Source organism: Cyanistes caeruleus, chromosome 4 (genome assembly GCF_971803275.1).
Source record: "Cyanistes caeruleus chromosome 4, bCyaCae1.hap1.1, whole genome shotgun sequence".
Classification (NCBI taxonomy): domain Eukaryota; kingdom Metazoa; phylum Chordata; class Aves; order Passeriformes; family Paridae; genus Cyanistes; species Cyanistes caeruleus.
Window position 1 is genome coordinate 61,438,107 of NC_141704.1, and position 72,089 is coordinate 61,510,195.

General features: G+C 41.3%; 1 protein-coding gene and 1 long non-coding RNA gene across 3 annotated transcripts; one reads left to right on the forward strand and one right to left on the reverse strand.

Annotated features, from left to right (window-relative positions):
* Window positions 1–2,172: 2,172 nt before the first annotated feature.
* Window positions 2,173–14,980, reverse strand: NDUFA9 (NADH:ubiquinone oxidoreductase subunit A9). The gene is made up of 12 exons (XM_086885140.1): window positions 14,672–14,980; window positions 14,204–14,545; window positions 11,963–12,133; window positions 11,121–11,218; window positions 10,855–10,946; window positions 8,344–8,485; window positions 7,905–8,007; window positions 7,370–7,437; window positions 7,159–7,235; window positions 5,643–5,738; window positions 3,765–3,831; window positions 2,173–2,444 (listed from the first exon to the last, which is right to left on the reverse strand). The coding sequence occupies exons 2-12, from the start codon at window positions 14,250–14,252 to the stop codon at window positions 2,277–2,279; spliced, it is 1,131 nt and encodes a 376-aa protein (XP_086741266.1). The 5' UTR covers window positions 14,253–14,545; window positions 14,672–14,980; the 3' UTR covers window positions 2,173–2,276.
* LOC111923374 (uncharacterized) lies at window positions 14,642–27,954 on the forward strand. 2 transcript variants are annotated; one of them, XR_015285721.1, is made up of 5 exons: window positions 14,642–14,731; window positions 16,692–16,737; window positions 16,839–16,958; window positions 19,036–19,182; window positions 26,886–27,954. It is a non-coding gene; the product is annotated as an uncharacterized LOC111923374 (long non-coding RNA). The 2 variants fall into 2 exon arrangements; XR_002861053.2 differs by lacking the exons at window positions 19,036–19,182; window positions 26,886–27,954 and having other exon boundaries at window positions 16,839–16,967.
* The last annotated feature ends 44,135 nt before the right edge of the window (window positions 27,955–72,089 follow it).

Below are 72,089 nucleotides of genomic sequence, written 5' to 3' on the forward strand. Positions count from 1 at the left end.
TGCAGTTTAAAACATGCTTAACTGATGCTGTTTTTCCAAAAAGGAGAAACTTACTTTAGTGAGTAAGTCCCAGGAAAGAAGCCCTATAGCAGCACACCATCACTGTTTTCAGCTCTGCCACCAGCTTCCCTTTGCCCTTTTGTCAGTGCCCTTCACCTTCTGCTCCCCCACCTCAAAGAAGATGCAATAATATTCTCATTAATTATTCAAAATTTCTTTAAATGTAACAGTCTCATTTCATAGAATCATACCCATATGAATGCCCATGCATTTCTTAGGGCAGAGGGAAAAGACATGACAGCAGGGAGAGAGGTAACTACAGAATTACTGCCAGCATGAATGCTCCTCTGTCATTAAAATCTGCCTTCTAAGTAGCTAGAGAAACCTTTAAGCTTTTCTCAGCCTGGAGAAAAGGAGGCTCAGGGGGAACCTTCTGGCTCTGCCCAACTCCCTGACAGGAGGGGACAGCTGGGATGGGGTGGGGTGGGTCGGGCTCTGCTCCTAGGGAACAAGGGACAGGACAAGAGGAAACAGCCTCAAGCTGTGCCAGGGGAGGTTCAGGTTGGACATCAGGAAGAATTTCGTCATGGTTATTTCTTCACTGGAAGGGACATTCTGGAATCCCTATCCCTGGAGGTGTTCAAGAAACCACTGGATGTGGCAGACAGTGCTCTGGTCTAATTGTTAAGGTGATAACCAAAGACTGCACTTAACAATCTGGGAGGTCTTTTCCAACCTTAGCAACTCTATGGACTACAGCAATTCTTTACACAGGGCTGTATTACAAAAGAAAGGAATTGCTTCAGAAAGGTAACTAAGGAGAAATCACAGCATAGTTTCTTCAACGTGGGAAGAGAACTGCTGTGTAAAGCAAAGTATTGTGGGGTGATGCTCCAATTTACCATATTCTTGATGTGGAACAGCTGCTTCAAACTAAATTTCTCATGGATATTCAACCCCTTTCCCACTCTCTAATGTCTGTCTAGATTAAGATCCTATAGGAGACCTCAGGGATACAACTGGAAAAACTGTGCTTTGAATGGGCAGCGGGGGGGAGAGGGGAAATAAATCACTGCACCATGGTAAACATTTCCAGAACTGGCACCTCACATTCCAACACTGCCTTTGACAGCTTCTCCTGCAGCACTTTTGCCATCTGAAAATGGAAACTGCTCGTTAGCAATGCAGGGCTACGTGATAATTGCATCTCTCTGTACTCTTGTGAAGCAGCTCAGGAACAGGAGTGCTTTCACAGCAGGATGTGAGTAACATGCAATATATCAAGATCAGGGCCACACTTAGCAAATGAGTGCTAATGAGACTACAGAGTTAGGTTCTGATAGAGAAAAGCTGGCAATCAAAAATAAGAAAAGTTGAGGCTCAAATTACTAACATTTAGTAATCACTTCCATTTAGCCCTAGCTTTTGAACTGGAGGATTTATTTTAAAAGCAGTGAACTTACGTTATCAAAAGAAAAATAAACAATCCATGAGAGCCAAATATAATACTTCCTTCGAAGGCAGGATCAAAAGACTCACACTATTATAAGAGCCCACCTCCTTCTCACAGAGTAAACATTAGCAGCAGCAGTTTTGACGTGGAACAACAAAATATGGAAGCTCTTCAAATTTGAGAAACACTTTGCCCAGGAGTTTCACAGTAGTTTGGCAGTACAGAAAAAGTGAGATTCTGTTCTCTGCCTACAGCAATGATCTGGGGGTGTTTAACCTGGAGAAAAGAAGGCTCAGTGACCTTCTGGCTCTCTACAACTCCCTGAAAGGAGTACACTTTCTGTAAGAGCTGTGTTCAGCACAGAAACCAAGTTCAGAAGAGCGAAAAACTTAAAACAAGGGCTTTGTCTGAGATCTCATAGCATGAACAGGTGGCATTCCCAGCAATCCCTACTGGAAAGGGCACATTCTGGGTGACCTAGTCCCTAACGGAAACACTCTTGAAACCATTTGAGCACCTAAAGCTCAGTGACACATTTGCTTTGAGAGCAAAGGGAGAAAGGGACAAGTGTTATGGCACATTCCCTCTACCCCAACCTTCAAAACATTACAATGCTCACCAGCTAAGCAACCATATTATCTGCTTTTGTGGCAGAGAGAAAATCTGTGTTGCAGTGACAGTCCCCCCTTAACTGAAAAGACAACACTGGTGAAATACAGTTTACATGATTAATACATTTTACTCAGTATGTACACAGTCCTCCAAAGAAGTTGGGTCATCCAAAGGCAGTTTAAGAAGCTTTAAGTATTCCCCTTTTCAGATGTTACATGGGCTGTGTTTTTGGCTTTGCTTCCTCCAGCTCAGCGTCCAACCAGCGGAATCTGCGGTGACGGCGCAGAACTTCGATGGCTTTTTGTTCCAGAGGGGTTGGTTGAATCCCCAGCTCTTCAAAACCAGGAAGGTCAGGAAATGTCATGTCTGTTGTGTGAAACTTCAACAAGAATGGGGAGGGTAAGGAAACAAAAAGATAATTCACTTGAAATTAACAGCTTTACACCCAATGCAATTATTCTCCTGCCAAAAGAAGTAGAGGAAAGAGAAAGATTCAAACGCAACTGTGGCATAATTACACAAGGTCTTGAGTACCAAGACCTTCAACAGGAGGTACAGGTATTCTGCATCCAGCAAAAGCCCTTCAGACTTCAAATCAGGAATAAATACCATGCAGGAAGTACCATCCTTTTCTCTCCATACATTATCAGGGAGGTTACTGAATCACAACTGCAAAATCAAGAACTCAAAGGCTATACCTGAACTCAAATTATGGATATTCTGATTTGTCAGAAAAATGTGCACTGAATTATCACCTCTGATAGATTGTTTTCCTCTGTTTATGGTTCCAATATGGTTCTGTACAGGACAAGTATTCTATTACCATATATGCAACCCCTATGACTTAAATACTAGAAAACAGGTTTCTCTTATGCTGGTGTTCCCCGAGAGGTCTTTTAAGTCAAACATATCTAATATTGTACAGATTATTTAAAGATAAAAAGCTTTGAAAGAGGAACAATCAAACCCAGAAGTGACATGGAGAAACTCACTCTTACACTACCTATGCCATAGCTGACTTGCAGTAGTTTTAGTGATTTGGTGCAGGCTTTTTTTATGATATGTAACTCAAGAAATCAGAAAGGCAGCTGGAAGAAAGGCTTTTGGAGATGTTACTGGAGGACAATCAGGTTAAGTAGGCTATTGATACTGTGTTGTAACAAAATACACTGAACTTCCAATGCTGCACAACTGTTGGGAGAGTCACTGTAATTCAGAAAGCAGAAAGTTATGGGAATGTACATGACTATCTTTGCTAGCCTACACATATGCCAAATTCTGACACTAATACTTGCCAATTCCTACTTTTTCCTTGCTTGCAGTTGGTTTTTTTGCAGCTTATTTCTTCAACCCCAAAGAAACACTCTGAGTAGTCAGGAATAAACATGAAGTGGCAACATTCTCCCAAGAAACGCACTTGTATATTAAGCAGGATTTTGGAATGTGCACAGTGCGTCAGTTCAACTTCAGGTGTTAAAAACCCCATTCCCTGGATGATGAAAGAGATTTTAGTGCATCTAGAGCTACATAAACTGATTAAGAGTGGGGAGCACTGCCCTGCTCACTTTGCTCATCCAACCTCTACTTTTGGCTGTTTTCAATTCCATGTGTTTTTGGGAAATGCAAAACTACAAGGGGGAGTTACAAACGCACAATGAAACACTTCCCAAGAGGGATTTTTGGCTGGTCCCATGCTTACCCGATCCACCTTGTCCCGTGTCAACCATGGTTCAAATGGATTCACCTCAAAGAATCTTGCAACTAAACTGTGAACAGAAGAAATATTGCAGAAGTGCAGTCATTTATCCAGATACTCAGAAATCTGGTAAAAATTACTTCAGACTTAACAGACGGTGAGCAAGAGCTTGTTCTGAAGCTGTTCTTGCAAGCTCTGAGTTCATTAAAGCACTAGATGTGCCAGCCAACAGGTTCTTAGTTGTGTTTCTGGTAATTAACTGTTCCTGAATTATTGGATCTTGTATTTTACTTTGGATGGAATCGAGAAGCAGATCTCTAGAAATTAAAATGAACATTAGTGGGTGGGGAAAGTAAACTCCACATCCAATTCCCCACACACCAGAGGGTTTAATCTTGCCCCTGTTTTTCATCCAAACTCTTCCCTGCCAGTATAGGCAGCAATATAATTAGTCACAAGGTTGGATTCAATGACTCCAGGAAAAAACACAATTGCTGACAATTAAATGAGTTATCAGCAACACAAACAAGCTGGTGGAATCTGGAGCAATATATAATAAGGGTGAGGATTGGGATACCTGCAGTTTTGAGAAATGAAGTTTCCCTTGAAAGAAAGGAAATCTGACAGGGATAAGAAAATAATGCTACAGCTCTTGCTCAGTGTCTTGGGGCCAACAGCAGAATCTCTTACTGAACAGGTCCTCTTGCTGAAGTGCACACCTGGCAGATTAGGGTGTTACTGAGTTACTGCACATAAACATAACCAGGCTCATCTGCCTTTTAGGTGCATTCTTTTCTCAAAAATATGAACTATCACTTACTTTAGCCCATAAATAAAGAAGTGTAACATGGACTGCAGCAAATGTGAATAAAACAAAGAAGCACCCACACAGCTCCTTTTCAACAAGCTGCTCTGTGTCACCAGAGCCATGTTATAACCTGGTACCTGTTGCAGCCAATACAAGAACAGCCACAACAGTTTAGGAGGTTCTAAGCATTATCCATCAGCACTTCCATGAATCCAAAGCCGATTCCTACTGGCGGAAGGGTTCTAACTCTGGTGACTAATTAAGCTTATTAATTTGCATTGTACTAAAAATGAGGAGGACCAGGATGCCAAATAATAACACAGCCCCATCGTGCTGAGGGCAACTTCTGAAATGGCATTTATTGCTTGGGGTAGCTCTTCAAAAAGATGTGATTACTTCCCAAGGATCAGGCCCAGGCTCAGTAGCAGATCCTTAAGATTTTGCACAAAAATCTGTCAGGGGCTGCAGTCAGCAACATACACAGAGATTCTCCCTGTGGTATTATTAAAGATAATTTGGTTTGCTACTAATTTTATCAAATTAGGACCTTTTTCTACTTCTTGGCTCAGGAAAGCCATTCAGTCACAGCATCACTTAGGTTGGAGAAGACCTCCAGGATGATCAAGCCCAAGCTTTGCTGATCACCACCCTTGTCAACCAGACCAGGGCATTGAGTGTCACATCCAGTCGTTTATTCAACACCTCCCTGGGTAGCCCATTACAATGTTCAACCACCCTTTCCATGAAGAAATTATTCCTGATGTCCAATCTGATCCTTCCCTGGTGCATCTTGATGCTATGGCCTCTCATCCTGTCCCTAGATGTCAGGGACAAATGACTCTGAAATGAACAGCTATATTAAGCTCACTACAAGCATGCACTTTATGTACCAGATCATCAAACGCAGGCCCGTTCCTGAGCTGAAGGCTCAAATTGGCTAACAAGTATCTCAGGAAAGGCAACTTCCACAACCCCACCATGTTAAATAAGAGCTGGGCAGAGTAAATAATCCATGCAACAGGTATTTATGCTTCTGTGCTGCCAAGAGCTTACTGAATTAGGGTCCCACTTACTGGTAGAGAGGCCGTGGCAGGGGGTAGGGAATGAAGGGGTGGTGGGATATGGCGTAGATATACTCGACCATGTCATACAGGAGGTACCGGTGAGGTCTGGAAGGGAAAGCAGCAAACATCACACCTCAGTCAGCTACACTTCCGTATTTGCAGCAAGAGAAAAAAAATATAATTTAAACACTCCACCCCTAAAGCTACAAAAAGCCTATTCCTTCCATCCAAAACATTTGCCAGCAGAGACTCCCCCATGGCTCACAGGGAGGAGGTTTATCCAGGAGGACTGCAGCCTGGAGAAGGGCCCACCCTGTAGCTGGGGAAAAGCATGGAAAAGAAGTGACAGGAAAGAACAGTGGGCTTTTGGCCAAGGCTAACCCACCACAACCACACTGGATTAAATGTATTCTGTGTGCTTTGAAAGCACACCTGAATGTGCCTCCTTCCATGCTGACTCTAATTCTGAACTCAAGACTTCCAGCACTATGAGAAATTTGTTCAAACCCACTTGGAAACCAGAAAGCAAATAGAGGATTAAGGACACTTTATTAACAAGACATCCCATCTTTGGTAGGAAATGGCTGCAGGGATATTGATTCACTTGCTTTTACTTGACCAACGATATCTTGTTCTATTTAAAAGCAAGATGAATTGTCCAAAAAATGCATTCCTCCCCTCTCAAGATGGAGTGAATGAAGCAGTCAGTCTTTCATACACCTAAGAGTAACATAAGCCACTGGGAATTCCCATTCCTTTCTTGTTCACTTTCTGCCTTGACATTTTAGGCTCTCTAAATGGCTCACACTGGCTGTCAGCTATCTCCCTTAGCTTTCCAGGCAATTTGCTGCCATTCCAAAATGTTCTGAAAAGCAGCATGACACCACAAGAGCACACTGCTGAGCAGTTTGATAAACCCAGGATATCACAGATGCCAAGGTCTGAGGTTACAGGTATGATAACTGAGTCTTCAACTAACATGAACTCAGGAAAAGTTCCAAGAGATCAGAGACTCATAAAATGGTTTGGGTTGGAAGAGACCCTAAAAATCATCTCATTCCAATCCCTGTCAAGGGCAGGGACACCTTCACTAGCCCAGGTTGCTCTGAGCCCTGTCCAACCTGGCCTTGAAGTCTTCCAGGGATGGGACAGCCACAGCTTCTCTGGGAAACCTGTAAATCTAGTTTCTAACTATAGATCCACTGTAGATCCACTGCCTATAAGCCATTCTAATTCCAGGTGGTTTCCACACAGCTTTACCAGAATTTTCCCCAGATCCATGTTGTCAAGCATATTTCCCAAGCTGCCTATTTCTTTGTGTGCACATACATGCCATGAAATGCAGTGGGGCCCAGAGTAGTCACAGTAAGAGCTTGGGCCATTTTTCCTCCCAAAAAGGAGGTGAAATTTATTGCAGCTCAAACTGTGTGCATGGGTGGAGCAATTAAATGTACTGTGCAGCATGCCAAAAAATGACACCCAAAAGATGTACTACAGTTAATCAGAATCACAAAAAGTGACCTACCCAGCCAAGGCATATGTTTTTCCTTTTGCATCAGGATTCTTAATTGCACTAATAATTGCCTTTGCTACATCAACCACCTGTGAGGAACAAATTCCGACAGTTACCATGAGAAAACAGGAATACATGCACACACTCTTCTTTCAGAAGTGGTTTACAGACTAACACATCCACCCACTGAGGATTTGGGATTGAGATTTCATGGAAAACTTACATAGACTGGTTGCTTGACTGTTTTCTTGCCCAAAGCAATAAGAGGCACACCACCAAACCAGCGCATGTCTGATGGAAAAAAAGATACAATCTGGGAACCCCTTCACTACCAGAATAATCAAGACATTTTACACCACACTGAGTGTGGATCTCTTCTGAAAATTGACTTCACTTTAAAAAAAAAATATAGAATTGGGAAGAATTCCCAGCTAATTGCAGCAGTATTTTTTTAAGACACATTTAGTTTTTGTATTAACAGCAATGAGAGGGCTGCATTTGCTGTTTCTTTAGAGTGGCTCAGTATACAGCCTCCCCTCAAAAGAAAATTATTACAAAAATAAAAACAAAGAGCAACATCTAACTAGATTGAGAAAGAGTTCTGTCAAGAGTGAGAATTTAGTATGTTGCTATGTATCCCACACATTCCCAGTAAAAACACACCTGTCTGCTTCTCAGAAGCAAATCCCATTTTCTCTCTGTTCTCTACAGGCAGTTATACAAATCACACGTGAGTTTATTATTCCAAGAGTACATACTTGCATAATGATTGAGAAATCGGTCCTCTCTCCCAAACATCTCAGAGGGCTTCAAAATTATAGCATCTGGAAATTCTTCCCTCACTACTTCCTCTCCAACAGCCTAGCAATTAAAACAAACACATTCATTAGATCCATACTGAACCAAGCAGAAGTAGATGCCTTTCATAACAGAAAACATCTTTACTACAGAACTAAAAGAAATGACACCATCAGTAGCACAAAAATTATTTATATCTAAGCCGTTTAATCCTTGAGATGCTGCACTAAGATAAAGCTCTCATAGAAAGCCCAAACATTTTTTAGCTGCAGAAAACAGTCTTTTGTAAATTCATACACTGATTTCCTTCAAACAGACCCAGCTGGGGGAAAAAAATAGACCCAAACCAAACACAAAGTACATTCTCAGGAAATACATTTGCGTGGATTCCAGACTTACTTTGACCCTGAGGTATTTGGAAGGACTCTTCATGTTAGCATTCAGGTGAGAGATATGAATGAATTTTTCCACACCGGCTTCCTTACTTATGTGTGCAATATTTTGAGGAATATTTACAAATTCATCTTCAAATTTGAAGTTTCTAAAGCAAGGCAAAACCCAAATGTTACTTTAAGAGCAATCAACAATGGCTACCAACCAGCCATAAATCAATTATTATGTATTACTTGAATGAATATCAAAAACCTATACTGACATTCTTCGTTAGAAACAAAATTTCCCTTCATGACAGACTCTTCATGTAATAAAACTTAGAGGCAAGTGACATTGCAACTGTAATCTTCAATTTTAGCTTCTCTGCCTTTTCACCTGATAAGATTAAATCAGTATGAGAAATCCTCTTGCCCATTTGTCTGTGACAAATAGAAAACTCACAGTGAAAGTGAAAACAGCTTATTTTTATTAAAAGTACTCCTGCATCTTGAACTCTGAGCAAGGCTGTGTTTTCACAAATCCTGTTCAAAATTTGCCTTGATTTGACACATTAATTACACTACAAAGAAGCTAAAAATTTCTGAGCAGCACAAGTCAGGTCAGATGCCTGGCAGGGGGGAAGCAGACAAAAACAAACCAGCTAACACAGAAGTGCTCATGCAAATGGAAAAACAATTTGTCAGAGCATTTAGAACCATTTCAGAGCTGAAAGGGACTTCCAGGAGAAGCAAGAAGAAATCCTCCCCTCACTGTATGACATTCAAGGGGCCTAAATTAGGAGGTTATACTGTCAACCAGTTTGGTATCTGATCAAGAACAATACAGAAGCTCTGTCTCCACACAGAACTGACATTACAGGCTACCAACAATCCCAAAATTCTTTCCAACTATTCCAAGACCGAAATGGCTTCTCATGTCATTGTATTGTTCCTGTAAGCACCCCTGCACCCTGACCATTTGCTTTGGGTAGCAAACATCTTACCCACACACCTCCCTCTGTGTCCTTATCTCCTCCCACAGCTCTTCAGATCCTACTGAAGTCCAAAGAAAGCCTTAAAAATACAAAGTTATTTTTGAGCCTTCAATAACTAATCTGATCCTGGGAACCATCACTCCTGCTCTGCTCACCAAAACAGATTTAGAAACACATGAGAATGAACAACATCCCTCCCGTAACCATGGAGTTTCAAACAACACAGTACACATAGAGGAGCCTGGACACAAGTACAAGACAAGAAGGAAAGTATTTCATGGCAGGCTTTGCTTTTTTTTGCCTGATCTCTCTATCTAATCTTACTTTTCTTCCTGCCCAAGTTTTTCACAGGCTCTGGGATGATTACAATGGTTACTCAGACCTGATGTTTAACAAACCAGAGAATTTGATCTCAGGGTTTCAGCACCACCAATACCCACATGCATAAAATATGTGATTAAAACATTTGTACCACACAGTGGTTAAGTTCTGCAATGTCTGAAAGTTTTAAACATGGACCAAGACTTGTCTGTTTGAATCTACTGAACTGTACAGAGAACAAGGTTCAGGAATTTTTAAATAGAATGAAAGCTTTCTGTTGTTTCCCTTATATTTCCTTTTAATAACAAAAGAAACTGTCATTTCTATAAATCATACTTTTTACACAAGTCCAGAAATTTTGAACATCAAAGGACTGTTCATAAAAAGAAGGGCAACAAAAGCATTAGGGTGTAAGCAGAGACGAAACTGGTATCTGCATTTGTTTCTGTCTACAATGAAAGCAAAAATTATGTACCATATAAAGGCAAATCTCACCATTAAATTTCTGTCTAGCAGTTCTGCACAAGGCTTTAAATAAAATGGACATGATTGCCTGAACACACACACACAAAGAAGGCTGTTCTCAGAGAAGGCACACACACAGGCTGTTACAGGTATTTTTAACCTAAAATATGGGAATTGTAAAATTAATTTCAAAAAGGAACTATTCTTGAAATTATTATCAAAGAATGCTTCTGTAGCTAATATTGGCTGTACCAAAATCTATCGAGGAATGATGTTATTAGTCAATCTTAGGGACTCTTCATCAGCTAATCCTGTTTGATTATGGCATTTTCTAGCAGGCTACAACCCACCACGACATCCAAGTGACAGGATGAAATCTTACTTCTGTGATAATGTAAATATAATCTAAGTATGAGTTAAATAAAAATAAAATGTAAATGTAAATATAAGAAATTGGTATAAGAAAAGGCCCTGTCATCTATACGAAGGCACTCAGGGAACACCTATGAGGTACATGAAAGCAGCACATTAAGTTGTACTCTGGAAAATTTTGGAAAGAATGCACTTTTCCAAAGCAGATCACAACCAGGACTGGAGCTAACCATTTAAAGAAATTTTATATGCAAAATGTTTGGGTTGCCTTTTCACAGAAGCCAAGAATAATGAAAACATCACTGCACACACATGCTGTAAAACATGGCTACAATACCTGATGCAAATCTATCATATACAGGAAAAGGAAAAAAAAGGAAAATTACTTTGTTTCCCATTCCTTTCCAATAAGATTAATGACCACATTGCTGTGCTCCACGGCTCTTCGGATGGAATCTTTGTCCCTGCAGTCCCACTCCTGCAAGCAGAGCATCAAATGGGGAAAAGATGACAAAATGTGTCAATAGGCATCACCAAAGCAAGCTCTTTCACACCATTTCTATTCAGAGGCTACACTATAGCTGGATTTGTGTCTTTGAAAAGGATTACCTGGCTGCCCAGGGGTTTGAGCTTGATCTCAAACCAGACTCACCATGAAAAGAAGCTGTCCCAGGTCACCCATGGGCCGCAGATACATCAGGTCATACTGATCACAGCGATAGGGGATGATGACTTGAGAGCCAATGCGACCTAAAGGGCCACAAAAAATCCAAAGTTTCAAACAAATACATCCCTTTAAGTAGATGAAGTTCTAAATAAAGCAAGCTCCCTTTTTTCCCCCTGGCATTTAAGCATTACAATTAGACACAGGTATCTTCAATACATATCTGCAAAGCTAAACGTAGAGCAGAACAAAGGTTCTTCTTGAACCTGTGTAATTCAAATTCTTAAATAGGATTCTTTCCTTAATATTTAGGCTTGTAGACAAAATGGCAAAGCTTGTTAACAAACAACAAAAATGGTGTGTCCTATAAACACAGCACAATAACTAAAAAAATTAAATATATACAACAACCTCTACATTTTTTAAGTTGCATGAAATGAAGGAGGGGAAAAAAGCAGCATGGGTTATTTTCCAAAATTTAAATACAAAAGGGCAGTTTTAAAGAATTCCAATCAAATTCCTGCAAGCCTTTTAGTAAAATGTCTTAAGTCTAGTACCAGAAGAATCAAATACATGCTGTAGCTCTCCTCAGGCTTGCATTCTATAGAGGAGTAGGACTTACTTTAATGACCTTAAGCTTCCAAAGCTCCAATATTTCCCTGATTAAAACGCTTTTTACTATTTGTCACATGCAGTCTCAAGCAGACTGCAGAACACTTAAGACCCAAAATGCCAGACACTTCTCCATCACCCTAACCTAAAGAGTAATTAGTTTTGTTAAACATTTTTTTGGGTAGTTTTTTTTCATCAGTACTCCTGGTGAGCATTACCTAAGCGGTTGACAACATATCGTCCCAGGAAACCTGTGGCTCCAAAGACAGTGGCCACAATGCCACTGACAGAGGATCTTCCACTTCTCCCATGAGGAATCACGGCATGATGGACTTGCCGGTGCTGCTGCAACACCAATGGTGCTGCAGTCAGGACAGAAGCTCCATGGCCTGCAACACCGAACAGGAGAGAGTTTGGGACATTAACTGGGATTCAGCACTGCTAACTCACAGCTTATCTTGGTTTTCTCATCACAAATCTCTAGCATCCCATGCCAAGATGGGCTGTTTCAGAGGTATCTGGAGAGGTCAGAGGGGAGCAGACCTGGGAAGCTATTAGTAAAGTTAAGCACCAAACTGAGACAGGGAAGGAGCTGACAAAGGTTATCAGTTCTTAAAGAGCAAGTAAAGCTTACTGTGAGTTTAAGGTGAAGCAAGTAAAGAATACTCAATAAAAATACAAAATATAGCAGGGGAAGCAATAAAAGATACCTCTTGTATCACAGGCTCTGAAGTGAGGAGATAGGGAGAGATGCAAAGAGCCAGAGCCAGGATACACAGGATACTGACTCAAAGCTGTTTCTTTCCTCAAGAAGCTAGGAAAACTTGGGAGCCATGGAGGCAGGACATAATTAGGATACTGATATGCAAGAGCATGTGGTGACAGGACAAGGGGGAATGGCTTCACACTGACAGAGAGCAGATTTAGATTGGATATGAGGAGAAAATTCTGTGAACCACTGTGAATGTGGTAAGGCCCTGGCACAGGTTGCCCAGAGCAGCTGTGGCTGCCCCATCCCTGGAAGTGCCCAAGACCAGGTTGGATGTACTGGGAGCAACGTGGCACTTGCACACTGAAGGTTTTATCCCAATGTGGTTAGGAATTACCAGTACACAGGGGCACTGACATTGCACCCACAATGTTCAGAAGATTAAAATGATAGGGTGTGTTGAGGCATAAATAATATTCTGTTACCCCAGCTGGCAGAACTCAAACCAGAAAGTCCAACCAAATTTCAGTGACTGATGGAGGTTTTTTGCTACACAAACATCTGCCTATCCCTGTTGTCTCCACACCCCACAAACTGGGAAAAGATATTACATCCCAAATTTTGCCCTGAAAGGCAGTTTGAGAGCCCCTGAAAGTTAAAAAAAATCAATAACAATTTATATGTTTCAACTATCCACTGGCTTTTTTACTGTTACTTCTGCGAAAATTATTGGTGACAGGCTCTTCATAATGCCTCTTCACTGTCATACTAACAAATAATATCTAATTACGGTTTTGTATCCTCTCACTTTTGTGTATCCCCCTGCTGTGCTTACCTTACGCTGTAAGGTGTTTAGTAATGAACAACTTTCCTTGTTCCATAACTCTATGGGGTCTGGCTGTCACAAATTACATGCCCAATCATTGCTTCAAATTCCATTTCCCAGAGCAGCTGTGGCTGCCCCATCCCAGGCACTGTCTGAGGCCAGGCTGGATGGGGCTCTGAGCAAGCTAGGAAAGTGGAAGGTGTCCTTGCCCATGGCAAGGGATTGGGACCAGATGATCCTTACTGTCCCTTCTAATCCAAATAATTTTGTCGTTCTATGAATTAAAGCTCAAATATCCACAGCAAACCCAAAGTGCCCTTTTCTCTACCCAAAAGTTCGTCCATCCCCATCTTCTCCCATCCCCACGAACTGGAAAAAGACACCACATCTCTCATTTTGTCCTGGAAGGTAGTCTGACATCCACTTAGGTAAATAAAGAACACACTGCTCCCATTAGAAGGATATTGAGCTCCTCCCTCCCCTTTACCAACAAAACCTATTTACCCCCTCCCCTGTTACTCAGAGTGTGAGCAGACTCAATTTAAACGGAGGCCAAGACCCAAATACGTGCTTTAAATATAATATTGGTAGCTGAACTGTACTACAGATCATGGTCAAAAGGTCACAGTCACCTAAGAAACAGCAAAAGGAACCTAAGCTTTTAGCTTACAGGGCAGTGAACCCCAGCTACATCCCGAGCTCCTTGTGCTCCAATCCCCAGCTCCCTAAGGAGAAAGGAGGCAGAATCACGTTCACTTCCGCGCTCCCAGAAAAAATTTCGGCAGCTCCTTCCCCACCACTACGTGGGAGCTCCCCTCGCGCAGAGCCGGGAGCGGAGCACGTCCCGGGCTGGGGCAGAGCCGCACGGACGGGCCGAGTTCGCTGAGGGGCGGCCGGCGGGGCCGGACCGGGCCCGACACTCACCTGCCCTTGGCAGCCGCAGCCCGCGGGCGCAGCGCGTCGCCGCCGCCATCTTGTGCCTTCCCGGGGCGGGGCGGCGCGTGCGCGGGGCGCCGGGCGCAGCGCGGCTGCGCAGGGAGGGAGCGAGGGGTCCCTCAGGACCCCTCAGGACCTGCCAGCTTAATTAAAAAGTCACGGAGCTCATTAGTGTCGGGGAGGTTGTGGTGGTTGGTGAGAGTGATTTGTGATCCAATACTGCTGTGTCAGCTGGGCTATGGCACTGAGTGGTGCCTCCAGTGTTTCCTCCAACACCTCAGGGTGCAACGGTAACTCCAGGGACGGTAGCTCCACCTCCAGCTTGGCAGCCTGTTCCAATGTCCAAGAAAGAATTCTCCTTTAAGTGAAAAAATTCTTCGTAGTGTCCAACCCGAGCCTCTCCTGGTGCAGCTTGAGGCCTGTGCCTTGTTCCCTGGGAGCAGGGCCCGACCTTACCTGGAAGCGCTTCGTTAGCAGTGGATGTGCTGCTATACATAGCTGACAAGGAAAGTCAAGGTGTGTTTGGCCTGTTTACAGATGGGAAGGGGAAGATGAGGGCCTGGCTCTTCCCTGGGCACTGTCAGTGCTCATAAAACCAGGGGTACAATGGCACTGTGGGCTTGCAACAGAAGAAAATGCTCCTGGCCTTGGTCTAAACTACTCCAAGTGCAGAGCCAAGCTGAAGATGTCACTGCTCTCCAATCCACTGTATCAGGGGAAAAACATTTCCATGATCTTTCCCTTCCAAGTACAATCTCTTTATTTGTACGACACTCAAATGGCAACACAAACTTCTCTGGTGGAGTCCAGCTACAATCGTGGAACCATCCAGCAAAAACACAGCTCACAAAAGTGCCAGCTGAGAAAGCTCTTGTTGCTTACAACTTCAATTGCACCCAAGAGCTACCAGTACACACCCTACTGCCTGCACTTTGCTTCTCAGCTCTATGAACCATCATAACCCTTCAGTCTCAGAGAGCCAGGATGCAACACCAGTGACTGCTCACACACTAAAGGTACTAGGACAGAAAGCTCAACAACCTGGCTTTTGCATTCCCACCGTAAGCTCTAACCAACAGAACTGCCTGTTAGGAAAAGCCATTAAATGTCACCAAGACCACCCAATCTACAGATCCAAAATTGGTTTCTTTGCCAAAGAGAAGAACTATAAACCTGTCTCAAAAGAAATTAGATCCCCTTCACCAGAATGAGCAACACCCAAGAAATGAGCCCCTACAAAGGTGCCAGAAAACTGTCATTGGGCATTACCTGCCCAGGGCACTCTTACCTGCTGCACACCAGTCCTGAGAGTAGCTGCTTACCTTATCTGAAATAAGTGCACTGCCAAAATTTCAGAAGGCCATCTCAGAGAAGTGGGAAACACATGCCAAATTGAACAGTGTGAGGAGCAGTTCTTTGGGTACAGCTGAAGTAAGGAAGCACCAGTATTCTCAGCTGACACTTCTGTGAGCTTTGCTTTTGCCGGGTGGTTTCAATTTTGTAGCCGAGATCTGCGAGAATGAAAAAATGTATTAGCATAAAGGAGTTTGTGTTGCCATATAAGTGGGAGGTAAATAATAGTTTTTACTCGGGAAGGCAGCGAAATCCTTTTGTCCTGAAAGCTGATTTGAGCGCAGTGGCGATTTCAACCTTGACCTGTATTTTTGGTACTTTAAGATAGGCGAGGTGCATTTTCTTCTTTTGCGAGTCCACACCGCCATCGCGTGGTTCATCTTCTCTCAGTGCCCAGGGAAAAGCCGAGCGCTCTTCTGTGCCGGCTCCATTCGTGTGAGGGCAGTCAGTGTAGGAGTTGTGTTGTGGATGCTTTCTTCGAGACTGAAAGCATGTGATCCTGCATAGAAGGGAGGGACGTGTGATTCTGTATGCGAAAGAATTCGAATTGTTTCACCGCTGGCTGGGCAGTTTTTAAGGCTGCAAAGGGAAAGTGAATTCCAGCCCTGCCTCTTTGTTCTAGAACTTCTCCTTGGGAGCAGCTGCTGAACGTTCTTAAATTTGTAACTGGACTCTATGAGACTGATGAGTGCATGGGGGTCCCCAGAGCTGTGTGCACAGACCTGGGTGTGCTGCACTTCAAAAGTGGGGACAAAGTGGAGGCCAGTGCTTACTTTTTGACTAGGAGCTTTGGATTGAGAACAATAGCTGGACATAGCAGGTTTTGAAGGTGGGCTCTGCAAGAGTGAAGGAATGTGATGGTCCATGGGCATAAATCCACGGTGTGTGTTGCTTTTTACAAGATGTGAGTTAAAAACAACAGCCTCCTGAGCGGGCACCTTTTGTGACCAATAGTTCCACTTGATATGGTTTAGGTTCAGGAACTCCGCGTGATCGAAAGAAAGAATGGGGTAGTCCATTTAGTTTGAAAGGAAAACTCCTAGCCCCTGTTCGCAGGATGATGTTGATAGCCTTCAAAGGGAATGTGAAACTGAGCAGCTGTTTTCTCCTCTTTTGTTTCCAGATTAAAATGATGCAGTTGGGCTCAGCGATAGAGCCAAAGTGTCAAGGTACATGCAGCTGAAAAAAAAGGAGCATAATACGAATGTGTGTTGTGCGGTTTAAAGCTGAGCAGGAAAAGGGACACCCAGCACTGTCTCTTTTATTCCAGGTTCTTTTCTTCAAGGCAGCTGACGATCCTGGAGGTCTTTAGGCGAAATTGAAAAGATAGGATTCCACATGCAGCTTAGAAGAAACTTAGCTTCCATTTGAAACCCTAATGAGACCCTAAGTATGGAAATCAAGTGGCACTCTGACTTCATGTTCTAGGGAAAGAAACAGTTGCTAGCCAACCCCTCCTTCTCGCAGCTTTCCAACTGCACACCTCACTATCGGTTTACATGCATTCCTTCTCAAGTTTCTTTCACTCTTTTCTAAATTCTTTCCTAAATTCTCTGTAATAGTTTTCCCCAAAACATTTGCATTTCACCTCTCCTCATCTGTGTTGGTGTCAAAATCTTTCAGAATCTCTCAGGAGGTTGCAGATCTCAGTGACAACAAAGCTTGCAATACCTTTAGTAAATGTGGCTTTTCCTCTTTTCCTTTTTACTATAGCCCACAAGAAGAGTATTAAAATAGAACTAGAAGAAAGGCAAAGAATTAACAGCATTCTTTTTGCTTGTCTTAGCCTCTCTGCAGTGGAATACAAAGGTGTTAAGGCCATAACTCCTGTTCCTGCTTTTGCTTAGTTTGAGATATCTATGTGACATGAAAAGATAGATAATAGGGACTTTGAAAAGAGATCTAGATTTTGTTTTGGTTTTTTGTTTTTGTTGTGGGAGCTGCACTTCTCATCTTTTCTGATCAGAAACCTCTTTTTAAAATTCTTAAATACCATCTGGTTTCTGTTCCATCTCATATAGTGATGGTTTGTTTTATCTAGTTTCTTGTGGTGCAGAGGAACTTTCAATTTGTCTAGTAAAATATATATATATATATATATAAAAATCACTATCTTTATCTAGGCAGATATTTAAGTCTTCAATTCTATTTCTCTGTAATTATACAGAGAGAGTAAACTCAATTCCTTAAGGCTTCACTATGGTCTGAAACCTTTCCTACAGAGTTCTTGATGGAGGACATTTTGTCCCCCTTTATAACTCCTGTACTGCTGAGTGTCCTAATAGACTGTCTGGATCTTAAAAAGAATTTCAGCACAGTATTAAAAGCAATGAAAAAAAGAAGCAATAGTATAAACTTGGCTAACAGGCACCCAAAACCCCTGTGAAGTCACAGTAATTTTGTCTGTGCTGTTAGAAGCAACTTTGTTTCAAAATTGGCTTTTACAAAGACATTTCCAACATTACTCTTGAGAATACAAGGAAAAATTGCTGCTAGCTCTTGAGATTGTAATCTTGTTTGATTTTTTTTTTTAAAAAAAAGATACTTAAATTTCACTAGATGGCAATATCAGCAAGAGGAGGGCTTGTAGCAAGTCACATCTTTTCCTTTTTATGTAAACATAAAATTATGTGTCTTTAATGGTGCAAAAGGTAACTTTCTATTTTGGAAGACAAATCAACTCAGTGGAGGTATTTTGCCATAATGTCTGGTTTGCTCTGGAGATGGTTTGGATATTGTGAAGTCTGGAAAAGATCAGTGTAAAAACAAGTAGAATCCTGAGATTTGTGTCTTTTCCTCCAGAAATATTTCTCTCCTGAGCACCCACCTGACAGCCTTTGCTTTGAGCCCTTTTGCAGGGACAGGATCCAAGCTGCACTTTTTCACTTTTCCCCCAGAGTCTCCTGTCTTACAGCAGGCATGTCACAGTCAGAAGAATGTTTCTGCATTTCCATAAGGACAGAAATAATGATTATAGCATTTATGGAACAGCTGCTGCCCAAGTTGCTCAAGTAAATGTTAAAAACAGTCTACTCTGTGCACTGAAAATCAGGCCCCCTCATGAAAGTGTGTGGTGAGAAATAATTCACAAGGAACCATGATTGTCTCCTACACATGATAGACTGAGCAGGCAGTCTGAGGGAAGAACAAAATCAAAAGAAATACCCTATGAAGAGAAAATATTCCTATTCCTTCAGCTGTTCACTCTGCTACTCAGGCAAAGATAAGGAGAAAACAATATTTCCTGCTATTTTTACACATACCTTGATCACAGGTATTCTTACTGAGGAGAACAGTGCTTTCCTAGGACCAGAGACAAACTGATAACTAGTAAGAATCAGAATAAACAGGAAAATATCAGGAACTGCTCTTAATGCTTTAAGCACCCTCTTTAATTGATTCTTTCTTTGCAGGATGGTAAATATTAACAATAAAATCCTGAGGTTGCTGTTTTCTTGCACTGACAGATACCACCAGGTCTTTCAAGAAGTGTTTACTTACATCCATGAAGGCTTCTTAGTACATTGTACAACTGCAGTGCACAACGAACACTTCCTCAACAAGCAACTTAATTGTCCCCCCCCCCCCCCCCCCAACTGTTCTTTCAAAGAAAGGTAAATACTGTGACAGGAGGTGAGTAATTAGAAAAAGGCATCCTGTTGTCCCAAACTGGTACCCACAGGCACTTTTTAAACATGCTTGCGTGAAAAGGCAGGCATTTTAGCAGTTTTGTAGGGGTTCAGTGGTTTTTGGCCATTCTTTGCACGGACAGTACAGCTTTCCCCATGCATTGCAATTTAGGTGGTTGCTCCTTGCAGTTCCAAAAGACTTCTGTACCTTAATCTCCTCCCTCAGAGCTCCCCACAGATGAGGTCAGGGGAAACAGCAGCACTGTGCCATTGAGTGCTGTCAAAGACACTGTAACAAACTCAAAACGTTTATTTAAAATATTACATCTTAAGCTATAATATTGAAGGCATGCTAAATAGCCAATTCAAGAAGAAAATTAGTTCCTTTGCATTTGATGGAACTATTTATATATTACTAAGATAATAGCCTTAATTGCTTTTCATCTTTGTACAGTTTCACTATTTGCACTAAATTCAGCTGTGAAAGGAGATTATTTAAGTTCAAATTCTAGCTATACTGCAATAGCAAAAATGCTGAATTTTTTTCATTGCAAGCAGAGCAGAAAACATTTACATAGGGAAAATATGGATATAGTTCATATGAGTTATGAATAAATTCCTATTAAAAATTCCATTTTGGATCCTGACTGGAACATAAACTTTCATCATGACAATCAGCAAGATAACCTCACATGCACACTGCTTCTTTTCTGTATTTTTTGGAACAGAGACATGAGTAAAAGCAGAATTCATTCCATATCCTGAGGTTAAGAAATGTAGTTAAGACCGGGTCCTTGACATTGGGCCTTTTACATGGATTTCCTGAGGAAAACCATGTCTGGGAAGGGAACTTGGAAAATATTGTATTATCTTGTGCCACAGGAAGATGTGGTGTTTTGGGCTGAAACATCTACAATTATTTTGTATTTCATTTGAAAGGAACATTTATTTCCATATTTTTCAGTACAGGTACAAATTTTTCATCTCTACCCACACACATACATAGCCAGACTAATTGTTCTTATCTAAAAAATTATTTTAAAATTATTTCTTCTCATTCTAAAACACTTGGAGGCTCCCCCCCCCAAAAAAAACAATTTTCAAAAAGCATTGCCAATAAAAAAATCTCCGAATATACAGATGAGCAGTAATTTCTGTGGTGGGTTGGTTTTGGTTGTTGGTTAGGTTTTTTCTTTGTTAGATTTTTAAAGTTTTTTGGGGTTTTTTTTTGTGGTTTTGGTTTTTTGTTTTTTTAGTGCTCAGATTTATCTGTAAAATCTTGGGTCCAGGAACCTTGTCTTACACCATTTCTGTAAAGAACCATCTCATAATAAACACTCTCGACTTAAAATGCAGGAATAGAAAAAGAAAAATTTGTGTGTAGCTGTCTTCAGTAGTACTGATATTGCCACACATTTAAATTAGCTTGGCAATTATTTTGGGAAAAGCTCAGCTGGGATAATCATCTAAAGGATTTTAGTTGCATGCCAATTGTTTCACTGTATTCTGCCAGCTCTTCTCACCCTACAGAAAGTCATAAATCCTGCTTAAAGGATGCTGTTAATATTGCCAGCAGCTTCAAAGAGGCTGCTCCAGGCAGACAAGCAGGGTTTGGCCTGGATCACAGATAACAAAGCTGGCAAAGTGTTCCCAATTGGCACTCAATTTTCAAAGATAAAAGATCACCCTCCCTACCTTCCTTGTGCCTAGGATTGACATAGAAACCGTTTGTGTGGGTGTGATTCACCAAAAGATGTATGAACAGGCTTTTGTCCATTCCAAGTGTGAGATTCTTGCTGTAAAAAGAGTTAAGGAATTTCCTTTGGTGTTCATACGGAATCTAAATGCTGTCCCCACCCTCTAGGGTACAGTTCCCAGGGATATTTGCAGCTCATATTGATGCCTTAAGATTTTAGCTTTTATATTTTTCAGATTATGTACTGCATTAGTGTAAAACTCTGAACTTCATATAGAGTGTAAGTAAGCTCTCTTCACATTTTGGTCAGACAAAACAATCCTCCTAAGCCTGAGAACCAAGGACATGATCTGCCTCAGGCTCTGAAAAGTATAAACAAAAGTGAATCATGAGGGGGAACAGCAAACTGAAGGTACATGACTTCATTACCTGAAGCTATAATCGGAGAATTAACCCTGATATACAAATAGGCCAAATTTATATCTGTCTGAAAAACTCATGATCACCAGCCATCTGGGGTGTAGCCTCTGGAAGGCTTTTGACTGCCCAAGGTGAATGTGTTGAAGACCTTTACTAAATAACCACTTTATTCTCTTAACTCTGTCCAGCCCCTGTTCTAGTAGCTACTCCAAGGCATCATAACCACAGCAGAGAGAAAACTTTGACTTCCAGGTTTTCCCCAGATGCTACCAAGATGTGTCTGGGAATTGAGAACAAAGATACGTGTGAAAATTCACAGGCTGCAAAATAATTCCATAAGAGCACGAGTGTTGCAGTAAAGACAGACAAGACACATTTTCTTCATGCAACAAATAGCTTAATTTTATTGTTCCTAGCTCATATTTACATGGTTTCTAAAAGCATTGTGTTTAATTCTAATTGGTTAGTAGCTTTTTGCTACTCAGTTCATTGGTTAGTAGTTGCTAGTGTATGTGTTCACCAAAGACTGTCTTCCCTAAAAATGTTTACATTTTTGTAGAATAAATCTCATGGGCACAGAATCAGTTCTCACAGGTACTAGGTTCTTTTCTCACAGGTGTAGGCTCCCTTTCTCATGTCTCTCTACCTCTATTCCAGCTGAGCCCCTCTTCCACAGTTCTCTTCTACTTAGCCGAAGTAGCAGAACCATGATTTTACAAGGTTGACAAGGCCCTTGTTTTATAAGGCTTTACCTATATGCAACACACAAGGACCATCTCAGTACTTGCTGCCAACAGCATTCCAAACCCCTGTCTTGGATTCCTGTCTGAAAGATCTGTCCCTTGCCTCACAGAGGCTGATTTGAAGGCAATTTTCTGGAATCACAACACATTATTCCATCAGTCAGCTTGTCAGTTCAGGAATGAGAAAGCTGCAATGCCATTGCCCCTTAACTGGGTGCATTTTCAGCATGTTGATTCCACTGCAGCCTCATCACCCATCCAGACCTCCTCTAATGAGCTCACCACGGAGGAGAAGAGGGGCAGAGAGAAGAGAGAGCACTCCTGATAGTGTTGCTGAGGTGTTCATGAAAACAGAAACTGATTTTACTGCAAATAGTGACGGCTTTTTGTAAGAGCCTGACGGAGAGATGGGGACTTCAGACGCCTCTCCTTTAAAATGCTGTTTATTGCATAGACTGGGTCACAGCAGCTGGGGGTTGTGGGTGAGCCTATAGCTGCTGGCTGTAGACAAGCCATGAGTCCTGAAGCCCCTTTTCTGTTCATCTTGTAAAGCATCATATCTTTTTCTTTTGCTGTGCATCTTATTACATAACAACCAATCAACATCATATACAACACCTTTACATTTACATATATCCTATCAAAACTGCTAAAATTACCATACTATGTTAGTGACTAACAATCACCTGAGTTAGCAATTACATGTTAAACTCTGAAACTTGTTTTGCAGTGGAAAATCCTTGCTTTGGTAAAAAACATCTCTCTGTCTGCCTATGTGTTTTTTACTTGGTAGCAAACATGCTTTGTTTGAAGACCACTTAACATGTTGGACTTTAGCCATAAAACCTCCTTCCAACTCACCAAACCTTTGTTCTCTCAGCTGTTCAGGTAACAACTGGCCCTAAAAACATCTTTTATATATCAAAGCTTGCTTTAATTTCTTTCATTTCTTTTCATTTCTCATTTCTAGAGAACTTTCTGCTAAGCATTCATATCTGTAAAACTTTTCTGTTAAATTTTCATCCTTCCCAGCAGCGTTTTCCCCCAGCCTGATTTGTGATAGGAAGCAATTGTGTGAAATATGATCAAAGAAACAAAAGGAACACTATTAAAATGAAAAATGCTTAAAATGGAAACACGTAAGAGAAGAAGCCATGAAATCTTTTTATTAGTTATGCTGTTTGTAAAAATGGAATACCAGAAACTCTTACTTGTTTCAATGATCTAGGTATGGATAATATAATTTCATATTTCTCATCTAATAATAAATTTTGGCTTATGCTACCTTTAAAAAGTCCTTAATTTATAGAATAGCCATATAATTCTTTTAGGACAAAAAGGAATTTGCCCTAGTTCTTTCACAATTTTAACTTTTCAAAATTAACAGTTAAAAATAAACTGACAAAGTATCAATAGTGCTTTGTGTTCCTAGGCACAAGTAAAAGCTTTCAAAATATAAAAAGAATGTTTATGCAATGAATATGGACATTTTAAAGTTCCCCACATTGCAAGGAACAACTGTGAAAATGAATACAGGGAAGGAGACGCTGTGTTCTGGCACAGATTTGATAATAAAAGGACATCAGCAGCTCTGTGTGGGTGGTTGTCTGTGCTCCCACAAGCTCCCAATACTCTTCCCAATATGTTCTAATACTTTTGAACAGTATATTTCCTAGGGATTCTGACTGATGCAATGGGAGCAGGGTTGCATGGCAGAAAATATCAGTGTACTCAGTATATTGATGATATCTGAAGCTCCACTTGGCCTGAATTAAGATTTCCTTAGAATCTAACAAAAGATAGCTTTTTAAATTTAAAAAAAAACAAAACCAAAACACCACCAAAAAACCCCCAAAAAACAAATAAGAAAATACCACAAAAAACCAACCAACCAACAAAAAAAACCCAACAACCCCACTTAAAACCTTAAAAAAAAAAAAAAAAGAGGGGAAGGTGCGGGAAGGTGCAGGAAGGTGCGGGAAGGGAAGGTGCGGGAAGGGAAGGTGCGGGAAGGTGCGGGAAAGGAAGGTGCGGGAAAGGAAGGTGCGGGAAGGGAAGGGAAGGTGCGGGAAGGGAAGGGAAAAAGAACAGCAAGCATTTGCTATTTTACCATTCTCCTCAGGACACACTCTTAAGAGGTTTCTCTGGTATCCTTACTGACAGGTCATGTTTTTCAGTCAGGTACAGTCTGAAGTACTCAAAACGTTGAAGGCATTTGCCTTTGACACTTTAGCACTGGTTTTATTTGGTGACTTTTCACAACCTTTTGGCTTTCTTATTTACTCAAGACCGGCTTTGTGCTGCTTCCCCTCAAAGAAGCATCATAAAGGGAGGCAGAATTGATATGTGTCTTAAATTACCTTAGAACTGACACAAGCCACAATAAAAGTAATTTTCCATATTCCTCACACAGGTATCAGAAAATCAATAGCCTTTAAATAATGGCAATATTAATATTTTATAAATCTTTGACAATAAATTTATACACAATTACACTATAAGATATATTATAAAATTACTTTTTAAACACTAATTTAATTTCTATTTTTAAATTTAATTTTCTAATATAAACAGCCTAAAGAACTTTATGAATATTGGCAAAAGACTTGCAATATCATCTAGCATTCTTACTTTATGCAGCTATGTACAGGTCTGCAGTCTTCACACAAAATAAAACATTTATATTGCAGTTAGAACAGAGATAACTGGCACAGCAACAAAACTGGAAACCAAGAATAACTGGAGTTATGACATTTATACACCCCTGCCATGTACTAAAGAGTATTTATGTGAAATCGCTGATTTTTAGGAGCACATCATGTGGCACTCACTGTATCTTTCTGGCTCCTACAGTTGTAACAAAAAGTCAAAAGCTCTCAGTATTTTGTAGAATTATTTCTGAGGTTTTGTTCTTTCATTTGGGTAATTGTCCTGGTTTAGGGCAAATTTGGGAGAGAACCTCCCAATGGGGGTCCCTTCAGAAAACAAATTCAAGTGGCCCCTCCCCCAGCTGGTTCAGGAAAAGATTTCCTTGGATAAACATGGAAAAAAATCTGTTTATTTAACATAAATTGAATAATATTAAACAATAAAACCTCTCGCTGTTTGATGAGATTGCAAATCCAGAAAAAGTCCTTTTCATATGGTGTAGCTCGGCTCGCTCAGGTTCTTATCAGTCCCTCCAGTGCTGGGACCTCCCAGGGTTTGGCTGGGTTTTCAGTCCAGAGCAGGCTTGCACAGATCCAGGAAAAAGGGAAAAAAAATTGTCCAGGGAACTTCCCTGCCTCAGTTAGCTAAAACTAACTAAAAGCAAAGGAGAGCTCGGTCCTGCTGTCTGTCCGTGCTGCAGACAAAACAGTCCAGGAGCAGGATTCAGGGCAGTGAGTGCTCTTTCTCAACACAAACTGTGGTTTATTCTTCCCCCTCTTCGCTCTCAGAGCCAGTCTTACAGGTGCAGAACTTAATACATAACATAAACCACGCAATTTGGGATACAAGCATCAAAAAGTCATCCCAAGACAGTTATTTCGTAATTTTACCTTCTCTTAGTGTTAAGTGGGGGAAGGGAAGATGCTGAGGCTGTAGGGATTGTCTCATTTTTGGATTTGGGGTTTGTTTAAGGCTTCCTAAATCAGCATGGCTAGATTAATTTCTAGAATTTGATAAAAATCTGGATTTTTATCTTAAAATACATATTCTTATGGTAGAAAGAATATTAAGATTTCAAATATGAGAAACTTAAAATATGTGTAAAAAATGCAGGAAAATAAAAATCTCAGCTTTTTGTAAAGAAATAAGTGGCAGCAAAATATTACAGGCCATTACAACATTACTGCTGTGCAATGTGACTCCTCAAAAATAATTGCAAAAAATATCTAAGCACTCCCTGTACTTTTATTTCTAGTTCTGTTCCTCTTACACAGAGCAATATGTCACATTTCCTGTAATCTGTTTTCCAAAAACTGAAAGCTTGAAAGTTTGCTTTACTCTATTAAATCTACTCATTAAGATATGGAGACTTTGCACTCCGCAGAGACCTCTGTTCACTTATTGAGTGAATTATTTATAATCCACTTAAAGGCAGTATTGCTGTAAAATATTTAAATGTAGTTCAGCCTCTGAATCAAAGTCAATATAAACTAGACCAGTTTTGCCAAAGGGAATCTGGAGATTCCCTTTCTACTCTAAATTTTTTCTGTTAGGATAATTTTTTAGCAAAACAATGTTTATCTCTGAAGAATATTCAATACATGTGTATTTTATTTGAAAAAAAACCCCACAGCTCTATTTATAAAAATACAAACACAAATCCCAGCAAAAGCTGTTTAGCTTTTGTTGGGATTGAACAGCCTTTCACTGTTTCACAAACAAGTTCCACAAGTAGTTTTAGTTTTTGTAGACTTATTTAAAATAGCCTATCTTCCAGCAAATTATGTTTCATATTTGAGGCTTATTTGGGATAATGACTATGTACCTTATTACTGTATTTACGAAAGAAAAAAATAAAAAAAAAATCTCCTGAACCATAAAAATCCAAAATGCTGCATGGAAAACATTTGTTTTAATCACATTTAATCACTAAAGGTATCAAATTATTTATGCAAATAGTGACAGCAGATTATTAGCAAAAGCAGTTTTTGGAAATGCTCACTTTACTGATAGCAGCTATGAAGACTTCAAGGTTGAAACCCAAGGCCTGAGAAATTGAGGGGGGCAGCAAAATTTATTCTGAACCTATTTCATACATTTGAAAAGTTTAGTGTTTCTTTTCTTTAAGAATTTAGAATCACCAACTAGATACTAAAATTCTACATTTATTTTGCTCGCAGGTGACTTTTCTAAACTCAAATCCATGCATATACACAAACACTCAGATTGCTGAGTCCAACCTGAGACTATCAATCCCACCTTGCCACCCTGCCCAGAGCACTGAGTGCTACATCCAGTTGTTCCTTGGACATCTCTAGGGCTGGAGACTTCACTGCCTCCCTGGGCATCCCTTCCCAGCCTCTCTGCCCCAGCCTGGAGCTGCAGAGGGTTGGTGTGACCCAAGGGCAGGACTTGACACTTGGCCCTATTGAACCTCAGACCAAACGTGTGGCTTTGCACAACCATGGCTGGCTTAAAGGGCAAAGAGCTGGACTGGAGCAAGGACCACATATTCTGATCACCCCTTCTCTTGTCCATTGCTGCAGTTTTGTGTTTCTGCTGCGCTCATCACAGAGCCAAGTGGGCTATCCTTTCCTCAGCCGAAAGGCAATTATTTTCTTGATTTGAAATAAGAACCTGGAAGGGGTCCTGGTGAGTGCACAGCAATAGACATTTGGCTCCTCACAAGCCTTTCCCCAGTGTTCAGTGTGCACACAATGAGCTAAATTGTACAGCTGTATACAAATGATTTGCAAATGTACAAGACAGATGTGCTGATAATGTGCATAGACTCTCACCCAGATGTCGCAGTGCATTTATGATTATTATATTTGATTCAATTACCTTCTGTATTGTTAAGTTGTATCCCCCTCCTTGTTAATAGTTTAGTCCCAGTTGTGCCCTCCTACCACAGCTGCCAATCCACACCTGCCCCTTGTTCCCTGTTTCCCCTACCATTAAGCTGTCAATCCTCCCTTGTGCCAACCCCCTGCCTGGACTGCCCCTTTGGAATTCCCCTATTCCCCCAAGCCCCATTGGCCCATGTGCCCCACTCTCCTCCCCTTATGTTCGCCTTTGGTTTATGTATTGTGTAACCCCTCCTTGTGCTCCTCCCCTAAGTCTTCCCTATTGGTTTATTATTTGTACACTCCCCTTGCTCCTTCCCCGTATATAAGTTGCTGTAGCCCTGTATCTTTTGTCTTTCCTCCCTGGAACCTTTAAAACAATAAATCCCTTTTGGAAGCTGCATGGAAGACCTCTCCCTCATCCTTGCTAATGCCCTCAATGCTGGACAGCCTGTGCTGTTGAGCATAAGCCCTAAGCTGCCCTGCTTTCCAGGAGCAGCCCACTCTTGGCTTGGTGCTGGGAGCTGGCTGGGGAAAAATCTGGCACTGTGTTGCCCAGGGGTGCACAAAGCTTGGCAGTGATGTCACTGCCGATAAAAATGTAAGGAAGGAGGCAAGTGAAACCCTGCCAAGTGAAAAGTGAATGGCACATCATTTTAGCATGACCAGAGAGTCTTTGGATGCAGGGAATGGAGGTGAGTAGGTACCACCAACTGATCTCTGCCGGGCTCAGACTGAGTAGGAAGTGAGAGCTGAGCACAAAAGAGCTGCTGTGCTTATTTATATTTAATAATTGCACTTGGAGCTAATAATTGTGTGAAAAAATGCAGTTTTAGCACATAACATACAGTCCCTCCTTCCTATTTTCCCTCTGTCATCATAGCTGACACCTGTCTAAGGTTTAACAGCATTTTATCACAGTGAAATCCTCTGCACTGGGAGAAGCACAGTGAGAAACTGCTAGAAGTTTTCCTCCCCAGCTGTTAACCCTGCAGATGAACTTCAGACTTGCATTATTTGTAGTGATAATGCCCTGAGAATGCCTGTGACAGGCCAAAAGACAAAGAGTTACTGCTGAGAATAGATTTGCTTCAAGAATGTTCATCCCAGCATACTCCATTTGTTCAGCATATTTACACAATTAAGACACACCGTGTGTTTGCTTTTTTGGGTAGCTTACAGTCTTACATGAAAACAGCATGGTGAATGTAAATTCACAAGGGAGAGAGGTCTGCAGGGAATGAATGAATGAATGGAGACACCAGGATTTGCAACTGTGATAGAAAGAAAGGTGTGTCTATCATTCCTAGTCCAAATTCTTCCAGCTGCAAGAGATAAGCAATTGATTTTATAAAAAATCTGCATTTCCTCATTTGCAGAGAAAATTGTTTGAGACGTTATCATCAATTTAAATATCTGGCACAAAGAGATAACATATTTACACCATGCCTTTTTCCATAAAATATCTAAAGATATACCTGCAGTCAACCTCAACAGCTAAAACAGACAACTCTATTGCTTGCCAGCATTATTTTAGTGATGCAAAATATACTAAACATTTTCTATTTGGTGATATTAAAGCCCAGAAATCCTGTGAAATTGTATATGAATATTAACTTAACAAACAGCAACATCTGAAAAAATGGTCAAAGCCAACTGCTTAGGGCTACATTAATAAAATTCATAGCACATAGGACTTGAGCAGTAGAAAACAATCCTGGTACTGGATATTCAAAAAAAAAGAGTAAGTATAAGGGTTAAAAATATGCTCACATTACATAGAATTACCCACTGATACTTCAGAAAGTAGCAGGATGTGTTCCTGAACAGGATGAAGTAAATTTGAAGCAGAGTAATTAGGGATAAACAGCTGCAAGTGATGGAGTGAAATCTCTTCAACAGGAAAAATTATACAACGTGAGAGGCTGGTTGGTTGCCAGAAACACAATTGTCACCATCAGTTGCCATTTGTTTTCATGGGCAATGCTGCAAGAATAACGAGTGAAATTTAGAAGCAGAATAAAGATGGGTGCTACAGCCCTGGAGGATGAAAGCCCCACATGGGGCTCTGGACACAGAGCTCACCTTGTTTAACCACTCAGCCTCCATATTCCAACCTGAGTGAGTCATGCATGAAGCTGACTGAGAAGCATGTCAAAGGTTTTAGTAACAAAAACATCAACTCAAAATACTTAAATGTTTAAGATACCCAGAGGAATAAAATTGAATTCTTACAGGATGCTGCTTGTTGGAGTCCAAATCTAGGCTTTGCAATATTAAAAGCCCTGGAAGACAAGACCTTCTAAACACAAAGGAACTGTTCTGGGGAAAGAAAGCAGACATTGCTTTTGGGAAAGAAAGAAACTCAGGAAAGGACTTGATCTCTTGGCTCTTGTGGTTTACTTTAATTTCTTCAACAGCTTCAACAGCTAACCAATGTAATCTGGTTATTCATGCTCCTAAACAAGGTGGAGGTTAGGTGGAGCATAGGACATTTAAAAGAAACAAAGGGGTATTTAAACTGGCTCACATGAATGAAGTACAAACCAAATACACCATTATAACCCCCAAGGCAGATGCTGGATTGACCATTCAGATGCTGGTAACTCATCCTGCTCAAACCCCTCTCCTGCAGTTCACAAAGCTGGAAGAAACAAGAGTAGTGACTGGCTGCTGTATTGGTGCACAGTAAGATACACAAGATAAACTCCCTTTCCAAGAGTAGATCTACTGCAATCTATTGGAAATATTCTTTGTTTCCTTCACAAAGCATAGTAACTGCTTCTAAACAGACAAATCCCTGCATCTGCAAGGTGGAGGATTTACCAGGCTCGATGCTAGTGCTTCAGACCTTGCCTTTAGTATCTTTACTCACCCAAATATTTTAAAGACATTTAGCAGAAACATTCAGCCTTGTTATTACTGGACAGCCTTCATTATTTCTGAAACAGAACACACAGGATATGTTGGCTGTGAGATGATTCCAGCTCCTTCAGAGGGAACTAGATGGGAACACAACTTATCCTTTGCTCCTTCACTGTCTGCATTCATACATCTACAGCTGTCTGTCTCATTCCCACAGACTAGGGTGTGGGTTAGGGGTGCTCCCGGCCTGCGGTGTGTTACTGAAGATATTTACCTGCCCAATGTGGAATATGGAATTCAGGAATGTGTGTGAAAACAACAGCTGCCTCAAAAGAACAAAGTCTTCAGAATACTCAGAGAAACCAAAAGCTTACAAACGTTTCCATTTGTACATGGAAACAGCTTGTTTCCAGCAAAGCTGGTAAGGACCAGGCCTCCTTTACTGTGCTGGACCTGGGGTATCCCAGAGATAGGATCAATATCCCAGTTTGGGAAGTACTAGGAAGATTCATAAAGCTGGAGCTCTGAGGAGGTCACAGGGCAAGCATTTTTCTCCAAATACATACTTATGAATATGTTTCAGAGGAGCATTTCCAATTCTTTCCAACATTACTTACAGACCCCACAGATCATCACATTCGTAGCAATTTCAGCATTTATTCTGGAGACAAGGTAGAGCTACACTTCAGACCTAATGTAATTACTACATTTATGAAGATGTGCTGCCATGTCCTGTGTAATATATATGAAGCCTGAGAAAAATACTAAACACAGACAAACGAGCTGAATCCTGAACTCCTATGGATGTCCTTGGTAATCTGTATAAATGAGAAAAATATCCATCTTAACGTCCTCTCCATCAGCAATGCATTGTGCAGGGAGAAGATGATTTAAGTTACCAGATAATGTTGGCACAGAGTGCAAATATAAATAAATATAGATAAGGACAGAGGAAGGAGATCTGTAACAGAAGAAAAGTATTCCTCTGAAACACTATCCTGGTAGATGCTGAGAAAAACTGCTGGACTGAAGATCTAAGATGTATTTTTGTAGCAGATAATGTTGCATGCTTGTCACAAGTGAACTGGACTCAGTATACCAGAAGGTCCATCCAACACTAAATTCCCCAAAACAATTGGGCAACATAAACCTGTTTCCAATCCTTTATTGCATTTATTTGGAAAGGCTTAAGACATTGTGTTTAATAGAACACAGTGAGGCTCTCACCATCACACTACTGGAAAAAAAAAATCAAGACAACCACTGCCAGGATTTTTATCTGTTTTTCTGAGGTCTTCCCAGTTATCCCAAGTTTTTTCTCACCTTATGTTTGCAAAACAGAAGAGAGATTGTTCTGTTTCAGTGGGCCACTTTAGAAAGCTTTTAGGTTGGGAATGAGGCCCACTGGAAAGCCTGAGAGGGAGGTAGAGCTACTTCAGACATATTTTTCTCCCTTGTCTCCAGATAGCTCCATTGAAATTCTGTGGGAAATTATACAGGAAATTACATAGAGTGGTGTGACACAGCCTCTCCTTTGAAACTACTCCTGAGCAGACCTCTCTTCACAACTGGGGACATCTCTATGTTGGAAGGTAAAAACAGGATATCAGAGAAGTGCAGTGGTGTAAACACAGACACTCAATTTTCTGGTATCCACTGTCCTGAAGGGTGCCCCATGCACGTTGAAAGGCATTTTCCTTGCATCCAGCTCCATATGATGGTATTGAAATCAATTAAGTTGCATGATTGAGTTTCAGAATGGAAATAAAAAGCTGAAGCTTCTGCAGCTGAAGGACTAGCACAGAGTGATAGGCAAGATTCAGAAATGTTTATAGCTGGCATACATTTCAGAAATGTTTATTACTTGTTTCTAGTAATTGTCCCTTTCATCTGCTTCATCCAACACCATCAGTCTGCAAACATGGGCTGCATACTTCATGAAGATATTTATTTCCATGGAGAACCAGGATAGGAGTCTACAGAGAGTTGTTTGTAAACAGTTTAAGCCTTTATCTGTTCACCAGGAGTGTAACACCTTTGTATTTATTTACTACCCAGTACTGTTCATTTTATAGCTATTTATCTATGGAGGCTGTTCTCAAGTGAGTTCATTACTTGTGCCTGGTATTTCAAGTGCCATGTTTACTGGATGTTGTCACTGCATACTAATTCCCTTAGCAATGGTTCTGACTGAATCAATACTACCCTTGAAAATCTGGTTTATAGTAGAAATATTTGCATACAGCAAACTCCAGTCTTGCTTCTGAAAATATCTTTTTCTCAATTTTGAGTCTGACATTTAACAAGCAGCTCACTGTGGGGAACAATTAGAAGAAATAAGATTGGTCCAAAAAATGTCCCAAAAGACTTATCTTTGCCATTTCTCCTGATCAAAGAGGATTGAAAATAATTGCAGCCTATTTGACTAAGCAACTCTTCTGAGGCTTTTGAACATAATGATCTTTGATCCTAGACAGGAAAAAAGAGGTGTCCCTGTTGTTTTGGTTTTTTTTTTTTAAACACACCTGTTTTTTTCTAGAACACCCCTTGTTATGTTGTTCCATCTTAGGTACAGTCAGTCCAGAAGTGAATAACCAGTTAGTTCAGAAATCCAAAGTTCAGACTTCCTTCCTTAACTTTCTATTTGCCCTTAGGCAGAGTTTTCTCAGACCCCCTAAGGGGCTTTTGTTTTCGTTTTTTGCAAAAAAGCAAAGGTGAGAAGCATTTCAGTTCTGCTAAAATGGAGCTGAGGAACATGTGGATCTGATTCAGTTAATCTATTCCTTATCTTAATCAACAGCCTAGTACTTTTATTAACAGGAAGTCATTGGATTCAAGTTTTATTTTATAGAGTAGAAATCTAAGGGAAGAAAAATAATCACACTGGCATCTGTGAAATAATAACTCATGTGCCCATGAAGGATTAAGTTACACTAACAATATGCAAAACTTGGAGAAGCTTTTGTTAACGATCTCTACTGAGGGATTAATGATCACACAAATGTCTGGCACCTGCTGCTGCAGGAATCAGCTGCGAACAAAATAATATTCACACGAGTATCAGAATTTCTCTCCGTTTCTCTCCTATTTCTCAGGCTTTCTCATTCATCCCAGTGACAAGCTGGGTATGCAAACATGAGGCCGTAAGGAAACTTGACAGCCTTTGAAATCAAGGCTTTTAAGACACAGATACAATACTTTCTCAATACAGAGGAAGGACAGATGCAGAAGTGTCACTACATTGGCAAAAAAGAGCAGGCAGAAATGGCAGGGAGAAATGAGCATTGATTTCTTGGATTTCCACTCCACGTACACTGGAGGACTGTTTGGCAAACCATCAGACACTGGGAAGTGTTTTTACTTTCTGGTTACCCAGCCAATTAGTACATGAAAGGCTAAAGAGCACAGCTCACCAGGAAGGGAGTGAAAAGTTGGAATTGCCAACCAGACAGCTAAGTTTCTCTTGTGACCAAAATCAGAGCTCTCTTGCCCCTTGTCCAGATGCTCAGCTATCAAATCCTCCACTAGAATCATTAGATAACTACCACAGGTTATAATATTTCAGGGTCACATGCACTTTTCTGTGTCCTCCTTCATACAGTAGGTGATTAGGGAATCACATTAGATTAAATTAATTGTACAATGAGACCTTGAACAGCTCCTTGAAAACAGACTACACTCATCTTACAGAAGGAAGTGAAGGACAACAGTTAATTCTAAAATATCACTTGAGCCAAATTCTTGTTTGAGATAAGAAGTGAAATGTCACCAAGTAAGGGTATGATACTTAATCATTGCTAGTACTGTTACTTCTCTCTCTTAATTATGCCTTCTTTTCCTTGAAGAAGGGAAACTTTATAGATTTTTCTCATAAAACCCATATATCCTACCTTATTGCAGGTGTAATCAGGAATGTTAGAGCCACATCCTATATTTTAGCTTGCTGGTAACAGACTGATACCACTCTGACTACCACAGCAGGCAAAGATTTTTAGGCAAGTGCTGACAGATGTTGTGGATCTGATGCAGTAAAACAGCCTTTAGTATTTAATGTGGTGATGAGAAATTAAGTTGCCTGAGGTATGAAATATAATCATTTACACTGAAAACCCATGGATGCAAAACCAACTACTGCAGTCATGGATGAGGAAAGCGGTAAAATAATAAATTCAAATATTTGAACCAATGTTGAAAATTTAATATTTTCTCTAATTAGTCTCTGGGGAAAATGCTTACGTCATTGATAGCATTGGTATAGGTCTCTGGGTGCTAGAAATGGTAGAAAAGTTGGTATAGCCAACCAGCCAACAGTTGTTCCTCAATGAGTCTTTCTCAGATCAAGTAAGAGAATTCCCAGATAATTTCCCCTATCCCAAGCAAATAAATAATAATAATAAAAAAATATTAATACATGCACCTTACGTTAGAAATTTGGTGTGATATAAGGCTGCAGTCCCAAAGCAATCCCAGAAATTATGTTCTCATCATGAATATTCAGAGTTCATGAAGCATCATGATCCAATATATTATGAGATTTCTTTCCATATCATTTTTTCTTCTTGCAATTTGTGCAGCAAAGGTCACCAAGAAAGAACTGATGGAGTCTGGGGAGTTTAATTGCTTTCAGCTTTGATATATTAAGCAGGGTTTATCTGCAATTATTTGACTTGGAGCTGAAGCTATTCATTAGCTGCAAAGGAAGTTGTTTGTTTGACTGAGGAGAAATAAAGCTTGCACATCCTTACCAGTCAACAACAATATAATTTGTCACTGTAATTTTCTTCCTCTCCATAGCAGGCAACAACAGATCTTGTTTGCAAAATGATGGGGAAACCTTCACCTCCCCCAATGCACAGCTGGCAGGCAGCTCAGGGTGGTAACACTGCCCTGCTGAATATTCCCCTCACCCCATTTCTGGATGCCTCCCATAAATAATGGAATTCTGTTTCCTCTCAGATCCTGGTTGGCACAGTAGACAAGGAGGATGCCCCTGCCACCACACCTCCCTGGCAGCATCTTAGTGTGGCTCAGGAGGCAGAGAGAACACCCTAAGGCTTGAAATAATGAGCTGTCACTGTCTAGGCTGGCAACTGCAAACCAGCCTGTGAGAGAAAAAATAAAAAGTATTTAGAAATGTGTAGGTGATTTAAATTACTTTATTCCTTCCCCAATCTCATACCACTCAGAGAAATCATATTTCAAAAGCCCCTTTCCATGTATTTTTTTCCCCTTGTTTATTTTCTTGTTAGACAAAAATCATCAAAAGCCTGACTTTAATGAAAAGAGGTCTTGTGTGTTTATTTCAGTCTGCTTCTGCTTTGTCCACTTTTTCTTTCCCTTCCTTCTTTTCCACATCATAACTTAAGGAAAAGGAAGTAAAGAAGGAAGAGGGCTCAAGATAAAGAAAATAATTCTCAGAAGCTGTCAAAAGCCAGCAGATGCTTTGAATATTCCTTTTGTGATACATTCATTTGTCAAAAAATGCTGCAGCTGAAAGAGAGCTTCTAGGTGCTGAAAGGAGCAGCAGCTTGATTAGACAGGTTTGGTGCCGCGAGGTGGTGACAGTGAGCTACCGCATTCTCATGGACGAGGATTCTGAGAAACCAAAAAAATGTAATCTGTGGGGATAGAAAATGACTATTCTGTGTGACACAGAGAGATGATGACAAGAGAATTTGAAAATTTTTCCCAGGCTTTTGAGGAAGAAAAGCTTCATAGCACTATAATAAAGGAATGTGAGAGGGAGCACAGAGAGGAGAGATGATGAATGGGAAACACTGAATAATGAGAAAGAAATAAGAGGAAAATACTGTAAAAAAATATCAGCTCATGCCAAATAAATGAGTCAAAAAAACATTTTTCCTTCTCTCATGAAATCCTCTTTCACTTCAACTGAAACACTTTGAGTATAACATTGCAAGTAAGAAGTACTGTTCAAATTACCCCAGAAATAAAATGTTTTGCTCTATAAAAAGCAAAAATATCCAAATCTGATACAAATATTGAATTAAACTGAGAAGGTAAAACTGGAAGCAGAAGTCAATGGTTTCTTAATTTGTCTGCCAAGAAGAAATGGCTATATAAAAAAAGATCTATATAAAACCAATCAATTTTCATAATCAGCATAGATTATCAGTTCCCCCTTTTTTTTCTAATTCTATCTTAGTTTTAGTCTATTCTTTTCTAGGAACATTTGAGCTGTTAGTGACAGCAGTTGTTATTCTCTGCAGTTACACCTAGAGAAGAACCATCCTCCTTCTTACCACAGCACCTCTCAAATAAAGAGCCCAAAGAATAAAATCATCTTGGCCTGCAATGGCTTTCCTATGCAATCCCTCTATCATTGCACTGGAAGGATAGGTGAAGTGCCACATGAAAATATCAAGGTTTTAGTTGACAATATTTAACTTTTAAGATAAAAGAATTGTTATTTGCAATATCTCTACTTGGTAAAATGAACTACTGGGCTATGACTTGACTTCAATAGAGAAACTTTCTTGTCAGTCTATTTGGAACAGCGAGAAGAACAACACAACTCTCTTGTGAGTTGAACAGGAGAGCTTCTAAGGTTTATTACATCAGATCTTTTTTCATAGACCGATATATGAAAGTACAGACTAGAAAACTCTTATTGGTTAGTAAACTAACACATCACCATCATTGGTCAGTGGGGTTCACCACCCCTTGACCTTCTCTTGCAAGAAAACAAGGAACAGACAAACAGCACCTGCAAGGCTGCTTTCTATCTCTGAGGATTGTTTTAATTCCTCCTTATGATTTCCCAGGCCACTTTCTCAGGTGAGTCTGAGTAAGTTATGCGGCCTGCTTTTCCACAGGCACTGTGCTCCCTTCTTTTGCTCATATTTAGCATCCATACATTCTCTCTACAGCAAAACAAAATATTTTGGAGGATTCAGTAAGATCAGCACTTGTCCCTTGGGCAGAGGGGATTTCAGATTGATTCTTCACTCCAGCAATTAAATTAACAGCTTAAAATCGTGCCTGCAGTCACTGATCTCCTGAGACAGTACTGGTTCAGAAGCCTCTTTCCTCTGCTCACTCAGGGCTGGCCAGCTTAGGCTACAGAGGGAGATTTAATTGACTTCATAAACTAATTGACTTCATGGCATCCTGTTTGCTGGTAGGCAAACCCTGCTGTCCTCTCCACCTGTCATTCCACTTATTTTCCTTCTGGGAGTCAACTACCAAAACTTTTTGATGAGGTCGGGAGAAGTGAATTAAACTACTTTAAAGTATAAAAAACCCTTCCAGGTGGCTTTGTTCATTTGACAGAATGAAGACCTGTCTTCTGCAGTACTTTTATTTCATGTACAGCTCTGAAAAGGGTTATAAAATTACTTGACATTTTGTGACAGGCCCACTGTCCTTGGAGACACAAGGAGACAACACAGACAGACAGGCTCTATCACACACACCAGAGCTGGTTAAGGCAGCTTCTCTGTCCTGAGAGAATTTCTGGTGTACAGCCCTCAGAGCAGGGACTGAAAACCAAGCAACACAATGGATTCTTCAGCCATTGCTGTTCAGGTTCTAGATCTGATAAGACAGTTCTGCTTTAAACTTCACAGGAAGGTGCAAGGTGGAAGGTGAAGAAGATTTTCTAAGCAAGGAGTGATGCAGAAGTGTGTATCTTTAAATAGAATCATATGATTATTTCGGTTGGAAAAGACCTCCAAGATCACCAAGTCCAAAGTGTGACCAATCACCACCCTCTAAACCAGACCACAGCAGTGAGTGCCACGTTCAGTCATTCCTTGAATACCTCCAGGGATGGGAACTTCACCACCTCCCTGGGCAGCCCCTTCCAATGCCTGACCACCCTTGCCATGAAGAAATTCCTCCTGATGTCCAACCTGAACCTCCCCTGGCACAGCTTGAGGCTGTTTCCTCTTGTCCTGTCCCTTGTTCCCTGGGAGCACAGCCTGACCCTCCCCCAGCTGTCCCCTCCTGTCAGGGAGTTGTGCAGAGCCAGAAGGTTCCCCCTGAGCCTCCTTTTCTCCAGGCTGAGCCCCTTTCCCAGCTCCCTCAGCCCCTCCTGGTGCTCCAAAGCCTTCCCCAGCTCCATTCCCTTCTCTGGACACGCTCCAGCCCCTCAATGTCCATCTTGTCCTGAGGTTCCCAAGCTGCCCCAGGATCTGAGGTGTGGCCCCAGCAGTGCCCAGCACAGGGACAGTCATTGCCCTGGCCCTGCAGCCACACCACGGCTGGCACAGCCCAGGTGCCTTTGGCCTCTTGCCCCCCTGGGCTCCTGTCCAGCTGCTGTCCCCAGCACCCCCAGGGCCTTTCCCAGCTTTCCAGCCCCTCTGCCCCAGCCTGGAGCTGCAGGGGTTGGTGTGAGCCAAGGGCAGCACCCAGGACCTGGCCTTGTTGACCCTCAGACCACTGGCCTGGGCCCATGGATCCAGCCTATCCAGATCCCTCTGCAGAGCCTTCCTGCCCCCAGAAGATCCACACTCACACCTAGCTGGGTGCTGTCCATGAACTGACTGGGTGTGCACTGACCATCTCACCTAAATCATTTTACATTTTGAGATTGCATGGCCACAATTTAGAGGAAAGAGTCTTTGTTTTCTGCATTGTCAAAGCCCCTTTTCTAGGAAACTCCCTTTTCAATCAGTCGCTGGTTTATTATGCACAGATCCCCGAATGATTGCTTCCATTAGTAAACCCAAAGGCAGTTTTATTAGAGTACATAAAGGACTGGACAGGCCATACATTTTCAATTCATGATGGTTTTTGTTGGAGGATGGGAATTTCAGTATAATTCCTGCCTTGGAAAGTCTCACTCCTACTGTACAGACATTTCTGTGGCTCAAAAAAAAATAGGGGAGAAATTCTTTTGATAGCAAGGTACATTGATAGAGAGACTGTTATTTTTCACTGCAAACTAGGTTGTAGTTACTGAAGGGATAGTTAAGGATTTATGAGTTGTTTGCCATCTAAATGAAATAAAAAGTAGCATACATTTGCCCTGTGTTCTTGTCTCCTAGTTTTTCCTTGGAAGTTTTGAGTGTGACTTTACCATTATAGTAGGGCAATAAAAAGAGACAAAAACACACACTTTCAGAAATGTCTTATACATCAAAAGAAGGCTGGTCCTCATTCCTTATTTATAAAAGGAAGCTAACAAGCAAAGGAAAACAGACAATGCATCTTCCTCCACATCCAGCTGTCAGAGTTGATATCGTGGAAGACATGACAGTCATCATTTTTTCTTGCATCAGCTACTTTTCAACCATGCATATAATTCACAGATAAATTAAATTGAAGACAAAAAGCATTTCTTTCATTAAACATTCAATAAAACACTATGATTAGCATGAAAGTTTCCCATTGAGGTCTCTCCTTCACCAAGATAAATGGTTATTTTTGATGAAAATTCTCTTTGCACCTAAATGGTGCAAATGAATTACTGAGAATTTAATGTTTCAGTGTCCAAGGTGAAAAACTCCAATTTGGACTTAGCAAACCATTATGTTATACAATTTCCAGTACTTAAATCAGGTGTGGCCAACCTGCCTGACCCCACAAACCATTCAATGTCAATATAAAACATTGGTGTCATTCTGCAGAATATCCTATACTCATTACATATAAAAACCTGCTTATTCACATTTACTATTCTTGAATTTCTTGGGTCATATGGGTTAGCAATGCAAGGTGAGTATACCTAGGTGTAAAATAGTAAAGAGCATGACTGGAGGAGTGAAAAGCAATTTGTGGAAACTACTAAGTAGAAAAATCAGGACTGTCCCAGAAAAATTGGGGACCATACACAGGAGAAAGTGTACCTGGAAGGAAAACACAGGGATGATATGCTGTGCTAGTTTGTGTTTGTGTTTTTTAAATACCTGACAACTCATGTGATTTTACCTTGTCTCTCAGCCTTCAATATTAGTGAATATATTTTTAATTTCTTTTTCATGCAAGGTTTAAAATGATTGCATGTTGAGCAGGCTACAGTGCTCCATGGTCTCCCTGAGCAATTTTAAATAATTTGCCTCCTTCTACCACCCAGCTGTATCTCTCTCTTATGAGAAGCAAGAACCCTTCCCTCTCCTCCGGGTGGATGGTGCTCCATGAATCGCACTTCTTAATTTCACCTCTTGATCCTAGGCAGGGATCAAAATGTGTTTGTCAGAAAAATTATTTTCTCTCTGGAACTGAGTTTATTGAGGAAAAAATACCATGCCTGTCTGCACATTAAAACAGACTGAAATCCTTTCACAGGTCCAAGCTATGATTCTGCAGTTAGCTGAGCAGAGCTGGAAGTGAGAGGTTTGGAAGAAAATGTCTGAGAGGGTCAACAACCCCAAAGCTTTCAAGAGAACTCTGTGTGGAGGGAAAATTGTGTTTTAAGATAAATGCTTAAAAATCACTAGAAAATACAATAAAAGTCAGAGTAAGAAGTTTCAGAAGGCTAACTGAAAAGTAGAAGTTGAGGAGTTTTGGAGAATATATTGAATTTAATTGGATTTTCTGCCCAGTCCTTTTCCAGATGTCATTCAGATTAAGTTCTTATGTGGCTGATATATCACTGGTGTGGTAGGATAGTGCTGTACCACTGGAAAGATGTGAATTTTCAGACTGGATCTGATCTCACTCAGAACGCTGTCCCTGCACAAAGCTTAAGTGTGTTGAAAAGGAGCATAAAGAAGAGTAACTACTGAGTTACTCATACTACAAACACAGGCAGAACCAGTCTGTGAGTGCTGATCTTCCATCAAAAACAAGGGCAGAGAGCAGAACTGCTCCTCCTTAAACCCACCAATGAGCATTCTCAATCTCCTGGCTGGGAATTCCTGGGTCCAGGCAGGAGAACACCCTTAGTTCACTCTCCTCCTGTGACCTGCAAGCTCTGCTACCAAGCACCCAGTGCAAACTTTTTGTTCCCTCAAGGATGGTTCTGGTGGTTGCTTCTCTTGCCCAAGATTGTGGGTGCTTTCCATAAAATGGAATAATGAATCCGGTATTTTCACTATGGATTTCTGGATTTTTTTCTTCACCCTGGTCACAGATTGCTCTGCTGCCCCCAGCAGTGTTGGTGATATTTACGGAGGGGGTTTTTCAGGCAGAGCAGGGGCCCAGGGCCATTCTCTTCTGTTCACTTCATCCCCAGAGACTTTCCAAGCTCCCAAGTTTCAGGTAACACTGCACTGTTGTGCCCACCTTTGAAGTTATGAGCTGCTTACCCCTGTGGATATTGCCACAGAATGACAGACTTTGCATTTATGCATTAAACATGTTTACTGAATGAGCAGATGAGCAGAAAGTTCATGCCAGAGGACACTCATGTGTTTTTAAAGACAGGTCACAAGTCTCTTCTCACTAAGAAACTGTTTAATATTAAAGACTTTTTTTAGGGATGTGCTTTCCAGTGATCCAGAAAACATCCAACACTGGGAATCCCTGGAACCTGATGGTGCCAGAGCACTGTGACAAAAAATATGCAGCAAAAGAGCTGTTAAATCTGTGCCATCACCAGGAAAAAAAAATACACAGTGCAACCATAAAGCAGTGAAGATGAAAGAATAACTATCAGTATTTCCAGTGCCAATTGAAAAATCCAGAGAAGGTCAATTGCACATTATCCCACCTAATCAGCAGAGGATACATTTGTCCTATAAGCACTTTGTATTTTACAGCAATAAGAGTATTAGAATATGATTTTTTTCTACAGTAAGAACAGCAAACTATAAAAGGAAAACAAAAAAAATTGCTTTTTTATTTCTCTGAACAAAAAGGCCAAGATAGTAAGTGTTACTTCAGGAAGAAATAAAAAGGGAAAAACAGGAAAAAGCCCTCCCCAAACCCTCAGAATGAAGTGTCTACTCAAAATAATTGTATATGATTAAAAAAATAGAGTGAACAATTACTGATACATTGTCCCTATCCTGTACAATTACACTCTGTACAATTGTACTGTACAATTACAGTCCTTGCTTTTCACAACATTATTAATATATTTATAAGAAACAACTGTCTCTTACAGTATGTTCCTGTGTCTTTGTAATACCAGACTTACACAAACATCAAGGGATGATAGGAAAGCACAAAGGCAGCTATTAAAATATCACAGAATATCCATTAGGTAGGAGAATAAGTTGGTAAGGGAAAGAATGGAAGAGAATATCTCCAATTTCAAAATCAGAGTAGTTTTCTTCAAGAACATCTGTGCTTGTCAGACAGTACTGAGGCTTGGAAAAACACCTCCAGGCTAGGAAAACACCATGAAACACTCATTTATAACCAGATTTTAACTGAATGTGCTCATTATTTGTACATGGGTTGCAGGACATCATTGTTGAAGATTTTACATTCAGACCAGACTATTTATCAAGTGTAATTAATGTGTCAGACTTTAGTTTGAAAACCTTGCACTGATAATACTAGTTTCTCTACTCTAAATTGGATTATCCACATGAGGTTTTTAGCAAAAGAACTGTCAGTGATAAGACTAAAAATATGATGGTTTTGTTCTTTTCCTAGCTCAATCTCCATATCTTACAGGTAGTACATGGCACAATAAAACAAAACAGTCCCAGTACCATTTGACTTCACATGAACCAAAAGAAGCTACAGAATAAAGTAAAAATCTCACAGAAATGGGATTTTCAAAGGCAGTTAGAGGACTGATGAAGCACTGCAGAAATCTGTACTTGTTTCAGTTTTCATCCTTGTTCCAAAGATCCTACTTCAGACACATGTGACACAGCTAAAATTTGGACAAAACGAATGCTTTTACCATTATGACTCAATTCCCATATGGCATGAATTTACCTTGAGGCTGGCACACCAAACCAAGGTTTTAAGTCCTTAAGCAGTGGAAAGCAACTTCATGTAATTGAAAGGTTCATCATTCAAGCTGAGCTCAGCAAAAGCTTGCAGACAAAAGTGTAACTTCATAAATGTCAATTTGTAAAAAGAAGAAAATTCCCTCAGACTTCTTTTCCTTTCAGAAGCAGGGTTCCCAGTAGCACCACTCTGAAATGATAGGAGTGAACATTTTCCCTCATCTGAGGAGAAGGTGATTATTTGGAGCTCTTTGTCACATTTCTCAGCAGCTGCAGCCCATTTTGCTCTGAAAGCAGTGTGATCCTTGAGTGGAGCAGGGCTGCACCAGCAGGCCTCACACAGAATAAATTATTTCTATTGCACTTAGAAGGGTACCCTAGTGCAGAATGACCCTAAGAAAGCCAGCTCTGCAGTCAGCACCATGTTTTGAAGATCAGAGGTTGGTGTCCCAAAGGTGGGGAGACAAAGCTGTCAGGAAGCATTTCCTTGACATGATGGCACCGATTCATTCTACAGCTCTTTGTAGCATCAGTGCTCACACCTGGATAAATCCTCTTTACATTCAACTCTCTCCTGCTTTCTTTGTGGACTGAGCATTTTCCTACCATAAGAAACAAGGGAGTGGTCAGATAGAAGAAAAGTTCTGTTAAACCACTGAACAATACTTTAAGAAAAATGATTGCAATACATTCTTTCCAACAATAGCTTGCATTACTACATGAAGTGGCAATAAAAGACTGGCAGACTTAGCCAAATACTTCCAGTTCATAATCTTAGGTCTGAAAACAGGAAAAATATTAACTCAAGGTCAGCTCCAGTAAACAGAAATCTCAATTCTTACAAATGAAGTTCACATTCCAATCATATCAGTCAGGGTAATATTTTACGGTATGTGAAGTGTTGTATCACTATTTGTCTCAGTGACTGAAAGATTTTTGCAGTTATATAATATGTATTGAGACATGCTCAAGAAATGTTTAAGGGGATTTTCACATAATTATAATAATTTATCTAATTTAAAATCTCAACTGGTTACTATCAAATCATATATCCTCTTTCATTTGCAAAATTAGCTCTAGATCAAACATATTAGGTAGGATTGTCCCGTGTAACATTAACAAGACTTGTTCTCTATGCTGTGTTGGTGAAGTCATATGGTAATTGAGTTTCTTTTTAAAGTACAATGGCAGCAGAGTATAGCCTAAACACTCTCACATCCCATCACCCCCATCATTAAAATCCCCAGTTATTTATCCAGACCTTGAAAACAGAGCTCCTGTGTTGGCTGGTAACTGAGTCTCTCTCCCTGCACAGGTACTGTTTGAGGGAACTCCAGCAATACAGAAATGCAACATTTATTCTTTCCAACTCTTTGGCTATTTACAGTATCACACACCTGAAATGATCACAGATGCAAGCCTCTATTCTTGAGAAAGCTCAAAGTATAACTTTTTATCCAAGAAACTATTTCAAGTAAAGAGACAAAAGTAACCTTACCTCTGAACAAAATAAAATAGAGGGAGATGAGGAAAAAATGTGGTGGCTCCAAGGTCCCCAAGAAACCACAGCAATCCTCCACAGCATCCCTACACTCTGTGCTTTATGCAAAACCTCCCTGAACTTTCCATTCCTACTGCAGTCAGCTGGAGGGTTGCCATCCACCTACAGGGGGGATGCTGTTCCAATCCCACCCTGTTTCTTCACCTCCTGTTAAATTAATTCAAAACTCACAAGGATGGCACAGAATCAGAGAAGAGAGGGAGTCCTCTGAGTGTTCACAGCTGTCACAAAAGCATAGCATGACATTGAGCTTTGAAAGCTGTGTAACTTGAAGTAATTATTTTTTTTATTTTGTTTCATAGATTTCTCAAAGGAAAATGTGAACATCTGGGATTTGGCTGTACCGGTATTTTCTGTACTCCTAAAACACTCAGTGCTTTATGCCTAGCAATGCCACTTTATTTTAAAGTGAAGAAAACTTGTAAAGGTTTTTATTTTTAAGATGGACAGAGATTATTGCATTTCAGTGAACTCAGGTAACTACTGGAGCATAACAGTTGCAATTATTTCTTAGAGGTTAAGCCCCTCTTCATTCCTTATGGACAGGGAGAATATGGGTTTGAGTGAACTGTTTCCACTAAAGGCAGGAAAATTGCATGGACTTAAAAATCTATAGGTCTCTGCTGAAAACGGACATCAGCAATTACTCTGTGTTTTAGAATGTAAGTGAAGGCCATCAACCACATGTAAGTATAACTACATGTAAGTGAAGGCCAGCCACGATCTCCTCCTTTTAATTCCTTAACAGCCAAAATCACCTCATGATTCATTTTTCAGAGTATGTGTTATGGACAACTTCTGATTCATTGTTACTGTACTGGCTTAGAATAAATCTTCTGGACTCACATCACAGAAGAAACCAATTTGTAATGAGTGCATAATTACTGGAGGAAGAAACACCGGCCTTTAAAAACACCTCTTACTCTGGACACCTGGGAACTTCTTCTAAGTGAAGCATCCCACAATATTTTTGTTTCTGTGAGAAACCCCTGACAGAATTCTTTGAGATGTTTGGTTTGGTATTTGAAGATTTTTTTTCCCACCAAAAGTTCTACCGCAAGCTACCTCAACTATCATTTTTTAAACCCAATTTTTAATGTATACTGTTGCCCTGAAAACTCAGCTTCTGAGCTTGCTGACATGGTTTTCTAAAGACTTTCCCAGGACAGTAACTGTAAACATAGAGATGTGTACATTCTTTCTGTTGCACGTCTTGTGATGGGCATTTCTCACGGCCAGTGCAGTGGGAAAGTGTTATCCTGACCATCCAATCCCTGGCCGTGGTCAGAAGCCTATAAATCCTGGGAGGAAAAATAAACTCTCTCTTCCTTTCACCACACCTCGACCTGTGTCCGTGTGATCTATTCAGCACCAACAGCAACAGTATACTACAAGAAGAAAACTGAAATTATTTGTGTGACTTTTCTGCTGTACACCTTTGCAAGCTGTTTCAGAGGATGAAAGGCTCAAATACCAGCAGGGAATTTTATGTGACCTGCAATGACAAAAATGTTCATTTAGAGATTGTGGATTGCAAATACGAGAATGGCTGTATAAACCAAGATTTTTAAAAGATGACAGAGACAGGGACAACTTTAAAGGCTTTCATTTTCTAGGAAATAAAACCTGCTCTGCAAATGTTGTTACCTCTTTGTAAAACAAATCCCAGTAGAATGGCATAGCTACCAGACACTGCCACATTTAAGAAAAAAAAATCTTGATTTGCTTTCTGAGCCCCCAGCACATAAATTTCTTAATTTCACTTTTCAGACAGTCAAATGATAAAGAAGCCAAACAACTCTTCCAAGTCACACACTGAAGCAATGCCAGAGCTGAATGTGAACCTGGCTGCTCATTATGCCCAAGACAGCCATACAGAATTTTCCTCAACACATTTTTTGATTAGGAGTGATTTTTCCCATAAAAAAATCCATTTAAAATGCAAAATCAGTCTTGTGCAGAATCCTTCTGCATTACCAAGGTGTTGTAATTACAAGTAGAATTCAATTCCCTCACTGCTTGAGCATTAATTGTAATTTTGCTCTACTACAGTTTGGGAAAAAAAAATCAAACTTCATTAGACTGAAAATGAATATCAAGGGGAGTGATTGCAACTCATTTATTATCTTTCCAACTGCTTTTCAAGGAGAGTGGTTTACCAAAACTGTAATGTTTCTCTGTTTTCACATTTGATGTACGTGGTTTTGGATATTCTATATATGCTTCCTTTTAATGTTTAAAAACAGTTTTTGCTGAATGCAACTTTTTAAACATAACAGTAATTAATTTTTTAAAATTTTTTTTTTTTTTTTTTTTAATGCATAAGCAAGTTGCAACTCTCCTTGCCTATAGTTTGACTTCTACCAAGCTCGAGTTCCTTAAACTTCACACAACTTTACTTTCCAGTGCAGGAAGTTCCATGAAAATGCAAGATCCTGGCAAAGAGGTTTGGGCTTTTTTAATAATGAAATGAAGATTACATAACCTGTCACATGGACCCAAAATACAGTCAATGTAGGGTGGCTGCACAAATACCATTTCTGTTTCCAGTTTTGGGGGTTTTAAAACTCTCACTAAAGTGTGGTAAAACAAAACCAAACCAAGCAATCTACATTTTAACAATTTTATAATGAAGTAATCATTGAAAATTCAAAACTAGGGAAATATTGGTGGATTGTTCTCTTGGTACTTTTGGCCAGCTGAGGAGTCAGTTTAAGGCTATATACAGTAAACTGGTTTTTATTCATATATAATATGGAGCTGTAAAGTAACTTCTGGATCTAACTGCAGCACAGCAGCAAATACATTTAGAGTAGGATGTGCAACGAGTAACAGCACAAGATGGACTCAAGCCTACATCTCTTTTAATATTTCTAATATGAAGCTTTTGCTACAATGGAGAACACTGAAGAAATTGTTGCTTTCTAGTTAAATAGCAAAGAAACAAAATTAGACCTTCTCAGCTCATCTTTGTACTCAGTGTATGCAAGTAGAGTGGCCTCAAACAGAAACAAATTCATGTAATAATATTATCATAAAAGCCTTGTTACCACTCTGCTCAGCTGATGTGAGTTGCATTTTCTTCCTATTTATAAAAGCCATCACAATGTCCTCATCCCTTCCTTTTAAACAGAAAAACCAAAACCCACTCCCATTTTGACTGGAATGTTTGTTGCTTTATCCCAGTCAAATACTGATTCCAAAACTGGAAAGGAACAAAGACTTTTTTTAACAAGGTTGTCTGACAAGTTTCAGTGGAATTAAGAGCACTGACTCGAAACAAATTCAAAGCCAGGACCCTGAATGAACTGAGGTTTTCTCACCTTCTTCTTAAGCTACATGTTAAGGGTTAAAATTAAAATCCATGTTGATTAAACATCATATTTCATATCTACATATATGAGTCAGACTACCAATAGTAATTTTTTGACAAGCAGGCTCCTTTTTTTGCATGGTAGATCTCATCTAAATATGATTCTTCCTATAAGAAAAAGCAAATTATAAAGAACACACCCTAACCTATCAAAATATGTCTGATGTTTCCATTTATAAAATTTCGGAAACTCCAGCTTTTTTTCATGATCTTGAGTAAAATATATTTCCTCACTCTGAGAGATTATTATTATAAATGTGGGTGTGAATATAATAAATTATTAACAGAAACTCTACCTCCATGTTTTCCCCATAGAAATCTATGACTAAAGACAAAAGAGATTAAGAAATTAATCCTAAAAGAGCTGCTATGCTAAGTTTATTTATGGAGTATAACTAGTTTCAGCCTTGGATGAATAAATTGAGGCTAGATAGGACCACAGTAGGGAATGACTTTCCCCAAGAACGCAAAACTAAAGCAAAGCAGGTCCCACCTATGAGCAGCAGGGACTTGGATGCAATCTGTGCAGCAAGCCTGAGGTCCACATCCAGTCTAAACCAAGCCTCTGAGTCTTGAGAGATTTCCTTCACATCACTGTGAGGCAAACTTTGTGCCCACATCTCCCTAGCTCAATGTAAAAAATGCCTCCTGAAAACAGCTTCTCTTCAAAGGATTTCTGTCCTGCAGATCACAAGTGCTTTTCCTTCAACTCTAAAGTGAACTTTGCTGCCAGGCACAGCAGCTCCATAAAAAACATCACCCTCCTGTAAAAGTTATGTAGAAGGGATATTGGGTTTTGCTTGGGTTCTGGGTGGGTAGAAACAACAGCAATTTTCTCGCTGACAAACTGCCTGCAACTTGCAGAAACTCCTGAGAACACCCAACACTATCAGACTTCAGGAAGTGAAGAGAAAAATTTTAATGGGCAAAGAGGTAGTGCAGGCTGTGGACTGAACACAGGCAGAGCCACAGAAACCTTCCAGTGTCTCACTGCTTTCCCTGTGCTTTGTCAAAAGGCTGTTGACCATTGTGCAGAAGTTCATATAGATACTATTTACTCTGGAAAATAATTTCCACAGGGAAATTTTGACTAAAGTTGCAGAATTCTTTGTTTTCCCCCATTTGCAAATTTTGAAGAAGAGAGCACAAGGCCCTGACTCACATCTGAAAATTCATCAGTGTATACACAAAAATTTCATCTGTTTATAACCACAGAGATCTCTGTACTGAGCTCAATACTAGGATTTTAATTGTCTAAGTGTAATTACTTGCAAAAGAGTACCTTTCCAGAGTTAGGTATCTGCCATGTGAACCAATTTTAATTCCTTCCTTCATTTTCCAACCTGTTATTGTCAGAACTACAGCAAAACATTTACACTGTGTTAGAGCAATTCAGTTTGCTGTTCAGGCTATTTACTTTAATCTGAGTTTGATTTTATTCAAATTTTCCCTTCCTGAAGGAAGAAAACACAGGTCATGAGAAGCACTAAATCCCAATACTGGTCCAACGGAAACAGAGTCAGTCTTTGAAAAAATAGAGAGCTTTCTGTTAGAATCATAGAAGCATTTAGGTTGGAAAAGACTTTAAAGATCATCTAGTCCAACTGTTCTCCCATCACTGTCAAGTCTAGCACTAAACCGTGTCCCTAAGCACAACACCTACACATCTTTCAAATCTCTCCAGGGATGATGACTCAAACACTACCCTGGTCAGCCTGTTCCATGGTTTAACAATCTTTTTGCAGAAGAAATTGTGCATAATATTCAATCTAAACCTTCCTTGGCACAGCTTGGCGCCGTTCCCTCTTGTCCTGTCCCTTGTTCCCTGGGAGCACAGCCCGACCCCCCCCCCCCCCCAGCTGTCCCCTCCTGTCAGGGAGTTGTGCAGAGCCAGAAGGTTCCCCCTGAGCCTCCTTTTCTCCAGGCTGAGCCCCTTTCCCAGCTCCCTCAGCCCCTCCTGGTGCTCCAAACCCTTCCCCAGCTCCATTCCCTTTTCTGGACACGCTCCAGCCCCTCAATGTCCATCTTGTCCTGAGGTTCCCAAGCTGCCCCAGGATCTGAGGTGTGGCCCCAGCAGTGCCCAGCACAGGGACAGTCACTGCCCTGGCCCTGCAGCCACACCACGGCTGGCACAGCCCAGGTGCCTTTGGCCTCTTGTCCCCCTGGGCTCCTGTCCAGCCTCTGTCCCCAGCACCCCCAGGGCCTTTCCCAGCTTTCCAGCCCCTCTGCCCCAGCCTGGAGCTGCAGGGGTTGGTGTGAGCCAAGGGCAGCACCCAGGACCTGGCCTTGTTGACCCTCAGACCACTGGCCTGGGCCCATGGATCCAGCCTGTCCAGAGCCCCCTGCAGAGCCTTTCTGCCCCCAGCAGACCAACACTCTCGTACAGCATGGTGTTATCTGCTGCCAGCACAAATGCTGAACCTTGTTAGTCTTCCTCTGGCTGTAAGTGAATGCCATTTGTCTTGTGCTTGTGACACCTGCAGCCACTGCCACTGTGTACATCAGGGAGCAGCCCAGCAGCAAAATCCTGTGAGCTGACAATTACATGGGACAGGCAGCACCCACCGGTCTCTTTTCTGATGCCCCTGTTTGCCTGAGCATTGATATAATGCAACAAAAATTATCACAAATGGAGTAAACCTCAGTGAAAAAGGAAATTACATAGAACACTGCTGCTAAGACCATGGTACTTTGAATGCATTACATATAGCTCTCATTTTCTTCATGCAGCACCCAGAAATCAAAGTGCAGCAGAATTCCACCTTTGTGCCTCATTGATGAAGAATATCCAAATAAATATCTCAATAAATCTGGAAATGTTGATCTAAACAGCCTCAGCAGACTGAGAGCACTGATCAGTTCCTATCACCAAAATCATTATGCAGCAAATAACCACAGCATGAATGTGTTAACAGGGAGTGAAATAGCATAGCATAAACTTGTTCTTGAGAATTGGAATTAGTACTTTGCTACTAATACACACACTGGGGTAGCATGAAAAACAAACAAGGGGCAGGCTTCTCTACTTGGTGCCCTTTCCAAAAAATTCCTGCAATGTCATCCAACAGTTTACAGCAAGGGTTGCACTCTTCAGCCAGCAAACTTTGGTTTTGCCAGTGGAACACATTGCAATTGACAGGTGAGAAAAGTGATGCTTGTACATCTGAATAATTCAATTTTCTACTGATTCTTAATTTAGTACTTCAGTGGTTACCAGGCCAACATAGCACCTGCTAATTAGATACCTGAAATTCCCTCCATGGAAATGAAGCAAGTCTTGGCCTGTGGGCTTGCAAAGGCAGCTGGCACCAAGTGAGTCAGTACAAGGTCAAAGTGACATCTGCTTTTGTAATGACCCAACCTGCCATTAACCTACTGCCCATCCTCCAAGCAGTTCCCACTTTAGATGTTTGTGGTGCCAGGTTTTCCTTGGGGATTCTGCTTTTAAAAACAGTTACCAATCCAAATTGGAATCAAGATGTATGGAAAGCCTGGAGTGTGTTATTTGGCCTAAAATCTGATGCAAACAGATGAAAACTGTACAATATCTTCAGAGGAACTTACACACAACAGTAGATTCTCTTGGTTCTTCAACAGACTCCATATTTTGGTAGGTCTGTGGGGTCAGGTGAGTTCTAGCAGTTCATGTGCAAAATAAATAAAATCAGCCTGGCTTTTATAAAGTAATTTACCTGTAATAACCATAAAGGTGTAAGGCATCTTTCTTTAGGTTCCCCTTTGACTTTTGATTTTCCTACTCCCTTTCACGTGTAGTAAAGCAGACATTGGTTTGTTTAGGGCGAAGCCTGGTAAATGTTTACAGGGCTGGTGAATAGCTTATTCCTGTGAATGCTCATCAACTGATTCTTGAATCTTCATCAAATTTGCATCAAGAGCTGGCTGGGACTCGGTGCATTATAGGGGAAATTATTCAGAATACTGAGAAGCCTTTTAGCAGCTTAGTCATATCTCTTAATGTGAAATCACTACTCCATCCAAGCTGGGTGTCCTAATAACCAAAAATACAGGCGCAAAAGGGGCATTGACTTTGACTCAGTCACTTCTACATTTATGCTGTCTCAAAGTGCATTGCTTAGCAATTATTCAGGGGTGATAATACTATTCCAAAAAGGTTACATATTCCTTTTTTTGTCCTTCCTTTGTATTAGTTTCTTAAAAAGGTTATTTTAAACCAGAAAGGCTTCCATCATTGCATTTTATTGTATTACAGTACTTGCACTGGTGGGGGGAATAAAAAGTGGCTTAGAATTAAAAAAAAAATAAATCAGAATTACTTTAAAAATAAACATTACAAATATAAGTACTGGCAGAAAGAAGTAACTCTATATAACTGACATGATTCCCATTACTGCTTATTTTAAAAAAAAAAGTTTGTTTTTTTTTTTTAGAAGCAGCAGGTGTGACAAGAGTGATGTATCTGAAAGCAAGCTCTGTGTTTATGGCCAGTATGAGAAACACGAGGTGTAATGCAACCTTGCTACCTACATACATTTTCCAATTACTCCTGAAGCAGATTTACATTGCTATTTAATCATGGGTAACAGGCTTCCCATGATTTTATGCTTCAGGCACTTTATTAAAGAAACTCAGCCTTTCTATTTTACCATGTACTGGAGATTAGGAGGAGCAGGTCAGAGTATTTCCCTCAGTGGGGTTATAGTACTGCAGATCACTAAAACTGTCAGATTTCTTTGTCTTTACCACTGACATTTAGGCTTACATCCAAACTTTCAGGCAAGGATGCTCAGCACAAGGCTGGAATTCAAATAAAATGCCCTGACTCTCCAAGCCGTTGAGCATTTGCAACTTTGAAGGGTTTCCTGACTCAAAAAGTGCAACTGAGAATTTGCAGCTTCAAGAAGGATTTTCCAGGAGAAGGCTCTATACAGCACCTACTGAGAAAGGACACAGCTGCAGTTGTGGTGAGGCCTTAAGTCAGTAGCTATTGAACAGAAAGGAAAGCACTTCTGGAAGCCCCTGAGCTGCTGACTGCTGGAAAACAAAAGAACAAAATACTTTGTGATCTTACTTTGGCTGTGGTGATCAAGATTTACTGTTGAATCTAATGATTGCTGAGTCATAATATGTAAGGTTCCTTAACTGCTATTTTTTTCAACAAAATTATCTTCTCCCACATTGTTTTTAGGCAGCTGCCTTATTAGATTTAAAACTTGCCTGCAATGCCCATGAGGCTGCTGCCTGAGAAGATAACTGGGTAGAGTTTACCCACTTTTTTTCACAGATGCAATTATTTTACTGAAATTTTTACAATTGGGCTTTGGTAGTTAGAGCCTTTGTTTGGTCTAATATTGTGAGTAATTCACATCCTTAAGGTTTGAGTACCTGCTCACAGGAGTACCAGCCAGCACAGGAATTAACATGCACATTACTGAGATGTTTTCTTGTAAGGTTTAGTAGCACCCACTTTTAAACCACTTTATTAATACAATGTGTAAAGTGTTTCAGAAATATACACTAATATACTACAGTCAAGACCTTCTGAGGAAAAAACAAAACCATATAAAAGTATCTAATTAGGTGCAGAATTATGAAGGACACCATTTTTTGGAAAACATCATTAAAAAGACACAACAGCCCTTCTGGTCATATTTAGTGAACAATTCTTCAGAATACCCTCTGTGACTCTTGTCAGTGCTCATGTGAAAAACAAAGTCATGAGCTTCACCTGACACCCAGAAATGCTAGAGAAGCAGCAGAACTTGTGGTGAAACTACTCAGTGCCTACAGCAAGAAAACTTGAGTGATAGAACAGAAAACTGATGAGTAAATATCATATGTTTAATGTCTGCTAGTACAGAAAGCTGAGCTGCTTTTCAACCTTGGACCAAGCACAATGGGAAACAAATTTCCATTCCTGTAAACCTACTCTTCGATTGTCTGTCACTTCCTACCTGCTATTCTGCTCCTAACAATGCTACTGCTCCTGCCTTGATCCTATTTAAGGTTCTTCCCTGGAGCAGTTTCCTACTGCCATCATCCTCTCCCAGAAAACAGGAATAAATGTATTAGGCCCCATCTGCCAAGAAAGACCTGAAGAAAACACAGTGATAGAAAATTTCCTCCTTCCAAAATTAGTTGAGTAGTTAAAAGTTGCTTTTATCTTGGAAGAAGAGTTCCCTAGGCTCCATACAGAGACTGGCACCTCTTTTGGCTGCCCTTTGGGACATTCCTGCCCAGGAGTTCCCTGATAATTCTGAGCCTTGTCCCCAGAAGATCCAGGAGTTCCCTAGGTAGAATCCAGGTCACACCTAAGTGTTGTGTACACTTCTGGGCTCCCCAGTGCAGGAGGAATATGGAACTGCTGGAGAGAGTCCAGCAAAACACCACTTATGATGAAGAGACTGGAGCATCTCGTGTGAGGGAAGGCTGAGAGAACTGAGGCTGTTTTGCCTGGAGAAGAGTCAGGGGGAATCTTGTCAGTGGACATAAATATCTGAAGGGAAGATGCAAAAAAGGTGGAATCAGGCCTTTTTCACTGGTGACAGAAGAAAGGGGCACAAAGTGTAATCAGAGCAGGGTTCATCTGACTATTGGGAAACAGTTTTGTTTTGTGTGGCTGACTGAGCCCTGGAGCTGGGGAATCTCCATCCAGGGAGATAGCCCAAGGAAGGGGGATCCATGTATCCCTGCTTGAGTGGGGGACTTGGCCCAGAGCACCTGTAGAGGTCCCTTCCAGCCTCAGACATCCTGTGACTCTTTGGGTCCACATAAGTCAGTAGTGTGGTCCTGAGCACCTTTTCTTCACCACCTTCTTCACTAGCTTCTACAAGCTGCTGACATGACACTTGAAAGGGTTATTTGTTAGCAGGAATGTGAGCTGGTCACCACAGATCATCTCTTTTTAATATAAAATCTGGTAGTATGCCAAGGCTTGAACCTCACCTATCTCAAAATTTAAGGGAAGATGAACTACCTACAAGTGTCAGTGATGAATGCTTAGGAATTCAGCATGGAATCACCGAATAGTTTGGGATGGAAGTGACCTTTCAAGGTCATCTCGTCCAACCTCCCTGCAATGAACAAAGACATCTTCCACTAGATCAGGTTGCTCAAAGCCCTGTCTGACCTGAGCTTGAATATTTCCATGGAAGGGCCATCTACCATCTCGGCAGGGTAACCTGTTCCTGTGCCTCACCACCCTCATCATAAAAAATTTCTTCCCTAAATCCAGTCTGCATCTATAATTTTTTAGTTTAAAACCATTACCCCTTGCCTTATCACCACACACTCTGCTAAAATCTCTGTTCCCATCTTTCTTACACACCCTCTTTAAATACTGGAAAACCACTATAAGGTCTCCCTGGAGTCTCAATCATCTCCAGGCTGACCAGCCCCAATTCTCAGCCCATCTCCATTGCAGAGGTGCCCCAGCCTCTGATCATTTCTTCGTCTGAGAGAAAGCCTTTACATTTTCATATAACCTCATACCATGACAAAACTTTTCCCTAGTGTTGTACAGACACAGAGTGCTTGCTAAAAACTCTCACTTACTGGGATCTTTTGCAAACAGCAATATTGCCATGGGAAATCTCCTCAGTAAACATTAGCTTGCTGTCTGGATGACAGCAATATCTTCATATGGCTTGGGTGAGTTGTCTTAAACAGAAGTTTTGCCAAATTCTTATATACAGCTCATATATATTCCTATATACAGCTTCTCCCTGGCTCTCCCAGGGTTGGTAATCCACACTGAAGAATGCAAATAATACCTGTGGAGGCATCAGTCCATTTCTGTTACTGTAATTTACACCTCATACTCAGTTAAAAATAGTAACTTTCAGGTCATGATATAAAGGCTAGGCCTCATTGGGAATGTGGACATCTCACTTCCACAGGAAGGATCTGCTCTGTTTGAACCTAATTTTCACGTGATTACAGATTTCAACACATTCATACACTAAAAATGTTTCATTGGACCCAAACAGCTCGATCTGTCTTTGGACAGAGATGAGATTTCATGTCTTTCTTGGAATTAAATATACTATTAGGTAAGAGTTGATAACTTTATCAGCTGAGAAGCATCATCTTCTTCTGCAAAAGTCTCTTAGATTTGAAATATGAGAGAAGAAAATATGTATGTAAGGTCTTCATAGTTCTAATCATGGAAAAAATATGGTTTTCACTACCAGATAAAAGTTAAAATAAATCAAGAACTTTCCCTTAGGCTAAATAAGCTATCCATTTTCTATTTCTGAATTTAACTAAAATTATGTGAAAACACTTCTACTTTTAAACTAATTCTCATGAATTGGATTGTTCATGTAATATTCTGATAAGAACTTTCTTATCCTTGCTATGCCAATTCAGTATGCATTCTTACCAATACACTACTGGGTGTATATGGGGTGCACACTCTCAGGAATACTGCATTCTGTGCTGAAATAGCCCAAGAGCCACCAGCAACAACTTCCAATATCCACACAGCATTATGGGGCTGTCACTGGAGTAAAATTGTTGAAAGCAGCGGAAATCACTATTTATCATGGTGTTTCTGATTCTGGTGGAGAGAATGCATTTATTTCAAGTGAGGAGAAATGGATTAAATCTTTAAACTTTGTGTCTGGGTGTTGGGTGTTAGGTGTCCTTTTTTGTTGTTGTTGTTGTTGTTGTTGTTGTTGTTGTTGTTGTGGCTTGCCCAGGGAATTTTTACCCATTAGTTGCAGGGACAACCTAACTGTGGGTACTTAGTGGGTGCTCGACAAAGGACAAAGAGTGGCCGGGCCCAGGGGGGGAATGTGGGGCAGGAAAAAGGAGGTTGGGGACAGTTTTTGTCTGGCTTTCTTCAGCTTTGGGGAAAGACTTTTTTTTGGGCGTGGAGTGCTTCGGTAGAGAGAAGGGAATTTCACCATCACCCGGACGGAGCTGCTGCTTCTTCTCCTTCTCCCCTCTTTGTTAGTGGCCTCGCACCCCCTGTCCTGCCGGGACGTGTGGCAGTGCCAGGCACCGCCGTGGAGCTGCTGATCCACCTCAGCCACCGGCCCAGGATCTCTGCTCATCCCTGCTGTTCCAGCTGAGTGTTCCTCAGAGCCCTGCAGGAGCACCGGGACTGACTGCCCGAGGGGGTTTGTGAAACAAAGCCTCTCCTCCATCTCATCTCGGCCGAGAAAGCTGTCATGGGGCCCCTGGTTCTGTTTTCTTGTTAATGCTGTAGTTATTGTTGTTTGTTTGCCTGGTTCTACTAGTAAAGAACTGTTATTCCTATCCCCAGATCTCTGCCTGAAAACCACTTGATTTCAGAATTATAATAATTCGGAGGGAGGGGGTCTACATTCTTTCATCCCAAGGGAGGCTCCTGCCCTCCCTAGCAGACACCTGTCTTCTAGAACCAAGACAGATTTTGGCGCCCAACATTGGGCACTGAGAGAAAAAGGGCATAAAAGGAATAACAGTTCTTAAATAACCTAACTTTTGTGTGCTGGATTTAGAAACCTTGTTAGGTAGAACCATGTTGTTTAGCTTACCCAGGTTCGGGGGGCATGTGGTCACAGCTATATTTCTCCCATTTGCTGTACCTTACTTAAATATGGGTCCTATAACTAAGGCTACCGTGGCTGTTGTCCAGCTTGTTTTGTGGATTGATAAGCTGAGGAATTCATGGATGTTTAACGCCCTCTGGACGGCGGGCTCATGGATTCGGAGCTATCACACACTAACTGGATGATTTTTGGGTTACTTTAATAATTGTACCTACTGGGAGAAAAAGACAGCTGGGGAAATTTTCTCCCAACCTTTCACCCAGTTCCTTGGGCCTACCTCACCAGTTTTCAAAGGGTTAAAATCTTCTCTGAATGCTAATGACATCATACAGTGGCTGGTGGTACTGATAGGCCTGTTCTACTTAGCATTCAGAGACAAAGGGAAAGAGACTGGGGGTGCTGCTCCAGTACCTGGCACAGCCCCAGAGACAGGGGGTGCTGCCCCAGAGCCTGCCCCTGCCCCACAGCCCACCTCAGAAATGAACCACCCAGAGTGGGTGGGGGTTCTGGTGAAGGAGATGCATGAGATGGGACAGATGCTAAAGGAGTGCATTTCCCCAGCTGCTGGGAAACCCTCCCCCTGCCTTGAAGAGGGAGAGTCTGATGGTGCAGCAGTGGAACCCACAGATGCTACAATCACCCAGGTTCCAGCTGAACCACAAGGGCAGTCACAGCCAGCAGCTGTTGCCCCTATGGAAATGAGGAAGTCTAAGATGAAATCACAGCACCCTGTTGATAAGAAAAAGAAAGGAGGGCCCTCACAACCCACAGGGGAGCCAGAAGTTGAAATCATTACTGAGTCTCTGACATATGACAGTCTCTGTAAGTTGCAAAAAGACATTGTGAGGTGGGGGCGTGAGCCTTATACAACCTGGTTACTTCGGGTCTGGGACCTTATGGGTACAGGCGTGCAGCTGGATGGTGGTGAGGCAGGGAATGTGGGACCCTTGACCCAGGACTCAGGTGTGAATCAGGTATTCGTCAGGGAGCCAGGGCTCCTTTTCCTCTGGGAGCAGCTTTTGATGAGTGTAAGAGAGAGGTTTGTCCACAGAGAGAGAATGGAAGAGCACTATCACAGAAGGGGCTGGAAAACCATTGAGGAAGGGATCCAACAGCTGAGAGAAGTGGCGGTATTAGAGGTCCTTTTTGGGAAGGGTGGACAGCATGATAATGACCCCGACAAAGTCAGGTGCACTGGGCAGATGTTGTGGAGCCTGGCAAATCTAGGGCCACGTGAATACACCACTTTCCTTGCGACGATTAATGCCGATAACAGCCGAGAGACGGTGGGTTCTGTCGCCACCAGGCTTAGAAATTTCGACAGTATGGTCCACGGCCCGATGCAGGCTCAGGTCTCTGCTGTGATTAAGGAACTCAAAGAGGAGATGAAGGAAATGAGGGAGGAGATGAGGAAGAGCAGTTCCCATATGTCACCAGTGTGAGTCACAAGCCCAAAACTCCAAGCCCAACATCCCCCAGCTAGAGAGAGAGGATACACCCCATGAGCTGAGCTGTGGTTCTTTCTACGTGACCATGGGGAAGGCATGGGAAAGTGGGATGGGAAACCCACTTCTGCCCTGGCAGCACGAGTGCATCAACTCAGGGAGGGAACCATTAACCAGAAAGGTTCCACTAAAGTGAAGGTAGCCTCAACCTCCCGTGACCAAACTGCCAGATATTACAGAAAAGAGGATGATCCCCTTGAAGGAACCTCTAGCATGTATGCCCAGGGAGGAGAGGATGACCAGTGCTAGAGGGGCCCTGCCTCTAGCCAGGAAGAGGCACAAGAAAACCAGGTCTTTTGGACGGTGTGGATCCGATGGTCTGGCGCATCAGAGCCACAAAAATACAAAGCTTTAGTTGATACTGGTGCACAGTGTACCCTAATGCCATCAGGACATGTGGGGGCAGAACCTGTTTCCATTGCTGGGGTGATGGGGGGATCGCAGCAGTTGACTCTGTTGGAAGCTGAGGTGAGCCTGACTGGGAAGGAGTGGCAGAAACATCCCACTGTGACTGGCCCAGAGGCCCCGTGTATTCTGGGCATAGACTTCCTTCAGAATGGCTATTACAAAGACCCAAAGGGACTCAGGTGAGCTTTTGGAATAGCTGCTGTGGAGGCAGAGGACATTAAGCAATTGACACCTTACCTGGACTATCAGAGAACCCATCTGCAGTAGGACTCCTGAAAGTGGAAGAACAGCAAGTACCAATTGCCACCTCGACAGTGCACCACCGACAGTATAAGACAAATTGAGATGCTGTGATCCCCATCCACAAGATGATCCAAGAACTAGAGAGTGAAAGGGCGGTCAGCAAAACCCACTCACCCTTCAACAGCCCCATCTGGCCTGTGCACAAGTCTGACAGAGAATGGAGACTGACTATGGACTATCGTGCATTGAATGAAGTGACTCTACCTCTGAGTGCTGCCGTGCCAGACATGCTGGAGCTCCAGTACGAGCTGGAGCTCAAGGCAGCGAAGTGGTACGCCACTATTGACATTGCCAATGCATTTTTTTCCATTCCCCTGGCAGCAGAATACAGGCCTCAGTTTGCCTTCACCTGGAGGGGAGTGCAGTACACCTGGAACCGACTGCCCTAGGGGTGGAAGCACAGCCCCACCATCTGCCATGGACTGATCCAGGCTGCCCTGGAAAAGGGTGAGGCTCCAGAACATCTGCAGTACATTGATGACATCATTGTGTGGAGGAACACAGCAGTGGAAGTATTTGAGAAAGGAGAAAAAATCAAAGGACCTGCTCGAGAGATCCAGTTCCTGGGAGTAAAGTGGCAAGATGGACAGCGTCAGATTCCCACTGAGGTCGTCAATAAGATCACTGCAATGTCTCCACCCACCAGCAAGAAGGAAACAGAATCTTTCCTAGGTGCCATAGGTTTTTGGAGGATGCACATGCCTGAGTACAGCCAGATCGTGAGCCCTCTCTACATGGTTACCCCAAAAAAGAACACTTTCCAGTGGGGCCCTGAACAGCAACAAGCCTTTGCCCAAATCAAGCAGGAGATTGCTCATGCAGTAGCCCTTGGCCCAGTCAGAACAGGACCAGATGTGAAGAACGTGCTCTACTCTGCAGCCAGGAACAATGGCTTGTCCTGGAGCCTTTGGGAGAAGGTGCCTGGTGAGACTCAAGGCCGACCACTGGAATTCTGGACCCGAAGCTACAGAGGGTCTGAAGCCAACTACACTCCCACAGAGAAGGAAATCTTAGCTGCCTATGAAGGAGTTCAAGCCGCCTCAGAAGTGATTGGCAAAGAAGCACAACTCCTCCTGGCACCCCGACTACCAGTGCTGGAGTGGATGTTCAAAGGAAAGGTTCCTGCTACCCATCATGCAACCAGTGCCACATGGAGCAAGTGGATCGCCCTCATCACGCAGCACGCCCGTATTGGAAACCCAAATCGCCCTGGGATTTTGGAAATAATTAAAACTGGCCGGAAGGTGAAAACTTTGGTCTCACTGATGAAGAGGAGCAGGAACAAGTAACACAGGCTAAAGAAGCTCCACCGTACAATCAACTGCCAGCAGAAGAAACATGCTATGCTCTGTTCACTGATGGTTCCTGTCACATCATAGGGATGAACTGGAAGTAGAAAGCAGCCGTATGGAACCCCACACGACAGGTCACAGAGGCCACTGAAGGAGACAGTGGATCAAGTCAACTTGCTGAACTCAAAGCTGTTCAGCTGGCCCTGGACATTGCTGAAAGAGAGAAGTGGCCAAAGCTCTACCTCTACACAGATTCATGGATGGTAGCCAATGCTCTGTGGGGATGGCTGGAAAGGTGGAAAAAGGCCAACTGGCAGCGTAAGGGAAAACCAATCTAGCCTGCTGATGAGTGGAAAGACATCGCCACCAGGGTAGAGAAACTGTGAGGGTCTGTCATGTAGATGCCCATGTCCCCAAGAGTAGGGCTAATGAAGAGCACCGAAACTATGAGCAGGTGGATCAGGCTGCAAAGATAGAGGTGTCAAAGACAGACTTAGATTGGCAACACAAGGGAGAGTTGTTCCTAGCCTGATGGGCCCATGATGCCTCAGGTCACCAGGTTAGAGATGCCACCTATATGTGGGCTCAAGACCGAGGGGTGGATCGATCCATGGACAGTATTTCCCAGGTTATCCATGACTGTGAGACGTGTGCCACGATCAAGAAGGCCAAGTGGTTGAAGCCCCTCTGGTATGATGGGCGGTGGTCCACATACAAGTATGGGGAGGCCTGGCATATTGATTACATCACACTGCCCCAAACCCACCAAGGCAAGCGCTACGTGCTCACAATGGTAGAAGCCACCACTGGGTGGTTGGAAACCTACCCTGTGCCTCAGGCCACTGCCCGTAACACCATCCTGGGACTCGAAAAGCAGGTCCTTTGGAGGCATGGCACCCCTGAGAGGATTGAGTCAGACAATGGGACTCATTTCAAGAACAGCCTTATAAACACCTGGGCTAGGGAACATGGCATTGAGTGGGTGCACCATATCCCCTACCATGCACCCACTGCTGGAAAAGCTGAATGGTGCAATGACCTGCTTAAAACCAGCTTGAAGGCACTGGGTGGGGGAACTTTCAGGAACTGGGAGATTAATTTAGCAAAAGCCACATGGTTGGTGAACACCCGAGGTTCCACTAACCAAGCAGGCCCTGCCCAATCTGAGCCCTTTAGAACGACATATGGAGATAAGGTTCCAGTGGTACATATGAGAGGTATGCTGGGAAAAACTGGGTTAATTCTGCCTCCAGCAAAGACAATCCAATCCGTGGGGTTGTCTTTGCTCAAAGGTTGCATTTGGTGGGTGATGCAAAAAGATTGAAAGACCCGGTGCATACCCCAAGGGGACCAGGTTTTAGGGTGAACTACCCATGACACTGTGCTTGTATCTGTATCTGTATGTACATATGTATATAGTTAAAGTAATATGTGTTTGTGTATAATTTAAAGGTTTAACATTTGATGTAGCATTTTGGTATGGGAAAAAATTCGGGGTAGATATTGTTGGGTGTTAGGTGTCCTTTTTTTGTTGCTGTTGTTGTTGTTGTTGTTGTTGTTGTTGTGGCTTGCCCAGGGAATTTTTACCCATTAGTTGCAGGGACAACCTAACTGTGGGTACTTAGTGGGTGCTCGACAAAGGACAAAGAGTGGCCGGGCCCAGGGGGGGAAGGTGGGGCAGGAAAAAGGAGGTTGGGGACAGTTTTTGTCTGGCTTTCTTCGGCTTTGGGAGAAGACCTTTTTTTGGGCGGAGCTGCTTCAGTAGAGAGATGAGAATTTCACCATCACCCGGACGGAGCTGCTGCTTCTTCTCCTTCTCCCCTCTTTGTTAGTGGCCTCGCACCCCCTGTCCTGCCGGGACGTGTGGCAGTGCCAGGCACCGCCGCGGAGCTGCTGATCCACCTCAGCCACCGGCCCAGGATCTCTGCTCATCCCTGCTGTTCCAGCTGAGTGTTCCTCGGAGCCCTGCAGGAGCACCGGGACTGCCCGCCCGAGGGGTTTGTGAAACAAAGCCTCTCCTCCATCCCATCTCAGCCGAGAAGGTTGTCACAGGGCCCCTGGTTCTGTTTTCTTGTTAATGCTGTAGTTATTGTTGTTTGTTTGCCTGGTTCTACTAGTAAAGAACTGTTATTCCTATCCCCAGATCTCTGCCTGAAAACCCCTTGATTTCAAATTTATAATAATTCGGAGGGAGGGTGTCTACATTCTTTCATTCCAAGGGAGGCTCCTGCCCTCCCTAGCAGACACCTGTCTTCCAGAACCAAGACACTGTGCTAACTCTAGGTGTTGAGCTATAGCTGTTCAGCTTCAAAATGGAAATCTTAGCATTTCATCTCACTTAAAATATACAAGCACTCCTTTCTGAAATGCACAAGGGTTATTGCACATAACATGACCCTCAATGAAAGGCAGGGGACTTAAGCTGTTAGCAAAAGTTTGCAGTGATTTTTTTGATAAAATGTTTTAACAAAGCACTTCCCCACATGAAGGCAGAGTTTCCTAGGATTCCTACCAGCCTCTAAATAAATCTGTGGAAACATAATAAAAGACCAGACAGAAAAGCTACCGATTATGAAAGAAGGGTAACAAAGGAAAAAAAAATAAGCAGTGAAGGAGATGGAGAAGCAACAACCTATGAAACAAATACCCAAATTAATTATGCTTCAGGAAGTGCAACTGCACTGCCATGGAGGCAGGAGAGCCTTGCTGCAGTACAGGTCTGTTTGCTCATGACTACAGTCCTGAAGCTTCTAGCCTAAGTATGACAGCAGGTTTTAAATAAAGCTTAGCAAGGAAACATGTTTTTTCACCAAGATGACACATCATGTTCAGGGAATTATTTCCTTTCGCAGTCAAAGAAATTTTTATCTGTTTCCTGTGGCTTCAGATCCAGCCTGAAATGATTGATTTCCAGAGGAATGCTGCAAAGTCCTATTCTTCTCCTGGAAACAATAGAAGAAAGCTTGAAAAGTAGAGAGACCTTTTTCAGGTATGTGTTTAGGTATAGGGAACCCCCTTTGACAAGTAAATGCCTCCTGGTCTGTCATTCCCAATTTTTTCTTGCCATTCCTTTGATCTGAAGCAAAGAATCTGAAGACAGCAAAGAATCTTTTGATGTATTTTTACAGCTCTGTAACATTCCAAAGCATCTGATCACTCCATAAAACTTAATTACTCTACAACTAAAATCGCATAATCTTGCTCACATACCAGTTAGTTATCTCACACTACTAGTTAATGCAACATTGAGTGCAAATAAATCAGCTTAATTTGACAGTAATTAAGTATTGTAGTCAGAAATGAGCAAAACTATTAATTCAGCTTATAAACCTGAAAGAAAATATACCAGGAAAATGCTGGATACTTAAATGATTATGGCCAAAAGGCCTACAAGAAAAGCCAGAATGACAGAATAGGATGTAAGAGAACAGGGTAAAGTATCTAGATTTAAATGCTTGTGTTATCAAAAGATTGTAATAAAAAGTATCATGCAAAATATAGTCAGCATTGCTAAAGCTGGAAGAACAGAGCCAAATATAAATGCAAATAAATGCATTCCAATTATCTTATTAAATTTTACTGGTTTAAATAGCTCCATTGCTTAATAAATATTTTGACTATCCCCAGGATTTAATTTTCTGTTCTTAAGCTTTCATTTGCATTTTCCATCAAAGTCAATTCAGGCTCTAATCTTTAAAAGGGAAAAAGGGTTGTATTAGGTATGTCTGGTTGGTTCCGAACTAATGAATTTAATTAGGTAACCAAAACTGAAGAACCAACACAGATGGCAGAGAACAGAGCAAGTTATTACACTGTTATCTCTGTTATTAGCCATTACTAGGAATATTTTCAGATCAAAAAAGTAAATTGAGGGGTCTGTCCCATATCTCTACCCCTCTCTCCCTCCACCTTCACTATGGCTGGAAATTATTTAATTTTCATAACTAATTTTAATTAGTTATTTTAATTGATTGCAAGCAGTGCCCACTTTTATCCAGCACTCATTAAGTTTCTTCATAAAATCTTATTGTTATTTGATCTTTAAATCACACAAACATCAAGTTTGCTAAAACTAAACCTGACAAGCTTTGATGAACAGACACAGACATAACTGAAGATTAGACATCTGGGATCTTGAATTTATGGCCCTTAAAGGACGTTGGAGTAACCAGAAGGTTCAGAGGAGTTTAAGGCCTGGAAACTTGGAGACCTTCCTGTCTGAAGAGAAAACTCTGAATCAGCTCAAGTGGATGTGGTCTGAAGAAGGAAAGTGGTGACAGCCAAGAGGAAAGGGCACCAAATATAGGTAAAGGAGTAGGTCAGAAACATAGGAACTCTTCTTTCTGAAGCTGTTCCCTGCTGCAGGAAACAGAAGCCAAAAAAAATAGAAATGGCTGAACTTACAATAGCGTTGTTCTCCTTCCAAATAAGCAATGGAAATATGAATGATAAAAATCAGATGCTGAATCAGAACTGGCATAAATGAATTTTTTCTTGAGTCTAGAAGCACTAAATGTAGCCATTTAAATGACTCAACAAGGTCTTCACCAAAACAAGGCTTGCAATATTCAAACCAAACACATCCAACATAAGCCTGTCCAATATTCAGGTGTCTGCACAGAGCTCTGATTAGAGAAGAGATTGAATGAAACCTCAGTGCTCTTGAATTTTAAGCATTTAATTCTCAATCAATGCATACATCTAACCTTATTCAGGCATTTCCTCTTAAATGAAGTGGGATTTAACATGTGCAGTAATATTTGTCCCACAGCAGTTGGCAGGGGGTAGGATCTCTGACCTTCATGGGAGAATGCAAGCACCAGACTGTCCTGCCAGATTTCTAGTGCAAATCAAGTCTCTGCACTTGGCTACAGAGGGAAAAGTACAAGAAAATAAAGATTCAGTATGGCAGCAGTTGCTGCACTGAGTTTATGAGTAATGCCTAATTTGCTTGCAAATGGGGTAAGAGAGGTCAAAGGAAAGCCATGAATACTGAAATATTGGGCTGCCTTCAGTACACAGAAGAGAAATCTTTATCCTAATTTGAAAGAGGAAAGAAAAAATAAGCTGAAGAAAAATCACATATAAAATTAGGTCAAATCAGTTCTTTTATGCTTAGATATGCTGTTCAATTGCTGTAAAATTGCACTTTATTAAATGGGGGAAAAATATCATAGGTTAGACAAGTGAAGGCTCATGCAGTTTTCAGCCCCTGAATTGAAATGAATTTCTGGGCATCACTTCCAAACAGAAAACAGTTTAGGTTTTATTTTTTCTTTTTCATTGCTCTTTTCTGTCTTTAAATCTTGTCTTTAAATGCATATCACACACCAGTAAATTAAATTCCCCATTACACTTTTTTCTGTGCTTGAGAGAGTAATTGGCTTCAATAAAGACTGTGAAAATAGAGCTATCCATGCTGCACAGAAAATCTTCCATGCAGAATTTAACTTGGATTTGTGGATTTTTCTTATCCTCCAGGCAGTCATTCACTGAGGTTAATTTAATCAACTCAGGTGCTATTATGTGAACAACCAGCTGGAGGAAGTTTATTTTTAATAATCTTCAACAGATCTCTCAAAGAATATTCTTACACATATCTGTATTACAAACAGTATAACAGAGAGTAATCATTGCATACTTCAGTATATTCATACATCTAGTCTTGAAATTCTAGGATTAAGAATTAAAGAAATTCAGATGGGGATGTGGTTCTTTAAGCACTAGAGTGTGAAACTGCTTGTAGTCTAAGAAAACTAAAATTATGCTTAAAAAAAAATCTGACAAAAATCCTGTTGTGTATATGAATCTGGTGCAGTATATGTAGTAGAAAACAACATTACTAGCCATATGAAATGGCAAGTCCTGCGTTTTACTGCATGATACACAGCATGACCTGAAGGATGAAATTTTTTAGGCCCAGTTTTGAATTTCCTTTCTGTCTACTAGGCCATACTTTGCTTATCTAGACCACATTTGAGACTGTCACATCCTGGCCCTACCTGTTATATCTGGGCCTTTAGATTATAGCTGAATACAATTTATCAAGTTCCCTCTGTGGCAAAAGACAGAGTACCATACACATACCAGTCTGGTAGAAATATGACTGCAAACTACTTCTTTATATCTGTTATATCTTGTTTGCCTTTCTTGTGATCCATTCTATACCAGATTCTCTTTTAAAAATCAAGGCGCTGCAGGGTCTAATTACCAAGGCTCTGATTGATATTTATTATGCAATTATTCATCTTTATAATTGCTAGTCCCAAGCTTCCAGGTTTTTCCTCCATAAAAAATAAAACCAGACAAAACAAACAAACCAAACAACCAAAATTCAGATTTTAATTAGACTGTTTTGAGAATTTCTAAATTTGAAAATCATTCCTTTCTCATGCAGTTGCTCTTTTATTTGACAACACCTTTTAAGTAAACCAGAACCTTTCTTACCCCAGTCATGATCATTATCACTGATAATCTTCTCTCCTACTCTGACAAAGAATAGGAGCCTCTCAAGGCAGAGACTGGAGAGAAATGACCCCAAAGCTCTCCCATGAGCCAAGTTGCACACAGAAATCACAAGTTATGGAGCAAATGAGAAATTAGACAGTGAAACGGTCCTGCAGTCCTGGCCCTGGGTTTCTTTTAAAACCTGATTTAAAAGAAAATCCTGACATTTTGTCTATGCCATGCAGCTGAGCATTCACCAGGCCATCAACATTCAACACACCCAGAGTCCTTCTGCCATGTCAAGCAACACCAGCACAGATTCTGTCTAAAATATACTTATACAACAACTTAAAGAAGTATGGAGAAAGCAGGTATGTCTCTTTGCACTGGACCTGCAGTACTAAAGAGGAAAAATGGAAAGAAAGAAGAGCCTCTAGCCAAACTTTTGAAAGATTGTAAAATTAGATAAATTAGAAGTTTCTTCATATAAGACGTCAGTTTATCTTTAGTATAAATATTTACCAAAGAGCTGAGCCCACAGATGGTACCTGAGCAGCTCTATTTTGGCATCTCTGCTTGTACCCTGCATCACAACAGACCACAATTTCTGTAAAATAGCCAGATAGTGCTGATAACCAGAGGTAAACTTTTTTAAACCTTAGAAACTTCACTTGAGGTGAAGTTAGTTCACTTTGCAATTGCAGGAGATGTCTGCCCTGCAAAATCCAGGGGAGCAGTGGTTCAGCTGCTCTTTGGGGCTTCTGAGATGGGATGGGCACTGGTCTGCTCAGAGCCATCCTACCCAAACCACACTCTGGGAGTTCAAGAGTGGGAACAAAAGTATCACTACATAACATTACACAAAAAACATACAGCTTTCCTGCACTGAGCTGCCTCCAGCATCTCCTTACACAGGGCACATCCCCTCCTCACGTCTCTGGGGGAGCACCAGCTGCCCTCACCCTCTCCAGGATCCTAGTCACAGTGTTGGGGGAAACAGGACTGGGTTCCCCCTGTTGGGACCATTGGGTCCCCACAGGCCACCGGAGCCAGGGTCATCTGCCTCAGGGAAGTCAGTGTCTTGTCCTTTCCCAGCCCTCTTCCTGGACTGCTCACACACTTTTCCTACAGCCATGGGGTTAACCCCTCTTCACCTTTCCAAGAACGATTTGGAGCTGTCCCAAAAGTCCTGGGGCCAAGCACTGAGAGGGGCCTCAAGGTACTCTACAATGAAGCAACAAGGAAGTTACAGCCAGGGGAAGTTCAGGTTCTTTCAGATGACAGGACTCAAGGAAACAGCTTTGAGCTGTGCCAGGGGAGGCTCAGGGTGGACATCAGAAGGGATTTCTTAATGAAAATGGTTTTTTAAGCATTGGAAGGGATTGGAAGAGCAGGGAAGTGGTTTAGTCCATATCCCTGGAGGTGTCCATGGAGGGATGGATGTGGCACTCAATGAAAAGGTGGGGATCAGTCACAAGTTGGACTCGATGATCTTGGAGTTCCTTTCCAACCTAAATGGTTCTATGATTCTGTGATTAAGAATAAAGATCTAAACTGCATCAATACGTGCCTTAAATTAGATTTGTTTGTGATACAGGGGAATAGAGATGTACGTATGTATTCAAGCAGGCAAATGAAAAAAAGGATAGGCTTTTGTAGTGTTAGATACACTGCAATCTTAAAGCTTGCTACTAGACATCATCAAAGACAAAGTAGTCAGCAAAACCACAGCAAGTTATGGGAGCAACAAATTGCTGGAATAATTCTTTGACTTGTGATCTTTGTCACAAAAAATGTCAAAATAACTTGGGTCTGTTACTTAACACAGCAGGAATTATAGGTATTATTTTCTTGCATTTCACTTGCAGCAAAACCAAAGAAAAATTAGGATTAAATGGACTGGAATGTGACTGTGTCTTTTTAGAACCCACAGCTCTATGAAGAGCTGAAGGTACAATGCCTCAGTTGTGACAACACAGCCTGGCATGCACAAAAATGAATAACTTCTCCGTAAATAATTTCCAATTTTCTTTACACAGCTCTTACGAACTCACAGTATTTTCCTGCACTGTGAGCACTAAGTGCTCTGGGATAACTCTGGGATAACTGGGGCACATGCCCGCTCTGTACGTATGACGTTGTTTGAAGAAGACATAATTTCCTGTTATCACTCTCTCAGAATTGGAAATCCATAACCTTCCCCTCCACTGACAGTTATAAAAAGCGTCATTAAAAATGGATATATTTGTGTTGCATGTGTATATTCATTTTAGTACGGTACAATTTTTTATTCGTACTTCCTTTTTATAGACCTTGTTACCAGCAGTGTCTTGCACTTCTCAGAAATATCCTTGCAAGTTATACCAGTCTTCTAAAAAAACAGTAAATGGAGAGGAAAAATAGCCTCCACTGAAGTTCCTGCTCAGTCTGGGGCAGAGCTTCGTGTAGTAATTTTGACTATACTGATTTGATAGATGAGTCCCATCTAGAAAATGGGGCTTTTTTTTGTTTTAAAAGACACAAAACACAGGAATCTGCAGTGTGGGCTGTAGAGAAGGCTTCTTTTGCCTCAGGACTGACGTGTTAATTGGAATGAGGCTAGCACAGCAGAAAGTTGATTCTCTTTACAATATGTTTTTGCCTCTGTGGTTAGGATCTGTTTTCACAGAAGAAGCTTTTTATGAACCAAGCTGTCATGTTCTGTCAAGCAATTGATGACTATTCCTATTCTCTGACAGCTGCTCCTTCTGATTACACCAATGACAGTTTGCCTCAGGATGGTTGCATCAATCTTTTTCACTAAAAAATATTCCTGACTTTGATTCTCTTTTCATCTTGGGGCACAAGACCCCTCCCATCTTCAAGCGAAGTCCTATTCATTAGCTGCGCTACTCACATAATTGAAAAATACCCTCTGCATCCTGCTTACTTTCCATTCTGACAAAACATGAGCAGAGCTTTGGGATCAGTGGTATTAGCAACATTTCTTTCCTGTACAGTGCTTCTCAGAAGGAGAAATAACAGACCCAGTCACCACATAAACCTTTTGTACAGATGACAGGGATTGGAAACATGGGCAAGGAACTTCTTTGGGTTCTCCATTTCAATGCAAGTTCAGGCAGTTGTGCAATTTTTTTTTTTTTATAGCAGAGCTTTACATACCTTTGTTACTTGAAATTTTGGGATCAGACTACAGCAGAGATACTCAGCTTTAGACAAAGAGGTAAAGCTGATGAAAAGCCGCATCTGAAGAGAAGTATTTGCATGAGCCACTCACTGTGCCTGCCTTCTCATGGCTTTATGATCATTCCTCTTGTCACCTTTCTTTTTGTGACAGAAAATACTTAAAGAGTTGAATGTGAAAATCAGTTCTTCGACATGCCTTTGGTTTCTTTTGGTAAAAAATGGGAGGTCAAAATTACTTAAGAACCCTTCTGTTTTATTGAGGGGAGATGGTCAGAGCAGGTGAAGGTAAACACCTTCCCCTGAAAATATGTCTTTCCAGTGTTTCCTGAGTTCAAGGCTCCTTTTTCTAACAGGGAGCAAAAAGGGTGGAGTGATCTCTGAGATAAACTATGAAAAGCTGCATTCCTACTCCAATAGCAAAGTAAAGCTGCAGTGCTCCCCTGCCTAAATTCTGTGTGAGGGGAGAAGTTTAGGACCATTAGACTGCTGCCTTTCAGACTGAGCACAGGAAAGCTGAGCTGGGAAAGCAACTTAAGGTCAGTCAAAGGAAAGGAAGACGTAAACACGTACTGAGGAATCGGCCAATGCATCTCAATTATTCTGCAGAGAAAGGGAAAGGATTTGAGTTAGATCACAAAGCATCCCTCCAGCATTTGGTTTGATTTAATTCTATATAAGCAAAATCTTACTCTTAAAATTGGATTTTTCTGCATCCAGTTCTAAACATAACTCACTGCAATCATGTAAGTGTGCTTCTCCCTACTTCTTCAATCTTTCCTTTGCAAATCTACAAATGCTCTTTTATAGCTTGTCTATCAACAGAGTTGTCAATTAAGCTGTAGCAAGATAGGACAATGCTCAATTCTATCTTAAAGCAAGAATGAGAGTTATGAATTAACAGAACTTGCATTGCTGCAAATTCATTGCTGGTGAGACAAGAGATGCTGGCAGAGGGGGGCCCAGTTGGCTTTCAAATCTAATTCTTATTTTCTTGGAGGTGCAGTTAGCAAAGTGTAAATATGTTTAGAGTTATAAAAGATTACCAGAATTACAAAGTTAGTTAAGATCTTTAAATATCTCAGCACTGCATTAATTTTTCAGTCAACCAAGGTTTCCAATTATGGGCTTCACAGGCTAAAGTCCTGTCTCCAGCATAATTAAAATGGATTTTCTCATTGCCTTTGATAGATTCCGGATTTCACTTTTTGACGTGTGTATTATTTGTGTAAGCGTATTTTTACATTTGTACTTTCAAATAACACTCA

Coding starts and splice junctions, on each gene's coding strand:
- NDUFA9 (XM_086885140.1), bottom strand. CDS start 14,252: ATGGCGGCGGCGACGCGCTGCGCCCGCGGGCTGCGGCTGCCAAGGGCA. Junction 12,134..14,203: donor GCTGCGGCTGCCAAGGGCAG/GTGAGTGTCGGG, acceptor TCGGTGTTGCAG/GCCATGGAGCTTCTGTCCTG. Junction 10,947..11,120: donor TGGGACAGCTTCTTTTCATG/GTGAGTCTGGTT, acceptor CTCTGCTTGCAG/GAGTGGGACTGCAGGGACAA.